Genomic DNA, 62,307 nt, shown 5'->3' on the forward strand with positions numbered 1-62,307 from the left:
ACATTACGTTTTTTATGAATTGAACAACAGAAAAATAATCGTTAGATTAGTCGACTAATCGATCAAATAATCGCCCGATTAATCGTTTTCGAAATAATCGTTTCCCCCCAGCACTAGAATATACAATGACAAGCAAGTCCTAATGTCAAACTGGCTGCTTAGGTACTAGTACAGTACAGTTCAAATACAGATTATTTCAGTTCATCGAAATGCTGCACCTTAATGTTTATTTTATTATACTTTGTATTTATTTGAGTGAATATTCATGCAGAAACCACCCGCTCACCTTCTCTGCGTCTCACAAAGTCACAGAGGTTGGAACCAGAAATCTCTCATTTGGACCCATCAGACCAAAGTCCAGATTCAGGGGTGCACATAACTTTTTGAGTGAGTTACTCAGATGAGTACCAGGAGACAGCGTTTGGTACTCACCCCACACGAAGTGCGGTCCTCCTCAGTGTCTCCTTCACTGTCCTCTATTCACACTGCTTGCATGCTAGATGATGAAGATGATGAAGGTGCACCTCCCTGTCTCTTTTTAAGCCTCCGATTTGCTTTCTTCAAAACCTGTTGCCAAAACTGTGAAGTCCTTGCATTTCCTGAGGCCAAGTTGAAGGATCAAATACTAAGGAATGATCACATGACTTGAAGTCATATCTGATTTCAGATGTGGGAAGTTACGAAGTACACTTCTTCAAGTACTCTACTTATATGATATTTGTACTTTACTTGACTTTGATCTAATTTGTAAAATTAGCTGCACCTTTACCAGCTTTGAGAACACTTTCATGATCAATCATTACAAAACATATCCTATATATTATTCTGAAATGGACCAATCTGCACAACGACTACTTTTACTGTCGCTACTTTGACTATATTTAGATGATAATACTTTTCTACTTTCACTTGAGGAACATTTTGAATGAGGACTTTTACTGTAACAGAGTATTCCTACACTCTGGCACTCCTACTTTTACTCAAGTACAATATCTGAGTACTTCTTCCACCTCTGTCTGATTTCAAACTCTTCCACCCTGAGGAAGTTTGCAGCTGTGTGTTTCACTGCACTTTGTTGTAAATCAAACTGCAGCAGCTTGACCACAGAGCGTGAACGTTGTGATCAGCTGATTTTGCGCAGTGCTCCAGTGTGTGTGCACGGGGCACAGAGGGTGCTCAGGGGAGTCTCCCTCTGCAGCCAGTTGGTGGAGTTTTGGCACAATGCTGTTGTTCATACCGACGTTAACCCTGTCTGTGCACACGGCACCAACTCTGTCGTCCGGTGATCTAAGCCTCTGCCTCCTGTAAGCTTCACAGGTCCGTCGGTTATGTCCTGCGCGGCTCGGCCGGCTCCAGTTCAGTCAGTCACAGAAAGTCCCAAGAGTTTTTGCAGGGAGCGAAACGGCAACGTAGCTGCTTAATGTCTCTGGGTTTTTTGACATGTCTCGTAGTTTACTCCATTGAGTGTTGACAAGAAACACGTGTAGACGAAATATGTGTTTTGTTTAGATGTTTTGAGGTACGCAAAGGCGCGTAGTGACACAAGTGTCGTTATACTATTCAGATTTTTGCCGCGCATGCGTACCAGTTACGTGCACCCCTTTACATATTTGCACTGGTCTAATATCCAGTCCTTGTGTTTCTGGGCCCAAACTATTCTCTTCTCCTTGTTGTCCATCCTCAGTAGTGGATCTTTGCAGCGATTGGACCATGAAGGCCTGATTCACGCGGTCTCCTCTGAACAGTGCATGTTGAGATTGTCTGCTCCTTGACCTCTGTGATCATTTATCTGAGGTGCAATTCCTTGTTTACATTGCAGCTACGCCAGAAGAAAAAAACCTTTTTCATTTTTACCTGGAAGTGGAAAGGGGCTGGGCTACATGAGGTGACTTGAGCCAACAGAAATACACAATAGGTGGGACTAAGAAAGATAATGTGAACTTATAAAAACAAAGGCATTAATTAGGGCTGCAAAATGTCTCCCATTGTAATGGTGATGAGATTTTTAAATGCTAGCAGTTTATTCTGACTGTGTGTTTCCTGTTTCCTGCAGACGTCCAGCAGCTGGTGGTGGTGGTTAAAGAAGAGCTTCTCCCTGACCAGCAGGTGTGGAGCTCCAGTCTGGACCAGGAGGACCCAGAGCCCCCCCCACACATTAAGCAGGAACAGGAGGAGGGAGAGCAGCTTCAAGGGCTGGAGGAGGCTGATATCATTGAGTTCATCTTCACTCCTGTCCCTGTAAAGAGTGAAGATGATGAAGAGAAACCTCAGTCCTCTCAGCCTCATCAAAGACAAACTGAACACCTGGAAACAGAAGCTGATGGAGATGACTGTGGAGGACCAGAACCAGCCAGGAACTCAGATCCAGAGAGCAGTTTACAACCTGAGACTGATGACCACACTGGAGACTCTTCTGAAACTGTCACTGGAGACTCTTCTGAAACTGACACTGAAGACAGTGCCGATTGGAAGGAGACCAGAGAACCTGCATCAGGCTCAAACTCATTGAAAAATAGACAAGAATCTGTCAGTGATCCACGACGTAGTGCTGACAATAAACCATTCAGCTGCTCAGTTTGTGAGAAAGCTTTTTCACAGAGTGGAAATTTAAAGGAACACATGAGAGTCCACACAGGAGAGAAACCATTCAGCTGCTCAGTCTGTAAGAAAGCTTTTGCACATAATGGACATGTAAAGGAACACATGAGAGTCCACACAGGAGAGAAACCACACAGCTGCTCAGTCTGTAAGAAAGCTTTTTCACAGAGTGGAAGTTTAAAGTCACACATGAGAGTCCACACAGGAGAGAAACCATTCAGCTGCTCACTCTGTAAGAAAGCTTTTACATTGAGTGGAGGTTTAAAGTCACACATGAGAGTCCACACAGGAGAGAAACCATTCAGCTGCTCAGTCTGTAAGAAAGCTTTTTCACAGAGTAGAAGTTTAAAGTCACACATGAGAGTCCACACAGGAGAGGAAAAATAGAGCTGCAATGTTTGTGACAAAAGATTAAAATGGCATAATCGTTTCAAAAGACACAAGTGTGTTGGTCGTCAGCTGCTTCTGTAACTGAAGGGAATACATTTGTCTATTTTGTGTCCTGATAACCTAATGCCGTTACATGTAATAATTTACTCCCTAAGCCTGATTTCACCCACCTGCAATCGATTCACTAATAATCACAAATGTTCATTTCTTTGACCCCTTGATTAGGCTATTTCTCGTTTAATAATCGTTGCATCTCCTCAGGACCAAGTTCCCGTGTCCTGCCTTTCACCTGCTGATCACCCACTGCTCATTTAAGGTGGACTCACCTTTGCAAGGGACCAGCTATTCTTAGTGTCTTAATGCAAACGTTTTGTAAAGTCATGCTGGACCAACAACGTGCTGTTGGGTTGTGTGCTCTCTGCAGGACGGTGTCTGTACTCAAAGATTGTTTATGAAATGAGGGCTTCACTCTGTCTTTGTTGTCTAAACAACGCCAACAGAGCGATAGCTCTTCTTTCCATCAGATGGCATACATTTTACATCATCCAGTTCAACTGTCATCCACATATTAATGATTCAAAACAGCAATGTGTGAGATATGGCTAGTAATTTAACAATAACACCCCTTATTGTTAAATACCAACTATGTGCAATATATATACAGTGGGGCAAAAAAGTATTAAGTCAGCCACCAATTGTGCATGTTCTCCCACTTAAAAAGATTAGAGAGGCCTGTAATTTTCATCCTAGGTACACTTCAACTATGAGAGACAGAATGGGGGGAAATAATCCAGAAAATCACATTTTGATTTTTAAAGAATTTATTTGCAATTTATGGTGGAAAATAAGTATTTGGTCAATAACAAAAGTTCATATCAATACTTTGTTACATACCGTTTGTTGGCAATGAGAGAGGTCAAACCTTTTCTGTAAGTCTTCACAAGGTTTTCACTGTTGCTGGTATTTTTGGCCCATTCCTCCATGCAGATCTCCTCTAGAGCAGTGATGTTTTGGGGCTGTCGCTGGGCAACGCAGACTTTCAACTCCCTCCAAAGATTTTCTATGGGGTTGAGATCTGGAGACTGGCTAGGCCACTCCAGGACCTTGAAATGCTTCTTACGAAGCCACTCCTTCGTTGCCCGGGCGGTGTTTTTGGGATCATTGTCATGCTGAAAGACCCAGCCACGTTTCATCTTCAATGCCCTTGCTGATAGAAAGAGGTTGTCACTCAAAATCTCACGATACATGGCCCCATTCATTCTTTCCTTTACACGGATCAGTCGTCCTGGTCCCTTTGCTGAAAAACAGCCCCAAAGCATGATGTTTCCACCCCCATGTTTCACAGTAGGTGTTCTTTGGATGCAACTCGGCATTCTTTCTCCTCCAAACACGTCTAGTTGAGTTTTTACCAAACAGTTCTATTTTGGTTTCATCTGACCATATGAAATTCTCCCAATTCTCTTCTGGATCATCTAAATGCTCTCTAGAAAACTTCAGACGGGCCTGGACATGTACTGGCTTAAGCAGGGGGACACGTCTGGCACTGCAGGATTTGAGTCCCTGGTGGCGTAGTGTGTTACTGATGGTAGCCTTAGTTACTTTGGTCCCAGCTGTCTGCAGGTCATGGACTCGGTCCCCCCGTGTGGTTCTGGGATCTTTGCTCAACGTTCTTGTGATCATTTTGACCCCATAGGGTGAGATCTTGCGTGGAGCCCCAGATCGAGGGAGATTATCAGTGGTCTTGCATGTCTTCCATTTTCTAATAATTGCTCCCACAGTTGATTTCTTCACACCAAATCAAATCAAGTTTATTTATAAAGCACATTTTAAAACAACTTTCGGTCGCGCCAAAGTGCTGTACATGAACAAAAAATATACGGAACATATTGCAATTTGTAGCATTTAAGTTAAAAACAACAAATATAAAGGCAGACACAGTTAAAATACAAAATGAAAAATGTCATGCTCTGCTCACTTTTAAAAGGCCAGAGAGAAAAAGCTGCTACCCTATTGCAGATGCAGTCTTCCCAGCCTGGTGCAGGTCTACCATTGTGTTTCTGGTGTCCTTTGACAGCTCTTTGGTCTTGGCCATAGTGGAGTTTGGAGTGTGACTGTTTGAGGTTGTGGACAGGTGTCTTTTATACTGATAACGAGTGGAGGACAGAGGAGGCCCTTAAAGAAGAAGTTACAGGTCTGTGAGAGCCAGAAATCTTGTTTGTTTGTAGGAGACCAAATACTTATTTTACAGAGGAATTTACCAATTAATTTATTAAAAATCCTACCATGTGATTTCCTGGATTATTTCCCCCCATTCTGTCTCTCATAGTTGAAGTGTATTTAGGATGAAGATTACAGGCCTATCTCATCTTTTTCTAATCACACATCTTTTTCTAATCGCACAGCAATGGTCATGAGTCATTATGGGGAAAAGAACACCCAGTCAGAGAGCATCAGGTAGGAAACAAAGATTTGTTTGACTAACCATAAGGGGTTAAATAATAATTAATATTTACATTACAAGAGCCACCTATTTAGCTTAAGTTAGTTTGATAACTAACATTTTCTAGCTAGCTTGTTAAATGGGTAGCTAAGATAAGCAAGCTAACTAGGTAGATAGCTAACGTTCACTAGATAACTTGTTAAATGGGTAGCTATGATAAGCTAGCTAACTAGGTAGATCGATAGCTAAGGTTCACTGGATAACTTGTTAAATGGGTAGCTATGATAAGCTAGCTAACTAGGTAGATCGATAGCTAAGGTTCACTGGATAACTTGTTAAATGGGTAGCTATGATAAGCTAGCTAACTAGGTAGATAGATAGCTAACGTTCACTGGATAACTTGTTAAATTGGTAGCTCAGATAAGCTAGCTAACTGGGTAGACAGATAGCTAACGTTCACTAGCTTATTGGCACACTGACAGGCTAATTTCTGTTCGGTTTATTATATTTATTCAATTATATTACTGATAGTGCTATAGTCTTATTTCTGCTGTCCTGTTTAGGCCAGAAATGTCACTTTTTACAAAAAATGGTCCATGAGGTTTAAGCCGTGAAACCAAAACAATGAATGAAGTGTCTTTTAGACACTGTAGTGGAATTTTTTTATTATATCATTCTTATTATATCTTTCATATGCTTAAACCAAATGCTTCTTATTTCTTGATGTGCTTTCTACTATTATTATTATTATTATATTCTCTTATGGATTATTCCCAGGCTCTGCAAGGCCACAGCTGTTTTAGCCGACTGGGAGTCACACAATAACCGTTATGCTATCTGCTCAAGGCCAGAAGGTGTCTCATAAACAATCTGACCGTGTGAACACAAGAGTTATAACATTCCCACTCTTTTCTTATATAATCTCTGCTTTTTCTTCGTTCTGCGCACTGTCGAGCAGACTTTCTTACACTCTGTTCGACTTGTGACATTATATTATTGTATCGTGTATTTGAAGCTTCAAATAAATAACCAAAAGACAGCTTTTCTCGATTCACCATTTATTTGTTTTGATCACTTTGACTTGTACTCTCCAGCCGTGTTTGGGTCCTAGATTTCCATAACAAGTGGCGTTGTCGGCAGGATCTCTGTATGTTCGATTGGGAACACCTCTGGACGCTGGTGGCTGCTAGCTCCGGGATCTTTGGATCCTCCTCTACCCCGACAAAAACCGTACGGGACGAGGGGACCAGCGCGAGGGGTGGAACCGATTGACTTCACGAGATCCAACAAACTAAAAGGGGCTTTCAATACTGGGTGAGATGTACAAAGTCTAAATTGTTTAAAGTTAAACGTAATTAAACTCGACATGACATTTATGAGAGGGATTGCTCGAAAGTAGGATATTTGTAATATCTGGCATCGACGGATGAAAAATAGTGTTTTGGTAACACGGAGTGTTTTGGTAACACTTTAAAAGACTTTGTTATGGGAGCAAAGCAGGGGAGGGGGTTTGTACAGCCTCCTGAGGGTCCGATTGTGGATGTCATGCGAGCAAAATATGGTGAAGAAAGTCTGTCTAAATTAAATATATGGACGGAAATGTTCGGATTTCCTAAGGGAGGTTCTTTTAGTAAATTAAAAATCAAAAACCTGGGAGATAAATTACAAGAGTATGGAGATGGGATGAAAAAGAAGAGTACAATTAAAGTAAAAGACTTGGAAAAACTGGACACTCATAGAAAGTGTTTAAAATACTGGGAGGATGAAGCAGAGTGCCCTGAAAGAAGGCAATTGGCTGCGGCAATAAAAAAGATACAGGCTGAGGATAAAGGTGAAAAGGAAGAGAAAAAGTGTTTTGTGTTTCCTCCACAATATAAACCACATGCTTCCCTTTATCCTCTGTTTTCAGGCGTGCGGGACCCTCTCCCTCACCTAAGTTCCCCATTCCCCCCTTCCTCCCCCCGTCTGCTACCTGCTGAAGAGGCTGCTGGAGGGGCTGCTGCTGCTGGACCAGAGGTCAACATACCAGCCGCCGCTGGAGCAGCTGCACAGCAGAACATACAGAGAGGGAGCAGAGACGAAGAGAGACAGAGAAAAGAAAATGAAGAAGAAGAAGCAGGACTGAAAAAGATCCATGACAAGAGAGAGAAAAAGAAAAGAGACGCGAAGAAAGCTGAACTCTACAGAAAAGAACACCTCCAAAAAGGAATAACTACATGCTCCCCTTTCCCCGGCCAGCTGACCATGGTCCAGGCTATTACAACTACCTGGACCCAAAGTGATGGCCAGGGCAGAGGAGGGGGTTTCCGAGGCCGGGGAGGAAAAGGCAGAGGACGGGGAAAAGACCGCAATAACTACAATCGCTGTTTTAACTGCGGACAGACGGGTCATCGGATCGCTGAATGCCCACAACCTAGAAGCAGAAAAATAACTTTTGATCGGATAAATCGGACCACAACAAAGACAATTCTTCAAACTGACAGTCGAGGGAGGGAGTGGAGGAGGAGGGAATTCGGTCCGAGGAGACGGACCCCATGCCAGCAGCATCTAACCAGGGAAGTGACACACACACACACGCATCATACATGCTATTGAGAAATTAGAAGAATTAGAGGACATGTCTGTGGTTAAAAAGGGTACATATTTGAAATATGACAGTGAATGTTTGCATTAAGAAATGTCCCACACTGACTTTGGTAAAAAAGGGTAGATTTGCCTGAATGCAAATTTAGTGATAGATTTATTCATGTGCTGGGTAACTGTAAAGGAGAAGTTTCTGTACCACTTCAGAGTAAAGATAATGGTGATGAGCTCATCCATTTCCCACATCAGTAAAAAAACAGTTATTTTATCATCTGTCTGCCCAATACATTTACTGGGCAGAGATCTGATTCTCCGGTTCGGCTTGGACCTCATTTTTCCACAAATGAGGGTCTTAAAGTCCGACAGCCATCTCCTACGATGGTTCAAAAAAGTGTCATTTGATGATAAAGAACTGGTGAATGTGTATCAATGGGCTGCTGACATATCCTGATTCTCAGGAGTTGTTGCGTGTGACTGATCAATGTGTTTATCCACCTGCTGTGTTCATGGAAACTTCTCATTTGCATTGTACTGCTAACGTTGTTGATAATGATGCATGTAGATGCTATGATGAGAGTTTTTCTGTTAGAATGTGTGAATGATGAGCTCATGTTTAAAAATGTATTGGAATTCGCTGGGTAGCGCTATCTCTGTTAGACTCACACACACACACAAGACACAACCAGCTGTATCAAATCCCAGGGGCAGTCCACACATTTCACTAGCCAGGGGGCCCCACTGATAGATGGAGGGATTTGGGTCCAATCGTTAAAGATTGGGAGTCAGTCACTGATTGGGCACCTACACACACAGAATATGTCATGTACTCTATGTCACGTGACGTGTATCAAATGAAAATGTGCACGAACGTAGCCGTTCTGCGCACATTGCTGTTGGTTGAGGATAAGGTAATTCTCATATCTCTGAGCTTCCTGCCGCGCTTTCAGATGTGCCATACTCACTCTGGGCAGCTCACAGATATGACGTAGGGTTAATGTCCACATTCCGTACCGTACTCATTGAAACGTGAAGCTGTTGATGGCATTTGGCCAGTGTTTACCTCTCTGCTTAAACAAGGGGTCATTATTCCGTGTAACGATTCCAGTGTTTCCTGTCAAAAAGATCAGAGACAAACCTCCTGACGAGTGGAGATTTGTCCAGGATTTACGATGTAAATGCAGCTGTGCATGCACGCTCGTCCGGAATTCTTATCTGATTATTTCCCAAGTTCCAGCCTCTGCAACATATTTACTGCCATAGATGTCTCAAATGCATGTTTTTTCAGTATTCCGGTACACAAAGACAGTCAATTTTTGTTCACATTTGAATATAATGGTAAACCTTACACATTCACACGTTTGTGTTAAGGCTAAATGGTAAAAAGTCCAATATGTACAAAGAACAGTTACATTTTTGGGTCATGTCATTTCAGGAGAGGGGAAAGCGCTTTCAGATCAGCGTATTGCATCATTGGCTGCTCTGCCAAAACCTGTCACTAAGCGACAGATGATGTCATTCTTGCGTATGTGTTCATAACACACGGCTGTTGTTATGCTTGCTGTGATGTTACATTAGTCCGTTCTCTGCTTGTAATTATGCCGTTACAAGCTTCAAAGTTGTATTTTATCATCTGAATTTGCCGAAACAAGTTTAATATTCTGAAAGCCAATACTTTGAAGATGTATAAGTGAGGTGTCTTGAGTAGTCAAAATTACCTACAAATCATTGTACACACGTGTACATATTATTCTATTTTTACTCAGAAGTACTCAGATATTGTACTTGAGTAAAGGAATAAGTACTCAGATCTTGTAGTGAAATTATAAGTACTCAGATCTTGTACTTGAGTAAAAGTAGAAGTACCAGAGTGTTACAGTAACAGTCCTGCATTCAAAATGTTCCTCAAGTAAAAGTAGAAAAGTATTATCAGAATATAGTGAAAGTAAAGACAGTAAAAGTAGTCGTTGTGCAGATTGGTCCATTTCAGAATAATATATATATATGTTTTATAATGATTGATCATGAAAGTGTTCTCAGAGCTGGTGAAGGTGCAGCTAGTCTGAAGTACTTTGTAGACTGCAGGGTAGCTTGTGGATCTACTCCAGAACTAAAGTCTGATTTAGACTTGATTATATTTCACATCATTCATCCACATCTGTGAAGTAACTAAAGGTATTACATACATGTAGTGAAGGAAAAGTACACCATGTACCTATGACTTATGTTCACTTCCAACCTAAAAGTACCTCAAAAATAGTAATCAATAATGTATTGAAAAGTTATTTGCTGATTGGTTTTTATATCGGCTCAGCCAGGTTATATGGGAGGCCCAGTCTACGTACACTCTAAAAACAAATGCCTTGGCTTAACAAAGAAAATCAAGGCAATAGGTTGCATCGATGGTTATTGAGTTAAGACAACTTCTATTGAAATGTTGTTAAAGCAACAAAGTTATTTGGGTTAGGGGAGAAGGCTTTTCCTCTACAATCAGAGGTGTTTTCAATTACCACTTACTTAATAATTGGTAGCATAAACACAAGTTTTTAAGTTGATTACTCCAAAGTTCCAACTTGTTTTACCGTATGATTTAAATATAATCTTAAATTGTATGTACTTAATAACCACATGTTGAACATGAACACATGTTTTTAAGTTGACAACCATTTATAAATTAAGTTGCTCCAAATAATATTGTATTCAATAGGGTTTATCTCTTAGCTTTTTCATGTTTTTGCTTTTAAAGAAAGAAATGAATTGATTCCACAACAAAAAATATTAGGCAATTCATTTTTTATTTTTGAACTGCAGGTGTTTATTTCAACACATGATGTTTCAAAAGGAGAGACTTCATTTAGTTTGAACATTGCCTGAAGATGGTTGACGTACTTTCCATGGTGTGCACACCTAGACCGGACTTAAAAGACAGACAGGTTTTTATTGTTTGGACTTAAAAGACGTTTCTCTGACCAACGCTGACCTCATTTTGTATGTTGATGGGTCTGCCTCTCGCGACCAAGGGGGCACTAATCGGGTGGGTTTTTCTGTTGTTTCAGATTCTGCTGTACTCCGTTCTGGACCGCTTCCATGTCACCTCTCAGCACAGGCAGCAGAGCTCATCGCACTAACTGAAGCCTGCACGTTTGCAGAAGGCAAAACCGTGACTATTTACACTGACTCACGATATGCTTTCGGGGTAGTACACGATTTTGGGGCTATTTGGAAGTGTAGACAATTTCTGAAATCTGATGGCAAACCAGTACTTAACCATGTACTGGTTGCAGGCTTACTAGACGCCATTCTGCTCCCATCTGAGGTTGCAGTCTGTAAATGTGCCGCACACGCAAGCAGTACAGACCCAGTTTCCCTAGGAAATGCGTCTGCTGACTCAGCCGCAAAGGCAGCTGCCCTGATTCCTCTCGCACCTCACGCACACTCATTTATTAAAATCCCTGTCTCCTCCTTCACTGACAAAATGTCATCACTGACTTCCATGCAGCAGCTAGCTACGCCAGTTGAGAAGGCTCAATGGAAGGCTGCTGGGGCTGTTTTTGACCCAAAATCCAGCACCTGGGTTGGTCCAAATTCCAATCCATGTCTTCCCAGACATTTTTTCCCTCATTTCGCTAAGTTCACACATGGGTGGGATCATGTGTCAAAAGGGGGGATGTTAGAGTCTATAAATCAGGAGTGGTTCACAAGGGGATTCACAGTAACAGCTCAAAAGCACTGTGAAGCATGCCTAATCTGCATTATGCAAAATTCTGGTAGACCAGTTCTACAAACTAGCAAAATGCTGTGCAGACACAGGTCTGTAATGGACACAAGCTCTGCCCATTGTGCTGATGTACATGAGGATGCGGAAAAGAACACGGAGTCAACTCAGCCCATTTGAAATCCTTTTTGGGGCTCCTCCACAGATTGGACTCAAGGCTCCAGGATGTCCTCTTCCCTCCACAACTTTGTGTGAGGATGCTATGTTGTCATATTGTGTTAACCTATCATCCACTTTAGCGACTGCCACTGGTCCACTTCACCATCTCCAACCCGGCGACTTCGTGCTGGTCAAGGATTTCCGGAGAAAGAGCTGGAAATCCAATCGTTGGCAAGGTCCCTACCAGGTACTTCTCGTCACCCAGACAGCGGTCAAGGTCGCCGAGAGAGCTACATGGGTCCACGCCAGCCACTGCAAGGTCGTAGTCACAGGAAAGGAGAAACGGTAGAAGGAGACGACAACAAGTGACGTGTCCGAGTCACCAACAGAAACAGATGACAACAAGTGACGTGTCCGAGTCACCAACAGATGACAACAAGTGACATGTCCAAGTCACCAATAGAAAGAGATGACAACAAGTGACGTGTCCGAGTCACCAACAGATGACAACAAGTGACATGTCCAAGTCACCAACAGAAACAGATGACAACAAGTGACGTGTCCGAGTCACAAACAGATGACAACAAGTGACGTGTCCGAGTCACCAACAGATGACAACAAGTGACGTGTCCTAGTCACCACCAGCACCACACTTGCACTACATACACCAAAACACACTACACACAAGGTGTCACGAGCGAGTGCCAGCTGAGCGGTTCCATATGCTCTCTGGTTCCTCGTTTGTGTTATCAGTGTGCGAAGTCTGACTGTCCGTGTCACGAAATCGACCGAGAGAATACACTCACACACACCATGGAACATTTCCCCCTCGTGATGAGGGCTCGCCTGGAGAGACGACAACGCAACCGTGAGCAATGTGAATACTACTGGAGAGCCTGGACAATCATAGAATGGTTCCTCTGCATACTTGCCATGATAGTTGTGTTAGGACTAGTCCTATATTTTATGTATCCATTTCAGCATACAGCATGTCAGCCAAAATCGAGGTATCTAAGAGGTACATGGGGAAAGCAGGGCGAACCACATTTATTTTATTTTGTTGTCTGTATGTATGTATCCGGCGCCGACCCGTGTGGCACATTTTACATAGACATCGCGCCCAAAACTCAGACCCCGGAAAAGCGTAAGCAACCTTTGACGCCACTATTGACATCCATAGGTACATCTACATTTAATCTATACATAGGCGATAACGACCATAGCAACATTGATGTGGGTCAGACCAGTAATGGGATCACCGGTAACGTCTGGTGGCACTCTGAGATCATTCTTGCAGGCCGCAGGACAAAATGGGTCATGTTATGCATGCACCCTCTTCCCCCAGGACTCATCAATGTCCGTGCCAGTTCGTCCACGCTCTCTGACCCAGGTTTAACACCTCTGCGCGTTTATGGCTCTGACAAGGCCCATCAAGGGTGAAGACAGCGTAACCGAGTGGCGTTATGCTAGGCAGCTTCCCCCACCATGCAGTAATCGGTCTAACTCCTCTTTGCGTGCATCCACGCTTGACACCACATACGCAAAGTACCAACCCGTCAGCCATGTGCACCCCAGTCATTTGAGAGGGATGAAACACAGCCTCTGCATCCAGAGAGTTTACCACAAAACGTCTCTTACACCACCTTATTTTTTCCTAGGCACTACTACTGGTTGTACTCGTATCCTACGGAACACATGCAGTTACGGTGCTTACAAAATCTCGTATTGTCACATATCGGGTGCCCCTGAGAGAATCCTTTCTAACGTAGCATTCCCTGATGTTAAACATATTTCCCTCCAACTGGCGTGGCCCAGTGAGGCTGGGTTTAGCGCGCCAGAAGATTACGTTTGGTTGTGCGGCGACAAGCTCTATCAAGTTCTGGCTCCCCTCTGGATAGGTACATGCACTCTAGTGGATTTGAATCCAGCAGTCACTGTACTCACGTCCTTAATGCACACGACACATCATTACCCAGAGTTCCAACACCCCGACCACCACAAGGTAAAAAGAGATCTGACGTCCGCTGGAGCTAAATTCATGGGTGGCCTGTTCCCATGGTGGGGTACAGTAAACAATGCCCATAAAATAGATACCTTACACGTCCGGCTAGAACCTCACTTACGAGACGACGCAAGGCTTCCAGGCATTGCCCCCATTCATAATAGCCTCTAGGAACATGCTCATGCAGCACCAATTTGCTCTTGACCTTTTGTTCGCCTCAAAAGGTGGCCTGTGTCATGTGATCGGTGACTCCTGTTGCACTTACATTCCCGACGCCACCAAGAACATCACTGACACTGTGCTGCATCTTAACAACCTGTTAGCCGACATGAAAGCGATCATTTTTGGCCTATTAATCAGTTGTACCTGTTTGATTATCCCAATACTGAAGAAGTGCGTTTCCAGCATGGTATCCTCAGCTTTCGTTCAGTATACTGCTATTCCATTACACGACAATCCTTTGCGCCACAGTGAGATAGATCAGCTAGAATCAGAAGAGTCTGATTCCGATTTATCAATATAATCATGTGTGTATCTCCTCTCTTATGCTTACATTATATTGGAGTCTGTCCTCCACAAAAACAGCCAGTTTTCTATGATATATTTGTGATGTGTTTACTTAAACCAGCGATGGAGTGTATTCATTGATGTGTTATATCAGTCTATCCTGTCATTTGTTTTGTTTTTGTTTTTTATTGATCAAGTATGATCAAAAGGGGAGAATGTAGTGGACATTTTTTATTATATCATTCTTATTATATCTTTCATATGCTTAAACCAAATGCTTCTTATTTCTTGATGTGCTTTCTACTATTATTATTATTATTATTATTATTATTATTATATTCTCTTATGGATTATTCCCAGGCTCTGCAAGGCCACAGCTGTTTTAGCCGACTGGGAGTCACACAAGAACCGTTATGCTATCTGCTCCAGGCCAGAAGGTGTCTCATAAACAATCTGACCGTGTGAACACAAGAGTTATAACATTCCCACTCTTTTCTTATATAATCTCTGCTTTTTCTTCGTTCTGCGCACTCTCGAGCAGACTTTCTTACACTCTGTTCGACTTGTGACATTATATTATTGTATCGTGTATTTGAAGCTTCAAATAAATAACCAAAAGACAGCTTTTCTCGATTCACCATTTATTTGTTTTGATCACTTTGACTTGTACTCTCCAGCCGTGTTTGGGTCCTAGATTTCCATAACAACACTTAAAGGGGGATTGCTTTTTTATTGAAAGTTTAGATGTTTCATGTATGCTACATGTATGTCGTACGACCCAGTGAATCAAAACCAATGCAGCATTGTATTTCCACATTGTTCGAGTACTAGATCAATTTATATGAACTTTTTAAACCAAGAGCACTTCACCTTTAGCCTGTTTCTGTGCAGATATAACAGAACACTCAACTCTTCCCCACTTGGGATCTTTTACTTTACTAACTTGAAAAAAGGTATGCAGAGAACCTCGGGACATCACCTGTGTTCTCACTTCTAAATCCTAAAATCCTTCACTGACATATGTTTTCCTCCCCGATGAATTTCACCGGTGACATTTTGACAGGCGAGCTCCAACACTTTGTGGCAGAGTGGGATCCAGGGTTTTATTCCCTGGCGCTCCCTGTGGAATACTAAACCAACGCCCCCATGGTAGCTTGACAAATCACCTATCAATACCCTCCCTTGTAAATTGCAGGATGAGTTTAAACATGGCAGCGAGAGGGAGGTTACCGCCCTGGAGCTCAGACGCCCCCCCGCTGTGAGCGGCGTGATGCATCCTGGAGAGAAACTGATTCACGGGACGCTTGTATCGATCCGTGACCTGCAGGCGTGTGCACAGGAATATCAAAATAACAAACATCAGGGACACCAGAAGAGCCACTCTGATTTCTAAAATACTGTATACGCTGATAGAGAGCGGCAGGAATGTTCCAAGACACTGTGTAAAGTCAAGCGCACAAAGAAATACAATGATATGAATAACATGTCCCAGTGACTCGTAACCAATGCAGCATTTCCACATTATTCGAGTAGGACTAGCTCTTATTTATTGGATCTTTGTCCACCTTATTCTATTTTATATGAATGGCAGAGGAACACAGGGGGGTCCAAACTCATTGTTTTAGGGGTCCGTGTTAGCCCCCCACAGAACCGCCATGATTTCAATCAACTATGCAAAATCTATTATTCATGTCTCTCCTACATCATGTGTCCCCTCTTCTTCATGTCTCTTCTACATCAACATGTGTCGCCTCTTCTTCATGTCTCTTCTACATCAACATGTGTCCCCTCTTCTTCTTGTCTCTTCTACATCAACATGTGTCCCCTGTTCTTCATGTCTCTTCTACATAAACAAGTGTCCCCTCTCCTTCATGTCTCTCCTACATCATGTGTCCCCTCTTCTTCATGTCTCTTCTACATCAACATGTGTCGCCTCTTCTTCATGTCTCTTCTACATCAACATGTGTCCCCTCTTCTTCTTGTCTCTTCTACATCAACATGTGTCCCCTGTTCTTCATGTCTCTTCTACATAAACAAGTGTCCCCTCTCCTTCATGTCTCTACTACATCAACATGTGTCCCCTCTTCCTCATGTCTCTTCTACATCAACATGTGTCCCCTCTTCTTCTTGTCTCTTCTACATCAACATGTGTCCCCTCTTCTTCACGTCTCTTCTACAACAACATGTGTCCCCTCTTCTTCATGTCTCTTCTACATCAACATGTGTCCCCTCTTCTTCATGTCTCTTCTACATCAACATGTGTCCCCTCTTCTTCATGTCTCTTCTACATCACCATGTGTCCCCTCTTCTTCATGTCTCTTCTACATCACCATGTGTCCCCTCTTCTTCATGTCTCTTCTACATCAACATGTGTCCCCTCTCCTTCATGTCTCTTCTACATCAACATGTGTCCCCTCTCCTTCATGTCTCTTCTACATCAACATGTGTCCCCTCTTCTCCATGTTTCTTCTACATCAACATGAGTAGTTATAACCATACTGTTTCAATCACATTAGTATGCATAGAAAGTGACCGGTGGACACGCCCCCAATTATGCAAATGAGCTAAGTGCCGCCTCCCGTTGTCCCACCTCCCATTCTTTGATGTGTGTGTTATCAGATTGGAGTGAAAGGCCCCCTGGCGTAGTTCTTTGATGTACTGTATAAGTGCTCTCTTTAAAGTTAAGGTATTTGACCCTTGCCCCTGAGAGTTGAGTAATTAGCCTTGTAATCAGATAGGATTGAAATGCCCCAGGCAGTCCCTTTGTTGTATAGTTCTTTGATGTATTGATTAAGACAGTCTCTATGAAGTTAAGGTATTTGACCCCTGCCCCTGAGAGTTGAATAATTAGCCTTGCAATCAGATATGAGTGAAAAGCCCCAGGCAGTCCCTTTTGTTGTGTCGTTCTTTGATGTATTGATTAAGCCAGTCTCTTTAAAGTTATTTGACCCCTGCCCCTCAGAGTTGTGTAATTAGCCTTCTGATGTATGCCCTTTGATGTTAATCTCTGTATAAGTGCCTACCCTCCCAGCCTCCCTCCTTTGCCCCACCCCTCCTGAGGCTATGAGCCAGCAGAGGAGTGTATAGAGATATGCTCAAAAAAAAAGAAAAAAAAAAAGACAAACAATTCAGCTTACCAAGTCACCTTTTTCAAAAAAGAAAAATGGCCGAGAGACCTCTCGATGAGGTTTAATCATCGAGAGGCCTGTGTAACAACTTACCACCATCCGTCTGAAGCGCCAGTCAAGAATTGAATGCAGTATCTAGGCCGGGTTCAGAGTACAGCCAAAAGATCTGTGCACAAACTTATCTCGCGCCCTCTTTTTGGTCATGGACGCGTTCGTGGGGGTTGGAGGAGGGGCTCTGTGAGGAAGTGGCAGATTTCCCCCCCCCCATTCAAATTCTAGCTCACTCGAGATGGTTTCTCCAAAATGACAGGTTTGCATCCATTAAAGTGTAACTAAAAGTATCTTAGTAACACAAGAAAAGAGAATAAAGCATTGATGTCAACAAAACTGGATTGCTCCAATGAAATAATAAATAAATAATTTCAAAAAAGTGCTTTTAAAGAAAATGTATTAAGATAAAGTATTTTATTTTCAGAAATGTTTTAAGGTTTTGCATACATAAAAAGTGTATCTTACAGTTCCTTTGTGAGAGAATTACACACAAATCTGCAGAGTGTCACTAAAAAGTTTTACACAGTGACTGACATTCTGTATGGGGGTTCACACCTGAGCTGCTGCAGGGGGAGGGCGTTGAAAAGGGGGTGAGTATGTTTGGCTCTCGGGGGATGGTGTGTTAAGAGTCAGATTCTTAACGAAATCTTTACACATAAATCTGTTGAGTGTCTGTAAAAAGTCTTAAAATTAAAAAACTTGCCTTTTTAGAGTCAGAATCCTAAGCATAAGAAGACAAGGCAATTGTACATTGCCTTGTCTTCTTATGCTGCTGTACAATACAAATTCAAACACTAGAAATAATCAAGAAAGTACAAAATATACATGTTGAAAAAAGTACAACTAACGCTGTAGGTAAGCCGTGTTTTCAAGTCTTAAAATCAAAAAACTTGCCTTTTTAGAAGGCAAGGCAAGTTTATTTATATAGCACTTTTCAACGCAAGGCAATTGAAAGTGCTTTACAAAAAAAATGAAAGACATTAAGCATTAAAAAAGAAAAGCTAATAAAAATACATGGATAAAAGTTACAGTGCAGTCTAAAATATGAATAGTTCAATTACACATAACAAGAAAAAGTACATGGATAAAAGTTACAGTGCAGTTTAAGATATGAATAGTTCAATTAAAAGCAGCGACAAAAAGAAAAGTCTTCAGCCTGGATTTAAAAGTAGTAAGAGTTGCAGCGGACCTGCAGGTTTCTGGGAGTTTGTTCCAGATATTTGGAGCATAATAACTGAACGCTGCTTTACCATGTTTAGTTCGACTCTGGGGACAGAAAGCTGACCAGTCCCTGAAGAGTCAGAATCCTAAGCATAAGAAGACAAGGCAATTGTACATTGCCTTGTCTTCTTATGCTGCTGTACATTACAAATTCAAAGACTAGAAATAATCAAGAAAGTACAAAATATACATGTTGAAAAAAGTACAACTAACGCTGTAGGTAAGCCGTGTTTGTGAGAGCAGTGCATTCATCGGTGTTTGTTTTAATGCTGCCAGTTTGTTGCCTGTGTGTTGATGGGAATTCTCATGCTCCCTAAATGTTTCCCTGCCTTCGGCCAGTTGTTAAACCGTGCTTTCACAAAACTCCCATCCCTGTTCTGCACTGATGAGCTTCTTTTCTATAGCAGAGCAACAGAAGAAGCACACCGCATTATAACTTTCTCTTATAGTGAAGCTTTTTAGAGACTGCTTACACTAAAATGCTAACTCAAACATAGTAACTCAAAATAAAATGTTTGTATTGATTTGTTTAGTGAACTTTTTGGTGTTGCAGTTACAACTCTCCGCCAACAGATGGGGGTGCTGCAGCCCCCTCAGTACCCCCCCTTCCCGCGTCCCTGACACACACACTCACACAATCTTAACACTCACTTTTTGCTTTGTGTACACATCCACATAAAGTTACATGCACAGGTGGGAAAAAGTGGAGTACAAATACTTTGTTACTGTACTTAAGTACATTTTTCTGGTATCAGTACTTTACTCCACTACTTATTTTTCTGACAAATGTTTACTTTGACTTCTTACATGTTGAACCCAAATACCTGTACTTTCTACTTCTTACATTTTGAACACAAATACCTGTACTTTCTACTTCTCACATTTTGAACCCAAATACCTGTACTTTCTACTTCTTACATGTTGAACCCAAATACCTGTACTTTCTACTTCTTACATGTTGAACCAAAATACCTGTACTTTCTACTTCTTACATGTTGAACACAAATACCTGTACTTTCTACTTCTTACATGTTGAACACAAATACCTGTACTTTCTACTTCTTACATGTTGAAAACAAATACCTGTACTTTCTACTTCTTACATGTTGAACACAAATACCTGTACTTTCTACTTCTTACATGTTGAACACTAATACTTGTACTTTCTACTTCTTACATGTTGAACCCAAATACCTGTACTTTCTACTTCTTACATGTTGAACCCAAATACCTGTACTTTCTACTTCTTACATGTTGAACACAAATACCTGTACTTTCTACTTCTTACATGTTGAACTCAAATACCTGTACTTTCTACTTCTTACATGTTGAACACAAATACCTGTACTTTCTACTTCTTACATGTTGAACACAAATACCTGTACTTTCTACTTCTTACATGTTGAACTCAAATATAGTATATCAGTTGTATTCTTTGCCTCCTCACTTTGAGAATCATTCATCCATCAAAAAGTAAAATAAATGTCACAATTATTAAATAACTTTAAATAATTATTTCCCCCAATACACGTTACTATGTTTGGATCAGATGTGTGGGCAGGCAGTCAAGCAACGTGTAAAAAAGCCTAAACCCCAAGTGAGCTTGTCGTCTTAATGTTAGCGCGTGTGCTTAGCTGTAAACACAGTGGGATGGGTGACCAAAACGTCCCCGTTTTCGGTGGCCGGTACCCGGTTGAAACTCCCGAAAACGTTCCTGTTTTTGAACGTGCGTTAAAAAAAATAGAGCAAGGTGAAATCAAATGTTATATGTCAGTAAAAACAGAGTAACAGTGTTGTACCTGTTTGTAGCATTAGCGTATTTCTTCTTCTACTACTTCTTCTTCTTTTTTCTTTAATGGCGAATCGCTTCCACTTGGAGCATATATCGCCACCTACTGTTGATTTATTAAATGTTCCTATTAAATCCTTGTCCTCAGACCAGTGTTTTTGAGGAACTTGAAGATCAGCTTGTTGACTTCATTTCTTGATTTACTTTCGTATATTGACTTGAAATCCATGTCCTTGATGTTATGTTGTTCCAGGGCAGTTTTCAGAATGAGTCTTTGTCTGTTATAATCCGGGCAGCTAAAAAATACATGATGTATTGCAGTGGCGAGCCGTGACTTTTATACCTAGGCCCTCTGACCCCCACTTCCCTCTAAAAAAAAGGAGATATTACGTCTCAACTATACTTCAGCGGAATATCAAAACAGCGGTCTGGGGTGAAACGCATCAATGACAGCGACCCTCTACCACACAAAATAACATCATTTATACCTACACCTATCATGACAGGGCACACACAGCCAAGTAGCAATTACAAATGAATTAAGTCGGCACGGCGGCCCGCACTGAAAATGACTTAGGCCTACCTTTGATGATCAAATCACTGAAACACAAAGTCCATCCTCCTGTTCTTTTGGATGAAGCACTTCATGGCGGGGTCATTCAGCTGATCCTTTGCCACTCCAATTTATCATAGTAACTCAATCTTTAAAATGACTCGGTTAATAATTTCGCAAAGATGTCCTCACTATCACTGAAGTGAGCCATCAAGAACGAACTTATGCTAATTAGAAATCTATCGATCATAAATCTATCGATTAGATTTATGATTCGAAAATAATAAAAGTAGGGTAGACATGTGGATATTATCCGGCTGAACAAAACGTGCATTTATCTAACAAGTTCGTTTTCCACAGACCTTATTTCGAGCTATTTTCCAAAACCTTATGGAGAAATCCCACTGCTTTCTGTCGAGGGAATCCGAGCGAAGCTTACTTGCGGGTTTTAGGACGCGTCACTGGACCACTTGCATAGACCTCACAGCGGGCGGAACCTGTCATAAAGTCCGCGAAAATAAAGCCCGCCCATTTAGAGGGAAGATATGATTGGTCAATTGTACTGTCATTTGACATTACTCTCTCATTGAGTTACTATGGCGGGCCCTCTGTGAATCTACAGAGGGACCAACAAGCCCTCCGGTCTTCACATAACTCGCAGAGACGGCATTTAACCCTTCACATTCCAACAGAAACTGAACAGGCAGTTTCGAAGGATTTATTTCTTTGGAAATATTATTTTAAATACAATTAAATCAAGTTATTTTGGTAAAACTAATGAAAAATGTAACAACAAAAAAATATAAAAACTAATATTTAAAAAAAAAACGTTTTTTTTAATGTTTTCAAATATTATTTTTTAGAATATCTTAGGCCCTCACAGAGGGCCTAGAGGGCCCTGACGGTTCGCCACTGATGTATTGTCTCTGGTTGTTGGCAACCATCACAATTGCCATTTGGATGTTTTCAGAGTGTTATCCTGCTGTTAATGCTCTGTTCTCTTCTACTACTCCCCCAAGTGCTTCCCGTTCCTACTTCCCTTTGTATCTGGTATAAATGTCTTCCTTTGGTGTTACTGTCCCATAGTTTTTGCCATTGTTGCTTGATAACAACTTTTGTAACAGATTTGACTTTCAAACCACATTTTGCCAGTTGATCCACTAACTCATTCCCTCTAATACCCACATGCGCTGGAACCCACACAAATTGAACAACAATTCCCAAATGAACTAACCTAAACATGATGTGTAAAATGTCAGGTAAAATATCCTGACGGCATTCTGAAGAGAAGTTGTTTATACTCTCCAGAGCTGGAGTCAGAGCAAATGACCACTCGCATTGGCTGTGTTTCCTCTACCCACTGAAGTGCTAGAGAGATAGCCATCATCTCTACTGTATATACTGCGATGTGATCACTCGTTCGCTTTCCCACTTTGACCTTTAACTTAGGAACATAAAATGCACAACTAGTTTGACCATTTTCTGGATTTTTGGATCCATCAGTAAATATTTGTATAAAGTGCCCATATTGTTCACGTAGAACAGTGTTCACGTAAGCCTGCACATTTATTTTACTTTTCATTGAATGTAACCGTTTCAATAAGGATACATCTACTACAGGTTGAGGCAGCAACCATGGTGGAACAGCTGATAACAACACCTTCGGACTAATATTCCATTCTTTAACTTTGAATTCCTTACATAATTCCGAAACACAAACACTTTTTTTTTATTTTATTACTTTCCCAACTTGTTTTTCCAGTTTGTTTAGTAGGGTGAGTATCTTTATGGCCCTGTAGATTTGCCCAGTAATTAACGGTATTTCTCCAACCTCTACCCGAAGTGCCGACACTGGTGTAGATCTGACTGCCCCACAGCATATCCTTAGTGCTTGTGCCTGGACTCTAATTTGTGAAGAGAAGAGTATGCAGCTGAACCATTAGTCTGTATTCTATGACTGATCTAATTAAGGCTGTGTATATGTTCCTCAAAGCAGCTTTATCAGCCCCCCACTTAGTGCCTGCCAAGCACCTCATAACATTTAAAACCTTTTTACATGTATCTACTACTTTATCAATGAGAGTACTCCATGAGACTCTCTCGTCCAGCCATATTCCCAGAAATGTAAATGTCTTCACTTTCTTTAGTTCTTGTAACTTCTTCTTCTACCTCTACTTCTTCTACTTCTAATTCAATTGACCTGCCCGCGAAATATTGGACTAAAGAAACTCGGCTAGTAGTGTCAACTAAATCCATAGTATTACAACAAAAGTGCTTTAAACGAGGTAAATTACGAATTTATTTTCTCAATCGCTAAGTGTGGGATTGAATATAAAATTAGTTTAGATTAGATTTATTGTCCCCAGGGGGAAATTCATTTTACAGCACTGTGAAAACAATATGACATCAACAAAAAATAAGACAGACAACTACAGATAGCACCACACATGATGGTTACTTGTTATTATTTAGGGCTGCCTGTATGGATCAGGTTTTTGCCAAAGCGAGCCCTTATACTAGAATAATAATATGTTATGTATTATATCAACCGTATTGGTACAATGAGCGACATCTAGTGACGGATTGTGGAACATTAAATTCGTTTTTCTCATGGCAGTTAGACTCTAGAGACAAACTAGGGGACTTTATTTTAATTTTTGATCTGTGTCTGTCCATTTGGTGTAGTGTTTGATCCAATATTACATTTGGTTTATATATTAGTCACTTTCTTATGAAATGCCAGGTTGTAGGCCTTGATTTGAACATTCAATCCTGAAAATAAAAAATCAACCAGATTAATGTTTCTTTAATCCTGACTAGATGTAAGTAAATCTGTATAGGAAGATGAGTTAAGGGATAGAGGAGAACAGGTTATGCTATAATTACAGAGCCTGTCCATTTATAAATTGTGGAAATCAATGTTAGTCTGTTAACCAAAGTGCAGCCATCTAATAATGTACTATCTATTATTAAAGATCAGAGGAAAAGAACAGAATGAGAGGGGTCAATCCGGAATAAAAATAAAGAAGCAAAGAGACTGTAGAGCAGTGAGAAGGAAAAAAGCTTGGTGTGTCAATTCATTACATTGCCAGTATTTTTCGTTGTTGTGAAAAAGAAATCGCCCCCTCGGATTTTTGAACAGCCCCCTCAGTCATTTCATCCTGGAGCCGGGCCTGCATCACATGTACCTTAGCTTGATTTAAATGTATTAAACGTATAGTTAAGTGATATCAAAATATAAATAACTAATGTCATGCAAACATATTAATATTTGCTTGATTCCAGTGTTGAATTTAGCACAATTTGGGCCGAGGGCGACACCGTAGACCATGTGTCAGGATACACCACAGAGGTGTTGGCATTGAAATGGATAGAGGAGAAAGAAATACATAACAGTGTAATTGCATCTGACAGCTTTTCAGCATTATCGAGTATACGATCAGGCAGATCTTCATCTAGAATGGACATAATAAATGAAATATTTCTAATTTTATATAAAATGCAAAACAAAGGCATAGCAACTCGTTTCCTCTGGGTTCCTGCTCATGTTGGTGTGGAGGGTAATGAACAGGTGGAGATTCTGGCCAAACACACACTCAGAAGTATGAACATAGACATAGAAGTTCCACTCAGCAAAGCGGAGGTTCAAATATTCATTCAGAAATATGCACAAACAACATGGCAAGATCATTGGGACCTTAGTGATACAGGAAAACATCTTTATAAAATGCAAAGGTATGTGGGGGATGGAAGGAAGGTGGGGTTTGAAAGAAGGGAGGAAAATGTAATTTCTCGGATGAGAATAGGTCATACAGGTCTCAATCATACTTTAAGTATAATAGGAAAGCATCCAACCGGAAAGTGTATACACTGCAGCCAGCCAGAAACTGTTGAGCATGTTTTACTGCTCTGCAGGAAATATAGTACTCAGAGAAATGTGCTTTTCCAGACACTCAAGAAAGCAACATTCCATGACTTGTCGCTATCAGGGCTGTTAGGGAAAAAAATCAGGCAATATATATTGAGAGATTATTACGTTTCTAAGAGAAATTTATAAATTTAAAAATAATCTAGAGTTTTGGTTCTTTGTTTTGTTTGTTTTGGTTATTGTTTTCTGCATAGTCTCTTGTTCACACTCCAGTCCAGTTGGTGGCGGTAATGCACCTACAAGTTGGTTTGCCAACCGCCAATAAACACTAAAGAAGAAGAAGAAGGCCACACCGTACATCCGGTATCCGCCATTTTACGGGAGGTCTAAGCAGGCAGAGGGTTTAGCCGTGTTACTTACTTGTTAGATACAATAATTTGAAGATGGTGAAGTGGTGTAGTGCTGGGACTTGTAGAAATCATCATTCGATGATAGATAGTGATGGAAAATCCAAGTTTTCTTTCTTCAAGTTCCCCAGTCACGAAAAACAGCCAGGACGGAGGGCCCAGTGGGCGAGAGCTTGCGCTCGCGTCGATGCCATCACTCACAAGCCGTGGAAACCCAAGGACACCGTGCAATATGTGTACATCTGCTCGGCACACTTCATTTCTGGTAAGTTGAAGTTGTATTTCAGAACAACTACTATGTTTATGATTAATCTGATGTCCGCCCCTAGCCCGGACTGGACCAAACTACTGTTTACCTTCCTCTACAGCAGAATCATAGCATGGTAGCATAGCATCATGGTTGGTCTAGTCAGCCCCAACATTGTAGTTCCTATCTACCAATGACAATGTATATACTCTCTGCTGCTTGTCCATCTTTCACAGAGTAAACTGAGCCACACACCAGCTATGACAAGTCATTAATGTGTGAATGTGGAGCTAAAGCGATGTCCGGACATTAACCAGTTCAAGAGGAAATACAGAGAAATTATTTTCTCGAGGTACAGGGATAGGGAAGGTGTTTGACTATGTGTTTATTTGTGAGTATGTAGGTGTGCATATGTATGTGTACATATGTATGTGTATGTTAGTATATGTATATATCAATCAACAGGTAAAGCAGATCAATATGTCAGTGTATGTGTGTATATGTCAGGGTTGCCAACTCTCACGCATCTGGCGTGTGACACACGCTTTCACGCTCTCACGCTGCCCAAACTATTCTCACGCCAAAAAACAAGAATACCGAAGACTAGAAACGGTTTTGAAAACTTTTGTCAGGTAGGCTAGTGATCTTCTTCTCAATAGAACATCTTTGATAATGTCTTCTGGCCAATCAGAATCAAGATAACTGCGTGGTGTTGTTGCAGGAAGTCCCCACGGAGAATACTTTTGCTGTAGTACATCCAGGCCCGCCTTAACCTGCCATCAGGCCCTGGGGCTGATAGGTTTTGTAGTCCCCCTATTTAAACAACAAATGAAAGTCATTTATAGCCTCGGCAGGCTCTGTGATCGCACTTCTCCACTCTGCTCCACGCGCGCCTGGTCCTCTCCTCCAGATGCGTGATGTATCGGGCCTCCCTCATGTATTTGTCCGGTTGCTGTTGGCTCCCCTCCATGTAGCAAGTCCTCGTCGTCCTCTCCATCTCCTCCAACAGATAATGTCCCTCCTGTCTGTTTTTCCTCTCCCGCTACTCCATCGCTATCAGAACCAGACGGCCTACTTGGCTCCGAGGCCCCGCGGCCGGCACCGCTACTGCTCGGTACAGAACTCATCTGTCCTTCCTCCTCATCCCGGCCTACAGGTTTAAAATAACCTGGAAGCTTCAGCATTTTTTGTAATAGCTGCTTGTCTCGAAACTCCTTTTCCCTCAAGAATTTCCTTTCCCGAGCGCCACTCTCAAACTTTCTCTTCTCAAACTTTTTCTCCTAAACAACCTTCATCTGTCACTCAATCACTCGCAATTTGAATAAGTCACATGTGAAACATATTCTCATTCTGATGGCTGTTAAGTGGTGCCCACTGACTGTTTCGGAGTCATCTTGTTTGAGAAAAATATCTGGAATCCATCGATTTGATTGATTAGCGGAGCAAATGATGAAAATACTACGGAGGGAAGATATTTTCGTTTGGATTACTGATCTGGGGGAAGCTCGCGAGTGTGTGTGTTTGTGTATTTTTGCGTTTGTGTGTATTGTGTTGGAAAACACTCGAAACGAGAAACACAGGCTGTTGTTCTGCCTGCTGTGACGTCAAGTTACTCCGTTCTCCGCTTGTAATTATGCCGAAGCTTCAAAGTTGTATTTATCATCTGAATTTGCCGAAACAATTTTAATATTCTGAAAGCCAAGACTTTGTTTATTTGAAATCAGATGAAAACAAACTGTAACGGACCCTGCCGTGTTATCTATGATTACTAAACGCCTTACATTCTTAATGTCAGCCGGAGGGAGGGGGAGTGAGTGGCGAGTGAGAGCTGTCATCTTCCCTTTACAAGCTTCAAAAATGTATTTATCGTGTGATTTTGGAAATAAAAGTTTCATATTCTGAAAGCCAAGACTTTGTTTATTTAAATGTTTTTTAAAAACATCCGAAATATAAAAAAAAAAAAATTCAATAATTTTTTTTTTTTAAACTTTTGTATTGGCAAATGATAGGCCCCTGATCTCCGTAGGCCCCTGGGCTTCAGCCCAGGTCAGCCCGTGCATTAAGGCGGCCCTGAGTACATCTCTATACGTTGATACAACATTACGTGTTGATAGAAAGCAACACGTAATGAAATAAGACCCCACGGTTTGATGATTGATAGGTGTGTGCCGGGCTGTCTTTCATTTTGACACACAGAACAATGAGGGCTATCCACCCTTATCCACAATGTAAAGTAATGCACAGCCTCTTCCCTCTTCTCTCTGTGAGGAGCAGCAGGTTCAGCTTTCAGAACAAAGTAACAAAAAACTAAAATGGCATTCATTTTTTTTTAAATATGTCGTGTAGTAATAGATGTATTTATTTTTCTTCTCAAGAGAGAACCAGAATGTGTATTTTATGTTAGTATTTCAAAAAATCACCTGGGGGAGAATCCCCCCAGACCCCCTGCAGGGGTTGGGCTTTCAGCATGTCAACTCTTTCACCTGTGGGGACATTTCAGGATTGGCTCCAGGTCGCCCTTTTTATTTACTACAAGACAAATGTGCCTTTTTATTTCATACAGTTCAATTTGGATTGAGACGGGAAATAATCTAAACTTCACGCGTGGCGTTTCACTGTCAAGGGTTAGCCCTACCATAGATTACCCAACAAAAATACTCTCTCGCAACTACGCTTATTGCGCAAGCGTAGATCTAAGATCCAGTAGAAATGATAAAAAAGTAAAAGTCTGCTGCTTATTGTTCTACTAGGCCAAAATATCAATCAATCAATCAATGTTTATTTATATAGCCCAATATCACAAATGTTACATTTGTCTCAGTGGTCTTCACAGTGTAGAGTGTGTTAATTAATATGTTTGGCAGTTTGGAGTAAGTCTGTAGATTTGTTTGTGTGTGTGTTTCATGTATAGGCCTCTCATGATAATTAATTTGGTTGGATACATTTTCCCGGAAATTATTGCGATAAACAATAATATTGTCGGCACTGTTGTATGACCATTATAGACCCCTGACATAATGATAATATATAATAATAATTCAAGTACATCATTTCAAACGGCTAGTCACATCCTCATGGAAATGGCAATTTATCGAGTACATTTTTATTTATCGTACGATAAGTCAATTAATTGCTTATCAGGCACACAATAAAATAGTGGAAACAAACATGTGTTTGACTTTCATTAGTGAATGAAACTTTGTGCCCTTTATAGTCTGTGTCCAATTTTGTGTATTTGTATATATTGTATATGCTAAGGTCCCGCTGCTGGCACGATAGCAGTCATTGCGTGCGCATATGTGTAATTAAACCCATGATATCAAAATCTCACTCCAGTCAGGTACCCAAAGTTGGCAACCCTGGTATATGTGTGTGTATATGTATATATATATATATCAATCAACAGGTAAAGCAGATCAATAATGATAATGACAAGAATAATAATGATAATTATTGCAGATCATAGATTATAAATAAATCATTTAGGGACAAGGGGGTGAGATTAAATAAGTTATACTTCTTCTCACTCCTTTTCGAACACGAGACATGGCACTGTTGATGTTGCAAATGCATTGTTGTAAATGAAATTTTTTGTATTGTTTTAATTTCTCTTGCATGACTATGCACTACAACATTTGTTCTGATTTGTAAATTATTTATTCAACTTGTTCGAAATAAATGTATCAATCAATAAATTATAATACTTGAGTTAGCTGTCGGGGATACTAGGATCAGGGAATGTGTAGCACCTCATTGATGACATCAGGGAGGTGATATATCTGTATATAGCACCTCCCTGATGACACTGATCTTACTTTAGACTGGAGGAGGCACGCTGACATGCATGACTCCAAGTTCTCTGATCTGTTTTTCAGGGCAGCCTTCCAAGGAGCCCGGCCATCCAGATTACATCCCGACCAAATTTGGTACGCCTGGGAAACTACCAACAGCTGACGAGTGCCAGAAACTGAGAAGGTTTGCGAAAATTCATGTATATACTGATGATATGCCTGGCCTAAATCGAACACTGTAATACTGTTGTGATAGATGTGAAGTACAATTTTACAATAACATACCAGCTGTGGGTAGGTGTTAGTTATCACCCCTGGTAGGGCTGTGCAATTAATCGTATTTTAATATAAATGATATATATAAATCAGGGCTGTCAATTTAACGCGTTAACGCAATTTCTTTTTATCGCCACTAATTATTTTAACGCGATTAACGCATGTGTATTTTTTTTCCTCGGCCGCCCCGTAGTTTCAGAGCGCATCGACTTTAAAATACCATCTTCAAACTGATGCTGCTGACAGCCCTGCTCCTGCTGCCCGCTTGTGGCAGACCACACTTCCACGCTCACCGGCAGGCACCGACTGGCCATCAGGAGGACCGGGAGGGTGTGTGTATGTGTGGCCCGAGCGAGAGAGAGAGAGAGAGAGACCTTACATGCATTGTTGTTGTTAGCATCTGGTGCTAGCTAGCTGCGCTAACGGATATAAGGAGCTGTTTCAATGAAAACAGAGGAGCGCTCTATCCACACAACTGCGCCGAGCACTTGACTTTATGCAGGAAGCCAGACAGTGGGACATTGTACGAGAACTCAGCACGGATATATAGTGCGCAACATGATTGCAGCTCCCGTTCGAGCATATGCCTTGAGTTGCACTTAGCTCCAACGAACACACACACACACACACACACACACACACACACACACACACACCCCCCACACATCCTACACACACACACACACACCAGGGTTTCCATTAGCCGGTAATTACCGGTTTTTAGCTGGTAACATTTATTAAAAACCGGTAAATTGAAAACCTGCCGGTCACAATGTCTGGTAATAATTAGGGAGGCTCCGATCGATCGGCCGCCGGTCATTATCGGCCGATATTCACTCTTAATAGTTTGCTCGGTGCTCTCTATAAAGGCCGATCAGGAGAGCTGGATCTGATCGATATGGACATAAACGCGAGAGAAGTTTAACCGAACGCTAGAGAGAGATCAGATCAGCTGCTGAGTCTGACCGAGACACGCAGATCTGCATAATCACCCGAAGCCCCGCCCTCTGTTTAGCGAGCTGCAGGAGCTGCATTAGAAACTGACGGGCTGTCAGGAGAGAGAGAGAGGGGAAAAGAGAGGATCCGAGTCCCGTGTTATTATTCAAATGTAATGTTAACTTTTAAATAATGTACGTTATCTACTACAAGTAGTTTGTTTGAATGTAATAATTTTGTTGTTTGTGGAATAATTTATTGAAAAATGAATCTGAATTTTTCGATCTATTACGATTATAAACTGAAGCAATATAAAAATGAGCCCCGTGAACTGAGTTTTAAACTGAAGCATATCTGCTCATAGTCCGGTAATTACCTGCTAACGGAAACTCTGCTACACAACTCTTATTATTATTATTGAAATATGACCGGTAAGTTTCAAATTTGTCCGGTAAAATAAATTCTGACCGGACATTTGACCGGCGAGAAAAAATCCTAGCGGAAACCCTGACACACACAAACAATTTGTATTGTATTATTGTATGAGAGAGGTTCCAGGTTGAATTGAGGCGAATATTTGTAATGTTCAGAGGTTGTTGTTTAATATTCATGAGGATATTTGTCATTGTTCAAATGATAATAAACATTAGCATAAAGCATATTTATCCGCTCATATGTTGATAAGAGTATTAAAAACTTAAAAATATTCCTCTAAGGTACATTTAGAACAGATACAAAATGTGCGATTAACTATTTTAATCGACTGACAGCCCTAATATAAATGTATCATTTAATTTATGTTTGTATTGGTTTTATAAGTTCAGGGTAAACAACAGTTACAAAGATACTGTTCAAATTATTATTTGTATTTGTTTTAAAGTTCAATAAATGGATTTTTTCAAGTCAATGTATAATCGTATTTAATAATCGTGATATCAGTTATTGACCCAAATAATCGTGATTATGATTTTTGCCATAATCGCACAGCCCTAACTAGGGATGTAACGATAAAAAAAACTCACTGTATGATAATATCGCGATAACAAACACGGTACGGTATTTAACGCGATATAGAATATACATTTTTTCTTTTTAATAAACATTTTTTTTACTTGGAAAATGTGTCTTTATTACATAATAAATCTGATTTGTACAGCATGTTAGTAGGATAGCAGTATTTTAAAGTGTCAAAAACAAAGTGACAGTAACAGACTGGAACAAGAAAACCAGTGTTTTTGTACCTATAGTACTACCAAACAAAGTAGGCATTTTCTTTGTGCCACTGCATCTCACAAATAAACAAGGACATTTAATAATCAGACCCTGCAATAAAAAAAATCAAATTTCACTTTAGTTTTTCAAGTAACTCAACTCAAACTCACTAAGTCACTCACTCAGCATCATCAGACAGGTTTTTAGGAATATCAGAATGTCCACATTTCCAGGTATTTATAAGCTGGGGTGGGTATTTACAATATCCCCTGCTCTGGAAAAAACTCTCGCTTGGTACTGATGTTGCTGGGACAGCAGTGGTCGCGTTAACCGAATATTTTATTGAACAATGACGGAAAAATCTGAAAGCAGTCTGTCATTTTGTCAGATTAGAACAAACTCGGAACAGCGCCAACGTTTCCCCGCAGCGAGGCTCTGGTGTTATGCCGTGGTATGCATGCCCTCCAAAAGGAAATGATATAGTTTCCAAACCGTACTTTGTGTACAGATAAATACATGTCTGGGAGGTTTTGCTTTACGCTGTGCGCGCTCCCGCGAGGTGCATGCACACACGGCATAACACCGCCCCCCCCATTGACAGTTCACGAGCGTGCTCTCTCTCTCTGTTCAGACCCGACGGGTAATAAGGGATTATGACAGATATTTTACGATCCTGTCTGTCAAAATGACGGACAGCGAAAAAGTCTAACGCCACCTCAGTAGGACGGAGAGATATGCTTTGGCCATGGGTTACAGCAGTGGGTCAAACTGTGCATTGTCTCTCCACCACTTCAAGAACAATACAGTTGTTGCCAAGAAGGTGAGGCTTATTGACAGAGACATAAATATACTGTTGGTACTTGTCAGTGTCTCTAGGTGTGTACATGTAGCCCTGTAAATACCATGTCCTTTTGTGTTCTGTTGTTTTATGTTCATGTTGTAACCTACTTGCTGCCATGTTGGACAGGTCTCTCTTGAAAAAGAGATCGATGATCTCAATGGGACCGTCTGATTCAATAAAGGATTAAATAAAAGAAAAGTGTTTTTAAAAAATAATATTGAAATTTTTTTTTTTTAAATCGCGGTAGATTTTGTCAGTCTCATGACGGTATTGGGACATTTATTTACCGCGATATTTGGTATATCGTTACATCCCTAGCCCTAACCCCTGGTATATGTAATGTTTGTGTGTATTAGGTTCTGGAATGCTATGTCTCGTCATGGCAAGAAGATGCTTGGCAAAGAAAATGGGCCCTCAACAAAGAAGTGCAGAGTGGCCTCCGAACCTCCACAGCATCAACCTACTCCTGATTCGCCTCAACCGTCGACCAGTTCAGTGTCTCCACCTTCCGTGTCTCAACAGATGCTCTTTGATGAGATCTCTGCACTCAGGGCGGAAAGAGATGCTGCTCTTGCTGAGAGGGACCATGCTAGGGCCACCCTCAACTCTCTCCGGCTGTCTTCGAACACTGTTGCTGACAACAATGAGAAGTGTCAGTATTACCGGACTAACTTGGCCCATTTTTCTATCCACTTTTCAACTCTTGCTAGTTTCGATGACATGCAAAGGTACCCCATCCATCCCCTACATTGATCAGTTTTTTTATATGATAGTTAAGTTGAACCATGGCATGAAGTTTGATTATTTGGCAGACCAGGTAGGCATCCCTCAGAGCACGCTCATAGATCATTTTTGGAAGTGGATGGATGTAGCCTTTGTGAAACTGAAGCGTGTTGTTAGTTGGCCAGAGAGGGAGCGCATCTTTTCTAATATGCCACCTGCATTCAAGGCTCTGTACCTAGACTGACTCGTATCATAGATTGTTTTGAAGTGTTCATTGAATCTCCAGAGAACCTTAAAGCTCGTGCCCAAGTCTGGTCAAATTATAAGCGTCACACCACTATGACGTTTCTTATTGGATGTAACCCACTTGGTGCCATTTGTTTTCTGTCTGATGCCTGGGGTGGGAGGGTGAGCGATGTGGAAATAGTACATCAAAGCGGATTCTTGACTAAATGTGACCATCACCCGGGTGACCAAGTTCTAGCGGATAGGGGGTTTATGATGAAGGAAGAGTTTGCGGGTATTGCTGGTGTAGAGCTGCTCACACCAGTATTCACTAAAGGGCAGAGTCAATTACCAGCCAAAGACCTTGAATCCTCTAGGAAATTGTCATCGGTTAGAATTAATATTGAGCGTGTGATTGGCCTAATGAAAAACCGTTTTGTTATTTTGCAAGGCACTTTGCCGATTCAAAATATTAAATCTCTGAAGGACGAGGCAGATCAGGTAGACAAATCAAGTGCAGATAAGATAGTTGGGGTATGTGCAATTTTGACTAACCTTGGGGGTGGGATTGTATACAAGGAATGCATTTGTCGGTGTGGTTGCTAGTTCACATGCTTACATTTAGAGTTGACCATGTTATATTTTGTATTAGGGCTGTGCGACTATGGCGAAAATCATAATCACGATTATTTGGGTCAATAATTGATATCACGATTATTAAATACGATTATTCATTGACTTTGAAAAGATCCTTTAAAACAAATAATAATTTGAACAGTATATTTTTAACTGTTGATTACCCTGAACGTATAATTTTCTGATTCTGACTAGACAGACAGCTTAATGTTACCTATGTTAAGAAAAAAGTACTAAGTTATGATATAATAAAATATAATAAAAAAGGTGAGAAGTAAGAAAAAATACTTTCCAAAATAAAAATCCTGTAACAGTCTTGGTGTTGCTAAGCTTCCCGTACTGAATATCATAGTCTATTGCAGGGGTGGCCAACCAGTCAGAGGTTAAGAGCCACATTTGTTCTCTGTTACTGCAAAGAGCCACATCAAACACAGTCACTGATACCGCTTATTTCAGTTTTTTGTTTTCTGGAGACAAGATTTCAACCACGTCACTGATGCATTTTTGTGGCATTGGGATATATATTTTTTAAATCCTCTGGAGCAGAGAGAGGAGCTGTGGATTATTGTTGTTGATTAATGCATCAGTGTTTCTTCGGGTCAAAAACACTAAACTCACAACTTAAAATGAAAGCGTTTAGTTTATTTAATAAAAGAGCACATGTTCAATGTGAAAAGTGACAGTAGTCATAATTTATTTGCAATTTAGTGCTACATATATATTTTAAAAAATAAAATAATATATATATATTTGAACACCTTGAATTTCAGGGGGGGCGCGGGGCTCCGTTGGCGGGGCGCAGCGCCCCTCCAAGACAATGGTAGGGAAAACACTGGATAGTGTTTAATCAACGATAGGTCCCCCCCCCTCAAAGGTGATTGGTGCACTGCATCGCAGGTATTATTGTGATTGGCTCTTGGGCCACATCAAAATTAGACGCGCTGTCATCCTCTCATACTGACACCTGACACCACACATACACACGTAGGGAGAGCCGGGACGAAAGTAACACGGGACGAAAGTAACGGAGCGATTTTATCCGAGCCCAAACAACTTTGACCGGCCAAATTACGTCAGAATTATCAGCATTCAATACTTAACAGACCTACTAAATATCAGGTTTAACTGTCAGGAGTAGTGTTGTCACGAACGATACCAACATTTTGGTTTCGATACCAAGTCAAGAATTGCGATTCCGATTATTTTTCGATACTTTTCTTAAAAAGAGGGAAACAGTCTTAAATGTAATTATTGTGCTTTATTTCACACCATAACCATAACCATAACACAAACTTTTAAACAATGAGAACAATAAATAAAATAAATGACAAGAATTCGTATTAAATCAAATTAATACATTTCTTACAGACAGGCCTCGTGGTGTCCGTAGGCTTGCCCTCACTGTCAGAGATATAGCTAAAATACTTCCAAATTTCGCTTCTGGCGTCTTTTTTGTCAACAAGCCGAGGCGCAGCGGCAGTTGCACTCCCACTTGCAGCCATGCTTCTCGTTTTCTCACATGCTCTGGCAGCTAGCGCGTGTACGAGAGAGGGGAGGCACATAGAGCGTGCTTGAGAGGGGCGGGACTGCAGGCACGGTTGCAGTGCAGGGAGTGGAAGCAGAGCGCTGAACACACACGGCTCTTATTAAAACGGCGCTTTCTCACCGGAGTACTTTCCCCCGTCATTCTTAAAGTACCGATACGAATGAAACAGAGGAATCGTAACGTTTTTAACGGCAGAGTATCGCGGTATACCTTTCAAGTATCGGTACACCGTGCAACACTAGTCAGGAGTCAGTGTCTCTCCCCCAAACTCACACATATAAAATTCGATATGAACTGAAGAGCCGCATGAAACTAGGCAAAGAGCCGCATGCGGCTCGAGAGCCGCGGGTTGGCCACCCCTGGTCTATTGCCTTAATCAATATCTAGTCAACTCTAAAATACCACATATATGCAATGGCATGATAATATTATTGTGACAAGTGGGGTATTCACCTGGTGTTTCCAGAAGATAGACGTAGATGCTGCCAAAATCGACCAAAGGCCACTTTCGAGGGTCGTTTTTCCATACATCTGCAGGCAGTCTGTAAGGGCAATCCGACAACCCACACAGCTCTAGTTTACGATGGTAACGACCTAGAGCACACCCCTCAAGTCCAGAGATGTAATCCGAAGACATGCAGCGATTTCTTCAGTCGTTAATCCCAAATACAATTCCTTGTTTACATTGCAGCTACGCCAGAAGAAAAAACAACCCTTTTTCATTTTTAACTGGAAGTGGAAAGGGGCTGGGCTCAGGCTTGGAATTTCGTCATTTTAGGGGCAAGGCCATTTGGCCTTCCCGTTCACATTTTTTTTCAAGGGCACAATGGCCACATGACAGGGCACAAAGGCCGTTTGGTTAAATTACGCTGGTTTTACTGGTTGTACTTTTAAAATGTATTCAGTTGCAGAATACAGAATACATGCTCTAAAATGTCATTTGTGACATATTCCGTTACATTACTCCATCTAATTACCGTATTCTAAATACTTGGATTACATCAGTGCTGTTTTACATTTGATCAAGTGTGAATCAAGCTGCTATTTCAGAGTTTGAATCACCCACATGATGCCAGCAAAAACCCACAACTTAACTATGGGATAAACTGAAACATTATGCATCATCTCACAGAAATGTCAGAATTTTAGTTCAAAAAGCCCAGAAAATCATATGAGAAGGATTCCAAAAGTAACCCCTACAATTCCTTCAAAGAGAGACGTATCCTCCTAACTAGTGATGATAGCTCACCAGCTATCGCTAGTCAATCAACATGACGGAAAAGTGTAGCACTAACGTCAACGCCAGTCGTTTTACAAATGGCTGAATGAATAGCAATAGTGTTTCTTAAACGTATACGTTAAGTTCAGCCATAAACCACATAAGTCAGTCATGTATTATATCAAAACCGCTTGGCAAGAAAAATACTAGATTCAAAGGTGACAGCTATCTGCTAGCTTGTAGAAGCAACACTAGATGTAGACCCCTTGAAGGGAAGACGTTAGGGCTATCCAAACTAGCTAGCTAGCTATCGCTAGTTTTCATGACAAAATGAACTAACGAGTCGACTTTAAATAGGCTAATACAATGGTAATTACCTATCAATAGTACTTTCTATAAACACGTAAATGTTCATTCCTTTAAAATACTACCACATCATATCAAAACAGCTTGGTCCGATTGCTTACCTGTGCTTCTCTTGCTCCCGCGGCTGAGGAGGAGGCTGTCGGGCACCTACAGGCATGTCTGACTGCGCGCACTAATATGACTTCACTCGCGTTGTTTACACGGCATGTCTGACGGAACAATCACAGCAGAGCAATCGCTCTGATCCACAGGCACGGGACTACTACTGTGCGCACTAGTCTTAACTTCACTGGCGTTATTTACACTGGAATTTTTGACAGGGGCACAAAGGCCACTTTGGCCGTGAATTGCATTTTTTTTCACAGGGCACAGGAAATTCCCACCCTGGCTGGGCTACATGAGGTGACTTGAGCCAACAGAAATACACAATAGGTGTGACTAAGAAAGATAATGTGAACATATAAAAACAAAGGCATTAATTAGGGCTGCAAAATGTCTCCCATTGTAATGGTGATGATATTTTTAAATGCTAGCAGTTTGTTCTGACTCTGTTTCCTGTTTCCTGCAGATGTCCAGCAGCTGGTGGTGGTTAAAGAAGAGCTTCTCCCTGACCAGCAGGAGTGGAGCTCCAGTCTGGACCAGGAGGACCCAGAGCCCCCCCCACACATTAAGCAGGAACAGGAGGAACTCAGGATCAGTACGGAGGGAGAGCAGCTTCAAGGGCTGGAGGAGGCTGATATCATTGAGTTCATCTTCACTCCTGTCCCTGTGAAGAGTGAAGATGATGAAGAGAAACCTCAGTCCTCTCTGCCTCATCAAAGACAAACTGAACACCTGGAAACAGAAGCTGATGGAGATGACTGTGGAGGACCAGAACCAGCCAGGAACTCAGATCCAGAGAGCAGTTTACAACCTGAGACGGAGGACCACACTGGAGACTCTTCTGAAACTGACACTGGAGACTCTTCTGAACCTGACACTAAAGACAGTGCCGATTGGAAGGAGACCAGAGAACCTGCCTCAGGCTCAAACTCATTAGAAATTAGACATGAATCTGTCAGTGATCCACGACGTAGTGCTGAAAATAAACCATTCAGCTGCTCAGTTTGTGAGAAAGCTTTTTCACAGAGAGGACATTTAAAGACACACGAGAGAATCCACACAGGAGAGAAACCATTCAGCTGTACAGTCTGTAAGAAAGCTTTTGCACGGAGTGGAAGTTTAAAGAAACACATGAGAGTCCACACAAGAGAGAAACCATTCAGCTGCTCAGTTTGTGAGAAAGCTTTTTCACAGAGAGGACATTTAAAGGAACACATGAGAATTCATACAGGAGAGAAACCATTCAGCTGTACAGTCTGTAAGAAAGCTTTTTTACATAGTGGAAGTTTAAAGAAACACATGAGAGTCCACACAAGAGAGAAACCATTCATCTGCTCAGTCTGTAAGAAAGCTTTTGCACGGAGTGAAAGTTTAAAGACACACATGAGAGTCCACACAGGAGAGAAACCATTCAGCTGTACAGTCTGTAAGAAAGCTTTTTCACATAGTGAAAGTTTAAAGAAACACATGAGAGTCCACACAGGAGAGAAATCATTCAGCTGCTCAGTCTGTAAGAAAGCTTTTTCACAGAGTGGAAGTTTAAAGTCACACATGAGAGTTCACACAGGAGAGAAACCATTCAGCTGTACAGTCTGTAAGAAAGCTTTTTCACATAGTGAAAGTTTAAAGAAACACATGAGAGTCCACACAGGAGAGAAACCATTCAGCTGCTCAGTCTGTAAGAAAGCTTTTTCACATAGTGAAAGTTTAAAGAAACACATGAGAGTCCACACAGGAGAGGAAAAATAGAGCTGCAATGTTTGTGACAAAAGATTAAAATGGTATAATCGTTTCAAAAGACACAAGTGCGTTGGTCTTCAGCTGCTTCTGTAACTGTAAGGGAATACTTTTGTCTATTTTGTGTCCTGATGACCTAATGCCACTACATGTAATACGTTACTCCTTAAGCCTGATTTCACCCACCTGCAAGCGATTCACTAATAATCACAAATGTTCATTTTTTTGACCCCTTGATTAGGCTATTTCTCGTTTAATAATTGTTACATCTCCTCAGGACCAAGTTCCCGTGTCCTGCCTTTCACCTGCTGATCACCCACTGCTCATTTAAGGTGGACTCACCTTTGCAAGGGACCAGCTAGTCTTAGTGTCTTAATGCAAACGTTTTGTAAAGTGATGCTGGACCAACAACGTGCTGTTGGGTTGTGTGCTCTCTGCAGGACGGTGTCTGTACTCAAAGATTGTTTATGAAATGAGGGCTTCACTCTGTCTTTGTTGTCTAACCAACGCCAACAGAGCGATACCTCTTCTTTTCAGCAGATGGCATTAAACTGGGTTTTCTTCGGAAGTTTTTCCTTGTACGATGTGAGGGTCTAAGGACAGAGGGTGTCGTATTGTCATACTGATATTCTGTACACACTGTGAAGACCACTGAGACAAATGTAACATTTGTGATATTGGGCTATATAAATAAACATTGATTGAGTGGGGCAAAAAAGTATTTAGTCAGCCACCAAGTGTTTCTGGTGTCCTTTGACAGCTCTTTGGTCTTGGCCATAGTGGAGTTTGGAGTGTGACTGTTTGAGGTTGTGGACAGGTGTCTTTTATACTGATAACGAGTTCAAACAGGTGCCATTAATACAGTTAACAAGTGGAGGACAGAGGAGGCTCTTAAAGAAGAAGTTACAGGTCTGTGAGAGCCAGACATCTTGTTTGTTTGTAGGTGACCAAATACTTATTTTACCGAGGAATTTACCAATTAATTCATTAAAAATCCTACAATGTGATTTCCTGGATTCTTTCCCCCCATTCTGTCTCTCATAGTTGAAGTGTACTTAGGATGAAGATTACAGGCCTCTCATCTTTTTCTAATCGCACATCTTTTTCTAATCGCACGGTCATGAGTCATTATGGGGAAAAGAACACCCAGTCAGAGAGCATCAGGTAGGAAACAAAGATTTGTTTGACTAACCATAAGGGGTTAAATAATAATTAATATTCACATTACAAGAGCCACCTATTTAGCATAAGTTAGTTTGATAACTAACATTTTCTAGCTAGCTTGTTAAATGGGTAGCTAAGATAAGCAAGCTAACTAGGTAGATAGACAGCTAACGTTCACTGGATAACTTGTTAAATGGGTAGCTATGATAAGTGAGCTATCTAGGTAGATAGCTAAAGTTCACTAGATAACTTGTTAAATGGGTAGCTATGATAAGCTAGCTAACTAGGTAGATAGATAGCTAAAATTCACTGGATAACTTGTTTAATGGGTAGCTATGATAAGCTAGCTAACTAGGTAGATAGCTAACGTTCACTGGATAACTTGTTAAATGGGTAGCTATGATAAGCTAGCTAACTAGGTAGATAGCTAACGTGCACTGGATAACTTGTTAAATGGGTAGATATGATAAGCTAGCTAACTAGGTAGATAGATAACTAACGTTCACTGGATAACTTGTTAAATGAGTAGCCAAGATAAGCTAGCTAACTAGGTAGATAGATAGCTAACGTTCACTGGATAACTTGTTAAATTGGTAGCTCAGATAAGCTAGCTAACGTTCACTAGCTTATTGGCACACTGACAGGCTAATTTCTGTTTGGTTTATTATATTTATTCAATTATATTACTGATAGTGCTATAGTCTTATTTCTGCTGTCCTGTTTAGGCCAGAAATGTCACTTTTTACAAAAAATGGTCCATGAGGTTTAAGCCGTGAAACCAAAACAATGAATGAAGTGTCTTTTAGACACTTAAAGGGGGATTGCTTTTTTTATTGAAAGTTTAGATGTTTCATGTATGTCGTACGACCCAGTGAATCAAAACCAATGCAGCATTGTATTTCCACATTGTTCGAGTACTAGATCAATTTATATGAACTTTTTAAACCAAGAGCACTTCACCTTTAGCCTGTTTCTGTGCAGATATAACAGAACACTCAACTCTTCCCCACTTGGGATCTTTTACTTTACTAACTTGAAAAAAGGTATGCAGAGAACCTCGGGACATCACCTGTGTTCTCACTTCTAAATCCTAAAATCCTTCACTGACATATGTTTTCCTCCCCGATGAATTTCACCGGTGACATTTTGACAGGCGAGCTCCAACACTTTGTGGCAGAGTGGGATCCAGGGTGTTATTCCCTGGCGCTCCCTGTGGAATACTAAACCAACGCCCCCATGGCAGCTTGACAAATCACCTATCAATACCCTCCCTTGTAAATTGCAGGATGAGTTTAAACATGGCGGCGAGAGGGAGGTTACCGCCCTGGAGCTCAGACGCCCCCCCGCTGTGAGCGGCGTGATGCATCCTGGAGAGAAACTGATTCACGGGACGCTTGTATCGATCCGTGACCTGCAGGCGTGTGCACAGGAATATCAAAATAACAAACAGGGACACCAGAAGAGCCACTCTGATTTCTAAAATACTGTATACGCTGATAGAGAGCGGCAGGAATGTTCCAAGACACTGTGTAAAGTCAAGCGCACAAAGAAATACAATGATATGAATAACATGACCCAGTGACTCGTAACCAATGCAGCATTTCCACATTATTCGAGTAGGACTAGCTCTTATTTATTGGATCTTTGTCCACCTTATTCTATTTTATATAAATAGCAGAGGAACACAGGGGGGTCCAAACTCATTGTTTTAGGGGTCCTTGTTAGCCCCCTACAGAACCGCCATGATTTCAATCAACTATGCAAAATCTATTGTTCATGTCTCTCCTACATCAACATGTGTCCCCTCTTCTTCATGTCTCTCCTACATCAACATGTGTCCCCTCTTCTTCATGTCTCTTCTACATAAACAAGTGTCCCCTCTCCTTCATGTCTCTACTACATCAACATGTGTCTCCTCTTCCTCATGTCTCTTCTACATCAACATGTGTCCCCTCTTCTTCTTGTCTCTTCTACATCAACATGTGTCCCCTCTTCTTCACGTCTCTTCTCCAACAACATGTGTCCCCTCTTCTTCATGTCTCTTCTACATCAACATGTGTCCCCTCTTCTTCATGTCTCTTCTGCATCAACATGTGTCCCCTCTTCTTCATGTCTCTTCTACATCACCATGTGTCCCCTCTTCTTCATGTCTCTTCTACATAAACAAGTGTCCCCTCTCCTTCATGTCTCTACTACATCAACATGTGTCTCCTCTTCCTCATGTCTCTTCTACATCAACATGTGTTCCCTCTTCTTCTTGTCTCTTCTACATCAACATGTGTCCCCTCTTCTTCACGTCTCTTCTCCAACAACATGTGTCCCCTCTTCTTCATGTCTCTTCTACATCAACATGTGTCCCCTCTTCTTCATGTCTCTTCTGCATCAACATGTGTCCCCTCTTCTTCATGTCTCTTCTACATCACCATGTGTCCCCTCTTCTTCATGTCTCTTCTACATCACCATGTGTCCCCTCTTCTTCATGTCTCTTCTACATCAACATGTGTCCCCTCTTCTACATCAACATGTGTCCCCTCTCCTTCATGTCTCTTCTACATCAACATGTGTCCCCTCTTCTTCATGTCTCTTCTACATCAACATGTGTCCCCTCTTCTTTATGTCTCTTCTACATCAACATGTGTCCCCTCTCCTTCATGTCTCTTCTACATCAACATGTGTCCCCTCTTCTCCATGTCTCTTCTACATCAATATGAGTAGTTATAACCATACTGTTTCAATGACATTAGTATGCATAGAAAGTGACAGGTGGACACGCCCCCAATTATGCAAATTAGCTAAGTATGTCTCCCATTGGCCAATGAGCTAAGTCCCGCCTCCCATTGTCCCGCCTCCCATTCTTTGATGTGTGTGTTATCAGATTGGAGTGAAAGCCCCCCCGGCGTAGTTCTTTGATGTACTGTATAAGTGCTCTCTTTAAAGTTAAGGTATTTGACCCTTGCCCCTGAGAGTTGAGTAATTAGCCTTGTAATCAGATAGGATTGAAATGCCCCAGGCAGTCCCTTTGTTGTATAGTTATTTGATGTATTGATTAAGACAGTCTCTATGAAGTTAAGGTATTTGACCCTTGCCCCTGAGAGTTGAATAATTAGCCTTGCAATCAGATATGAGTGAAAAGCCCCAGGCAGTCCCTTTTGTTGTCTCGTTCTTTGATGTATTGATTAAGCCAGTCTCTTTAAAGTTATTTGACCCCTGCCCCTCAGAGTTGTATAATTAGCCTTCTGATGTATGCCCTTTGATGTTAATCTCTGTATAAGTGCCTACCCTCCCAGCCTCCCTCCTTTGCCCCACCCCTCCTGAGGCTATGAGCCAGCAGAGGAGTGTATAGAGATATGCTCCTAAAAAAAGAAGAAAAAAAAGACAAACAATTCAGCTTACCAAGTCACCTTTTTCAAAAAAGAAAAATGGCCGAGAGACGTCTCGATGAGGTTTAATCATCGAGAGGCCTGTGTAACAACTTACCACCATCCGTCTGAAGCGCCAGTCAAGAATTGAATGCAGTATCTGGGCCGGGTTCAGAGTACAGCCAAAAGATCTGTGCACAAACTTATCTCGCGCCCTCTTTTTGGTCATGGACGGGTTCGTGGGGGTTGGAGGAGGGGCTCTGTGAGGAAGTGGCAGATTTCCCCCCCCCCCCGTTGTGTACTTTCAAATTCTAGCTCACTCGAGATGGTTTCTCCAAAATGACAGGTTTGCATCCATTAAAGTGTAACTAAAAGTATCTTAGTAACACAAGAAAAGAGAATAAAGCATTGATGTCAACAAAACTGGATTGCGCCAATGAAGTAATAAATAAATAATTTCAAAAAAGTGCTTTTAAAGAAAATGTATTAAGATAAACTATTCTATTTTCAGAAATGTTTTAAGGTTTTGCATACATAAAAAGTGTATCTTACAGTTCCTTTGTGAGAGAATTACACACAAATCTGCAGAGTGTCACTAAAAAGTTTTACACAGTGACTGACATTCTGTATGGGGGTTCACACCTGAGCTGCTGCAGGGGGAGGGCGTTGAAAAGGGGGTGAGTATGTTTGGCTCTCGGGGGATGGTGTGTTAAGAGTCAGATTCTTAACAAAATCTTTACACATAAATCTGTTGAGTGTCTGTAAAAAGTCTTAAAATCAAAAAACTTGCCTTTTTAGAGTCAGAATCCTAAGCATAAGAAGACAAGGCAATTGTACATTGCCTTGTCTTCTTATGCTGCTGTACAATACAAATTCAAACACTAGAAATAATCAAGAAAGTACAAAATATACATGTTGAAAACTAACGCTGTAGGTAAGCCGTGTTTGTGAGAGCAGTGCATTCATCGGTGTTCGTTTTAATGCTGCCAGTTTGTTGCCTGTGTGTTGATGGGACTTCTCATGCTCCCTAAATGTTTCCCTGCCTTCTGCCAGTTGTTAAACCGTGCTTTCACAAAATCCCATCCCTGTTCTGCACTGATGAGCTTCTTTTCTATAGCAGAGCAACAGAAGAAGCACACCGCATTATAACTTTCTCTTATAGTGAAGCTTTTTAGAGACTGTTTACACTAAAATGCTGACTCAAACATAGTAACTCAAAATAAAATGTTTGTATTGATTTGTTTAGTGAACTTTTTGGTGTTGCAGTTACAACTCTCCGCCAACAGATGGGGGTGCTGCAGCCCCCTCAGCACCCCCCCTTCCCGCGTCCGTGACATACACACACTCTTAACACTCACTTTTTGCTTTGTGTACACATCCACATAAAGTTACATGCACAGGTGGGAAGAAGTGGAGTACAAATACTTTGTTACTGTACTTAAGTACATTTTTCTGGTATCAGTACTTTACTCCACTACTTATTTTTCTGACGAATTTTTACTTTGACTTCTTACATCCATCCATCCATCTTCTCCCGCTTATCCGTGGTTGGGTCGCGGGGGTAGCAGTTCCAGCAGAGAGCCCCAAACTTTCTTTTCCCTGGCGACATCAACCAGCTCTGACTGGGGGGTCCCAAGGCGCTCCCAGGCCAGCGAAGAGATATAATCCCTCCACCTGGTCCTAGGTCTACCCCTTGGTCTCTTCCCAGCTGGACGTGCCTGGAACACCTCCCTAGGGAGGCGCCCAGGTGGCATCCTAACTAGGTGCCCGAACCACCTCAACTGGCTTCTTTCGACGCGAAGGAGGAGCGGCTCAACTCCGAGTCCCTCCCTGATGACCGAACTTCTCACCTTATCCCTAAGGGAGACGCCAGCCACCCGGCGGAGGAAACCCATCTCGGCCGCTTGTATCCGCGATCTCGTTCTTTCGGTCATGACCCATCCTTCATGACCATAGGTGAGGGTAGGAACAAAAATGGCCCAGTAGACAGAGAGCTTTGCCTTCTGGCTCAGCTCCCTTTTCGTCACAACGGTGCGGTAAAGCAACTGCAGTACCGCTCCCGCTGCTCCGATTCTCCGGCCCATCTCACGCTCCATTATTCCCTCACTCGAGAACAAGACCCCGAGAAACTTGAACTCCTTCACTTGGGGTAAGGACTCATTCCCTACTTGGAGTGGACAGTCCATCGGTTTCCTGCTGAGAACCATGGCCTCAGATTTGGAGGTGCTGATCCTCATCCCAGCCACTTCACACTCGGTTGCGAACCGATCCAGTGAGTGCTGAAGGTCGCAGACCGATGAAGCCATTAGAACCACATCATCTGCAAAAAGCAGTGGTGCAATCCTTAGTCCACCGAACGGCAGACCCCCCCCCTGTTTAGAGTTCTAGGTGCGGCCCCGATTAATTTATTCCGGTAAATTACTCTGACCTCACTAATTGACCCGACCGAAGTTACTGAGTCTATGTAAGTTTACTGCTTGGCTCAGATCCACCAAACGTCAGCAAGATCTCACCTCTATTAACTCCCCGAAGAACCAGGTTCAATTAACTGCTGTTTCAATTCAGACAACTCTTTTTAATCTGTTCAAGCGATCCCGAAGGATTTTGGCATCAGTAAATGGGGTGTGTTCCTACCTAAACATGTGTGTGTGGCAGGGTGCAATCTTACCTTTGAAGCAGGAGAGGAGAGCACAGATGTCCTTTAAGTTGTCCCAGTCCAAAAGGTGGGATCAGTTTTTTCTAGAAAAATAGGTCCAAACTAATACAGGGTTTTTACCTTCTCTCTTTACAACATTATAATCATACTAAACAACACAAAAAAATGATGCTGTGATCATGTTCAAATATGAAACTTTAATTCACAGTCTTACATTTATTACCAATATGTTTACCTTCAACTGCCCAATTTAGTTGTGACATTTAAAATCTCCCGATAGAATTTAGAGGCATTTCCTCATAAAAAGACCGGTGATAATAAAAAGCCCATTCAAAATCCCACAGTGATTCGGAGGGAGTTCCTCACGTAGGTGGGTATCACTAAAACCTCAAAATCCCACAGTGATTCGGAGGGAGTTCCTCACGTAGGTGGGTATCACTAAACCATTCAAAATCCCACAGTGATTCGGAGGGAGTTCCTCACGTAGGTGGGTATCACTAAACCATTCAAAATCCCACAGTGATTCGGAGGGAGTTCCTCACGTAGGTGGGTATCACTAAACCATTCAAAATCATCTTCCATAAAATCATTCCATTCGGCATTCAAAGCAATTTCCTCATTCAAAGCAATTCACTCAGCATTCAAAGCAATTTCCTCATTCAAAGCAATTCACTCAGCATTCCAACCAAGTTTGAGAGAACCTTACCGAGAGCTATTAACCCAGCTCTGAAAAACAGAGCCTACCGGGAGAGAGTATACCAGGGGTTTCCCCCCCTCTCCCCGACGAAATCCAAAAAAGCCAGTCTTTTTATGCTCAAAAAACCAGATAGAAAACCCACAAACACCTCCTCTATACCCAACCAACATATTCTATTGGCTCTGGCATAAGACACACCTTCCCAAGTTTGTGTAAAACAAAACATGACTGGACATATTCTATGACTATGACATAACCACCTTTTTGAGGCCTCCATGTGTTTCTGCTTAAGTCTGGAGCCCCCCTCCCTGCAGTGAGAGGAGAGGAAAGAACCTGCCTACTCTCTTATCAGAGAGCAGGGCATAAATCATAGGCCTTACACTCAACTTAACAAACCACTTTGTTTTGTTTATGCTGTAAATATAGAAAAACCTAAAATATGAAGCATTTTCATTGTGGGTTATACAAGAATATAATTGATCATATATGATTTATAATTAACTGTCATTTTAAGTATTTACTTCATACTATGAAGTTCTCAACACCCTCTTTTTAAAACGCAAAGTTATCAAACAGCAACAACTAAAATTGTAAGCATACCTACATATTCAACCATCAAGAAGCATTCTCACTATGGGTTCATACAAGAATATGATTGATGGTTGATTTATAATTAACTGTCGTTTTAAGTATTTACTTCATACTATGAAGATCTCAACACCCTCTTTTTTAAAACGCAAAGTTATCAAACAGCAACAGATAAAATCGTAAAAATACATACATATTACATCTGTAAAACTTCATGCATCAATATCATGAAAAGTTCTTCAGTATGTGTAATCAGGACGACCTTTTGATGAACCTGGTGTGGAGAACGCCGAAAACATAGTACCTCACTGGAATGTTCTCGTCATCACAGGTCAGGCACCCGAGTAAAAAGAGTCATGATGATCATAGATTTGTACGCACCCCCACTCGGCCTGACACTTGCAGGAGCGGGGGGCCTACAGTATCTGTTGTTCCAGTGTAGACTCCTAAATCCATGTTGCTATCTGATGTAAATCCTTGACCCTGACCATGGAGGGGTTGAGGTTCCTCCCTGGATGACACCTCCAAACGAAAGCCAGATAACTCGGCCGACAGTTGTTATGGATTTTTTAGACCTCGTCAATAATCGCTCATGACTTTGTGACAAGGTCAATGAGGCCCCACACAATGATAGCACAAACGAGGAACCAGAGGCATATGAAACAGCTTAGCTGGCACTCGCTCATGGCATCCTGTGTGTGCAGTGTGAGTGTGGTGGTGACTTGGCACGTCACTTGTTGTCGTCTGTTTCTACCGTCTCTCCTGGCCTGTGACTACGACCTTGCAGTGGCTGACGTGGACCCACGTAGTGAAGTGGACCAGTGGCAGGGGTAGGTAGGGCTGCTGCTACCTGGCGTCTGATATCTGACCATGCAGTTATCAGGTAGTCGTCGTCCCTTTTTGGAAAATCCACTGCGATCGGAGTGGCTCAGCGGGTAGAGATGCAACCTGTCCCTCAGAGCTGGAAGAAACATCATCCTCCACTGGCAGGGTACAGGTGACTCAGCCGCTGACCCATACTGCACAGGTTTCCTGAGTCCAGGACTTGGCTTCACTTGAGGCACTGTGACTGAAGTTGTCCCGCTAGGGAGGTTCAAATCCTCTTGGTAGATTGCTGAGGTATTAATCTCAACAATATAGCTAAGATCAAGTATAAATCATTTCTCTGATTCATAAAAAGTTGTTTTCAGTTTAAAAACGTCCCCAAGGGTTTTCTCAAGCACTGGGCCATAACTTACTCTTATCAGTTTAACGACCTGACAGCCCTGCACCTCCATGCTGTGTGAAAACCAGCAAAAGAGAAGGAGGAAGATGTGCTCAAAAAAAATCTCATTTAAATGAATACTGTTGTACTTGTAGGGTGTAGGCATATAACAATTAAAATAACTGAAAAGAAAACTAATAGTGTAAAATTAAAAAACAATGAGAAAAATAATACAAAGGTTATTTCCCATTTCCTCTTTGATACTGAGGTATTCTCCATTCAAGTTCCAATGATCCATATGCTAATAGACAGAGTTTCCTCTTGCCATCTTTCTTTGCATAATTCACTAAAGATTCTAACAGTTCTACTGTTAAATCCTTTACATTTGAGCTATTACTTGTTACTCAGACTTAAATTCCCTCTTTTGCTCTATAAAATATCCCTTGGCACCGAATTTACCAAGACAAATTCTAAATTCTTGCGGGAAGATCCCACAAAAAGCCATCCTCTCCTGTGGAAGAAAACACATTAACTGCCACGGGTGTGTGCAAAACATGTTATGTGATGTGAGACTGATAGCATCAACAGTGGATTTGGTTAGGCCGCAGTCATATTCCTATCTGGATTCTAAACTCAGTTGGCTCGGGTGAGTCCTCTCTTCTGGAGTGAAACTACGTTCCCAGAGACTGACTTCACTGTATCCAAACCTTCTGATTTAGTTTTAAGCTAACCCTTCTCTGGACTTCGCCCCTTTCTGGTCACCCATACACGATTTCTGAACTTAAACAGAAAAGGTGTGATAGTTAGATATGACCTGACCTTTGCCCTAGGTAGCTTTTCCATACATATAGGAATATATTCAGCCTTGTCAAATTGATTGGAATGTCCCAATTTGTTTTACAGTTTTTATACTCCACTCTTTGGCTGCTCTAACGCCTGATACTTCTATGGTAACGACCAGATAGGTGTGAATCCCTTTATCCTGCAAGGGTGACAAAACTTTCTTATTTTTAAAGTGAGTTACATTATCCATTCTTATTCTCTCAGTTTTTAGGAAAAACATACTTATATGTTCCGCCATTTTAGCAGACACTGTGTTCCAGTTGCTCTGGTCAGAGGATACACATGTTTATGACTCCCTCCATTATCAAAGGTCACAAGGAAATACTTGTTCCCACTGGGAGTGCGGGTTGGAAAAGGACCTGCTATGTCAGCACTAAAACTGATTAGTGGTTCTTCCTTTATAATTTTAAGGTGTTCCGGATGAATTTTCTTGAACCCATCCACCTCTGCACATTGAAGACATGTTGATCGTGTGTGTTGTAAGTGCATTCGCAGTTTTGGTATGAGTATTTTATTGTTGAGGCAATATTTTCTCATTCGAACTAAGCCCACATGGCCTAAACTGCTGTGTAATTCAAGTACAAACTGAGGAGCTTCTTCAGGTGGTACATGAATACTTCCATCCCTTTTCCATATACTAGGGAATATTGTAGTTAGATGGTTAACTCTTCCCGGCTTTAAGCAAGGTAAAACTTCTCTATTACCCTGATAGTCTAATTTGATCTTATCTGTATGGCTACGGACATGATTCCACTCCAGGTACATGCCTGCCTTTAACTCTGTAATAAGACCCTCACTTGAAGGGCATGTGTAAGTGCTTCACCTTTCACATTGGTAAACTGCCTTTGTTCCCAGTTATTAAGCTCTTCTTTTCCCGCTTTGTAACAATAATCAGTAACAATACGGATGTGTGTTATTTTACGTTGTTTAGCAAAAAGAAGTCCCTCAACAAATGGCCTTTGCCTCAGCAGTTTGTGCTGTACCTAGTATTGCACCCTTTTGCTTGCAAAGTACTTCACCTGAATTAGTTTTCATTATAAAGGCCCAAGTGGCTGCTTGGTCACCTTTTCGCAAACTCCCCTCTGTAAACAGTGTTACCTTTGGAGCAGCGGTTTTCTTTAAGGGTTTCAATGTTTCCCTGTGTTGCTTACTTCCTGTGGTCCTAAACTCCACATCTGGATCAGACATCATCCTCTGCCATTTTCCATTCTTATTCTCTCAGTTTTTTTATATTGATATTTTTGTTCTGGTGTTAAGATAATTTTTTGAATCTCCCTCTTTTCTTAACAACTGGAGCTATGTCTATTTTAGATCTGACTTGGTTAAGAGGTGATTTGTTCTTTGGTGAGAGGAACACTATTCCCCTTGTGCTGAGTGGGGGTGGGTAGCCTGCTTTTGGGAGAGTTTCTTATCTCCATCTTCCTCTCTGTGCTGAGGCCATAACACTTTTAATGGGTCGCTCCGTGGTCTGTTCAGATTTTCTTCTCCTCTAGAGGTCACGCCTGTATCTGACCCCGTGTGCTGGGTTTTTTCTGCAGCACCTTGGGAGCAGAGAAAAGGGGAGATTTTTTTTCTCCAAAAGAGCAAGCTCCTTCATGAGCAAAATAGTTTAGTTGATTTTGGTAAAGTATTTGAGCTTTAGCTTCGCAAAAAAACTTCCTCATATTAGTTTTGAAGATATTTTTGGGGTTTGATATCTGCTGATAGTTCCCACTTAGGTTTTCTCTTCAAAGTACATTGCAAAACAACCAGTATTTGTGGGTCATCTGATCACCACCTTGCCTTCTGACAGTTTAATAGTACTTATCATATTATCATTGTGCTTTCATGCTAGGACCTATTCTCTTTGCCAGAGCTGCTGCTATTCCTCCTGCATGTTTTAGCTTCCTATTAGCAGGGTTCACTAACATGGTTTGTTGATCTAGTTTAAGATTTTCAATAATTCACATTTATTATTTCCAACATTCCTTTCCCCTGAATATCATGTCTAACAATGTGTTTTATTCTAGGATTAGTAGATACTCATAAATGGCATTTTATAGCTTTTATCCCTGTAGGGTGGAGATAGGGTCTCAGACATTATACCACCTGCTTGTGGCTCTCTGTCCAAACGGTAGTCTGACAGGAAAGTATTTAGGTCGCGGTACGCCCGTGGGTCTGGGCTAAGCTGACCAGGGCGAGCAGAAGCTCCGGATGTTGCTTCTGTGTATCCCTCCCTGTGTGGTTGGCTCTGAGTCATTAAATTGCGTTTTAACCTCATCAGCCATTCTTTTTATTTTATTTTTTATTTTATTCAAGGGTTTTCGTTCACTCTTTTATACACATGCAAGTTTCTAGGCTTTTACTCACACCGGATGTACAGTCCGACTATACCGTCTCTTGATTCTAGGTTCTCTTCTGGATTCAGCTAGTGCATGCGGACACCTCATTTAAGAGTGTTATGTATCGAGCTTCGAGCTGTTTCAACAGCATAGGTACCTTTAAACCTATGTTATCTTTATTAAATCTCCTATTAACTCTTCCCCATGTTATGTTTTAACGCAAAAATTCAAACCGCAGCTCTTTGACAAGTCCTACCTATAAGTTTCAAAGTAATTGGACAGATACTGAGCAGTGCTCCTACGGCAGACTTCACTAGCCAACAAACCTGTGATTAAAGGGACCACAGGGACTTCTCAATTTGGCTAGGGGAAAAAGAACCTACTTTAGCTTCTTTAACAGACAGCAATATCCGATATAATATAACCCTCAGTCCGGTGCAATAGTATCACTTAAATTACTACACTTTAAGTTAAAATATATATTCTAGGATTCGGGTAGGTATTTTAACAAGACTTTCAGCCTGTATTTCGCTGATTTGTACTCATTGACTTTTTTCACTAGGTCGTTTTGGTTCTTGTATTTTGACTCTGTAAAAATATTACTTTTCACAGAGCCCCACGTTGGGCGCCATGTTTAGAGTTCTAGGTGCGGCCCCGATTAATTTATTCCGGTAAATTACTCTGACCTCACTAATTGACCCGACCGAAGTTACTGAGTCTATGTAAGTTTACTGCTTGGCTCAGATCCACCAAACGTCAGCAAGATCTCACCTCTATTAACTCCCCGAAGAACCAGGTTCAATTAACTGCTGTTTCAATTCAGACAACTCTTTTTAATCTGTTTAAGCGATCCCGAAGGATTTTGGCATCAGTAAATGGGGTGTGTTCCTACCTAAACATGTGTGTTTGGCAGGGTGCAATCTTACCTTTGAAGCAGGAGAGGAGAGCACAGATGTCCTTTAAGTTGTCCCAGTCCAAAAGGTGGGATCAGTTTATTTGAAGAAAAATAGGTCCAAACTAATACAGGGTTTTTACCTTCTCTCTTTACAACATTATAATCATACTAAACAACACAAAAAAATGATGCTGTGATCATGTTCAAATATGAAACTTTAATTCACAGTCTTACATTTATTACCAATATGTTTACATTCAACTGCCCAATTTAGTTGTGACATTTAAAATCTCCCGATAGAATTTAGAGGCATTTCCTCATAAAAAGACCGGTGATAATAAAAAGCCCATTCAAAATCCCACAGTGATTCGGAGGGAGTTCCTCATGTAGGTGGGTATCACTAAAACCTCAAAATCCCACAGTGATTCGGAGGGAGTTCCTCACGTAGGTGGGTATCACTAAACCATTCAAAATCCCACAGTGATTCGGAGGGAGTTCCTCACGTAGGTGGGTATCACTAAACCATTCAAAATCCCACAGTGATTCGGAGGGAGTTCCTCACGTAGGTGGGTATCACTAAACCATTCAAAATCATCTTCCATAAAATCATTCCATTCGGCATTCAAAGCAATTTCCTCATTCAAAGCAATTCACTCAGCATTCAAAGCAATTTCCTCATTCAAAGCAATTCACTCAGCATTCCAACCAAGTTTGAGAGAACCTTACCGAGAGCTATTAACCCAGCTCTGAAAAACAGAGCCTACCGGGAGAGAGTATACCAGGGGTTTCCCCCCCTCTCCCCGACGAAATCCAAAAAAGCCAGTCTTTTTATGCTCAAAAAACCAGATAGAAAACCCACAAACACCTCCTCTATACCCAACCAACATATTCTATTGGCTCTGGCATAAGACACACCTTCCCAAGTTTGTGTAAAACAAAACATGACTGGACATATTCTATGACTATGACATAACCACCTTTTTGAGGCCTCCATGTGTTTCTGCTTAAGTCTGGAGCCCCCCTCCCTGCAGTGAGAGGAGAGGAAAGAACCTGCCTACTCTCTTATCAGAGAGCAGGGCATAAATCATAGGCCTTACACTCAACTTAACAAACCACTTTGTTTTGTTTATGCTGTAAATATAGAAAAACCTAAAATATGAAGCATTTTCATTGTGGGTTATACAAGAATATAATTGATCATATATGATTTATAATTAACTGTCATTTTAAGTATTTACTTCATACTATGAAGTTCTCAACACCCTCTTTTTAAAACGCAAAGTTATCAAACAGCAACAACTAAAATTGTAAGCATACCTACATATTCAACCATCAAGAAGCATTCTCACTATGGGTTCATACAAGAATATGATTGATGGTTGATTTATAATTAACTGTCGTTTTAAGTATTTACTTCATACTATGAAGATCTCAACACCCTCTTTTTTAAAACGCAAAGTTATCAAACAGCAACAGATAAAATCGTAAAAATACATACATATTACATCTGTAAAACTTCATGCATCAATATCATGAAAAGTTCTTCAGTATGTGTAATCAGGACGACCTTTTGATGAACCTGGTGTGGAGAACGCCGAAAACATAGTACCTCACTGGAATGTTCTCGTCATCACAGGTCAGGCACCCGAGTAAAAAGAGTCATGATGATCATAGATTTGTACGCACCCCCACTCGGCCTGACACTTGCAGGAGCGGGGGGCCTACAGTATCTGTTGTTCCAGTGTAGACTCCTAAATCCATGTTGCTATCTGATGTAAATCCTTGACCCTGACCATGGAGGGGTTGAGGTTCCTCCCTGGATGACACCTCCAAACGAAAGCCAGATAACTCGGCCGACAGTTGTTATGGATTTTTTAGACCTCGTCAATAATCGCTCATGACTTTGTGACAAGGTCAATGAGGCCCCACACAATGATAGCACAAACGAGGAACCAGAGGCATATGAAACAGCTTAGCTGGCACTCGCTCATGGCATCCTGTGTGTGCAGTGTGAGTGTGGTGGTGACTTGGCACGTCACTTGTTGTCGTCTGTTTCTACCGTCTCTCCTGGCCTGTGACTACGACCTTGCAGTGGCTGACGTGGACCCACGTAGTGAAGTGGACCAGTGGCAGGGGTAGGTAGGGCTGCTGCTACCTGGCGTCTGATATCTGACCATGCAGTTATCAGGTAGTCGTCGTCCCTTTTTGGAAAATCCACTGCGATCGGAGTGGCTCAGCGGGTAGAGATGCAACCTGTCCCTCAGAGCTGGAAGAAACATCATCCTCCACTGGCAGGGTACAGGTGACTCAGCCGCTGACCCATACTGCACAGGTTTCCTGAGTCCAGGACTTGGCTTCACTTGAGGCACTGTGACTGAAGTTGTCCCGCTAGGGAGGTTCAAATCCTCTTGGTAGATTGCTGAGGTATTAATCTCAACAATATAGCTAAGATCAAGTATAAATCATTTCTCTGATTCATAAAAAGTTGTTTTCAGTTTAAAAACGTCCCCAAGGGTTTTCTCAAGCACTGGGCCATAACTTACTCTTATCAGTTTAACGACCTGACAGCCCTGCACCTCCATGCTGTGTGAAAACCAGCAAAAGAGAAGGAGGAAGATGTGCTCAAAAAAAATCTCATTTAAATGAATACTGTTGTACTTGTAGGGTGTAGGCATATAACAATTAAAATAACTGAAAAGAAAACTAATAGTGTAAAATTAAAAAACAATGAGAAAAATAATACAAAGGTTATTTCCCATTTCCTCTTTGATACTGAGGTATTCTCCATTCAAGTTCCAATGATCCATATGCTAATAGACAGAGTTTCCTCTTGCCATCTTTCTTTGCATAATTCACTAAAGATTCTAACAGTTCTACTGTTAAATCCTTTACATTTGAGCTATTACTTGTTACTCAGACTTAAATTCCCTCTTTTGCTCTATAAAATATCCCTTGGCACCGAATTTACCAAGACAAATTCTAAATTCTTGCGGGAAGATCCCACAAAAAGCCATCCTCTCCTGTGGAAGAAAACACATTAACTGCCACGGGTGTGTGCAAAACATGTTATGTGATGTGAGACTGATAGCATCAACAGTGGATTTGGTTAGGCCGCAGTCATATTCCTATCTGGATTCTAAACTCAGTTGGCTCGGGTGAGTCCTCTCTTCTGGAGTGAAACTACGTTCCCAGAGACTGACTTCACTGTATCCAAACCTTCTGATTTAGTTTTAAGCTAACCCTTCTCTGGACTTCGCCCCTTTCTGGTCACCCATACACGATTTCTGAACTTAAACAGAAAAGGTGTGATAGTTAGATATGACCTGACCTTTGCCCTAGGTAGCTTTTCCATACATATAGGAATATATTCAGCCTTGTCAAATTGATTGGAATGTCCCAATTTGTTTTACAGTTTTTATACTCCACTCTTTGGCTGCTCTAACGCCTGATACTTCTATGGTAACGACCAGATAGGTGTGAATCCCTTTATCCTGCAAGGGTGACAAAACTTTCTTATTTTTAAAGTGAGTTACATTATCCATTCTTATTCTCTCAGTTTTTAGGAAAAACATACTTATATGTTCCGCCATTTTAGCAGACACTGTGTTCCAGTTGCTCTGGTCAGAGGATACACATGTTTATGACTCCCTCCATTATCAAAGGTCACAAGGAAATACTTGTTCCCACTGGGAGTGCGGGTTGGAAAAGGACCTGCTATGTCAGCACTAAAACTGATTAGTGGTTCTTCCTTTATAATTTTAAGGTGTTCCGGATGAATTTTCTTGAACCCATCCACCTCTGCACATTGAAGACATGTTGATCGTGTGTGTTGTAAGTGCATTCGCAGTTTTGGTATGAGTATTTTATTGTTGAGGCAATATTTTCTCATTCGAACTAAGCCCACATGGCCTAAACTGCTGTGTAATTCAAGTACAAACTGAGGAGCTTCTTCAGGTGGTACATGAATACTTCCATCCCTTTTCCATATACTAGGGAATATTGTAGTTAGATGGTTAACTCTTCCCGGCTTTAAGCAAGGTAAAACTTCTCTATTACCCTGATAGTCTAATTTGATCTTATCTGTATGGCTACGGACATGATTCCACTCCAGGTACATGCCTGCCTTTAACTCTGTAATAAGACCCTCACTTGAAGGGCATGTGTAAGTGCTTCACCTTTCACATTGGTAAACTGCCTTTGTTCCCAGTTATTAAGCTCTTCTTTTCCCGCTTTGTAACAATAATCAGTAACAATACGGATGTGTGTTATTTTACGTTGTTTAGCAAAAAGAAGTCCCTCAACAAATGGCCTTTGCCTCAGCAGTTTGTGCTGTACCTAGTATTGCACCCTTTTGCTTGCAAAGTACTTCACCTGAATTAGTTTTCATTATAAAGGCCCAAGTGGCTGCTTGGTCACCTTTTCGCAAACTCCCCTCTGTAAACAGTGTTACCTTTGGAGCAGCGGTTTTCTTTAAGGGTTTCAATGTTTCCCTGTGTTGCTTACTTCCTGTGGTCCTAAACTCCACATCTGGATCAGACATCATCCTCTGCCATTTTCCATTCTTATTCTCTCAGTTTTTTGATATTGATATTTTTGTTCTGGTGTTAAGATAATTTTTTGAATCTCCCTCTTTTCTTAACAACTGGAGCTATGTCTATTTTAGATCTGACTTGGTTAAGAGGTGATTTGTTCTTTGGTGAGAGGAACACTATTCCCCTTGTGCTGAGTGGGGGTGGGTAGCCTGCTTTTGGGAGAGTTTCTTATCTCCATCTTCCTCTCTGTGCTGAGGCCATAACACTTTTAATGGGTCGCTCCGTGGTCTGTTCAGATTTTCTTCTCCTCTAGAGGTCACGCCTGTATCTGACCCCGTGTGCTGGGTTTTTTCTGCAGCACCTTGGGAGCAGAGAAAAGGGGAGATTTTTTTTCTCCAAAAGTGCAAGCTCCTTCATGAGCAAAATAGTTTAGTTGATTTTGGTAAAGTATTTGAGCTTTAGCTTCGCAAAAAAACTTCCTCATATTAGTTTTGAAGATATTTTTGGGGTTTGATATCTGCTGATAGTTCCCACTTAGGTTTTCTCTTCAAAGTACATTGCAAAACAACCAGTATTTGTGGGTCATCTGATCACCACCTTGCCTTCTGACAGTTTAATAGTACTTATCATATTATCATTGTGCTTTCATGCTAGGACCTATTCTCTTTGCCAGAGCTGCTGCTATTCCTCCTGCATGTTTTAGCTTCCTATTAGCAGGGTTCACTAACATGGTTTGTTGATCTAGTTTAAGATTTTCAATAATTCACATTTATTATTTCCAACATTCCTTTCCCCTGAATATCATGTCTAACAATGTGTTTTATTCTAGGATTAGTAGATACTCATAAATGGCATTTTATAGCTTTTATCCCTGTAGGGTGGAGATAGGGTCTCAGACATTATACCACCTGCTTGTGGCTCTCTGTCCAAACGGTAGTCTGACAGGAAAGTATTTAGGTCGCGGTACGCCCGTGGGTCTGGGCTAAGCTGACCAGGGCGAGCAGAAGCTCCGGATGTTGCTTCTGTGTATCCCTCCCTGTGTGGTTGGCTCTGAGTCATTAAATTGCGTTTTAACCTCATCAGCCATTCTTTTTATTTTATTTTTTATTTTATTCAAGGGTTTTCGTTCACTCTTTTATACACATGCAAGTTTCTAGGCTTTTACTCACACCGGATGTACAGTCCGACTATACCGTCTCTTGATTCTAGGTTCTCTTCTGGATTCAGCTAGTGCATGCGGACACCTCATTTAAGAGTGTTATGTATCGAGCTTCGAGCTGTTTCAACAGCATAGGTACCTTTAAACCTATGTTATCTTTATTAAATCTCCTATTAACTCTTCCCCATGTTATGTTTTAACGCAAAAATTCAAACCGCAGCTCTTTGACAAGTCCTACCTATAAGTTTCAAAGTAATTGGACAGATACTGAGCAGTGCTCCTACGGCAGACTTCACTAGCCAACAAACCTGTGATTAAAGGGACCACAGGGACTTCTCAATTTGGCTAGGGGAAAAAGAACCTACTTTAGCTTCTTTAACAGACAGCAATATCCGATATAATATAACCCTCAGTCCGGTGCAATAGTATCACTTAAATTACTACACTTTAAGTTAAAATATATATTCTAGGATTCGGGTAGGTATTTTAACAAGACTTTCAGCCTGTATTTCGCTGATTTGTACTCATCGACTTTTTTCACTAGGTCGTTTTGGTTCTTGTATTTTGACTCTGTAAAAATATTACTTTTCACAGAGCCCCACGTTGGGCGCCATGTTTAGAGTTCTAGGTGCGGCCCCGATTAATTTATTCCGGTAAATTACTCTGACCTCACTAATTGACCCGACCGAAGTTACTGAGTCTATGTAAGTTTACTGCTTGGCTCAGATCCACCAAACGTCAGCAAGATCTCACCTCTATTAACTCCCCGAAGAACCAGGTTCAATTAACTGCTGTTTCAATTCAGACAACTCTTTTTAATCTGTTTAAGCGATCCCGAAGGATTTTGGCATCAGTAAATGGGGTGTGTTCCTACCTAAACATGTGTGTTTGGCAGGGTGCAATCTTACCTTTGAAGCAGGAGAGGAGAGCACAGATGTCCTTTAAGTTGTCCCAGTCCAAAAGGTGGGATCAGTTTATTTGAAGAAAAATAGGTCCAAACTAATACAGGGTTTTTACCTTCTCTCTTTACAACATTATAATCATACTAAACAACACAAAAAAATGATGCTGTGATCATGTTCAAATATGAAACTTTAATTCACAGTCTTACATTTATTACCAATATGTTTACATTCAACTGCCCAATTTAGTTGTGACATTTAAAATCTCCCGATAGAATTTAGAGGCATTTCCTCATAAAAAGACCGGTGATAATAAAAAGCCCATTCAAAATCCCACAGTGATTCGGAGGGAGTTCCTCATGTAGGTGGGTATCACTAAAACCTCAAAATCCCACAGTGATTCGGAGGGAGTTCCTCACGTAGGTGGGTATCACTAAACCATTCAAAATCCCACAGTGATTCGGAGGGAGTTCCTCACGTAGGTGGGTATCACTAAACCATTCAAAATCCCACAGTGATTCGGAGGGAGTTCCTCACGTAGGTGGGTATCACTAAACCATTCAAAATCATCTTCCATAAAATCATTCCATTCAGCATTCAAAGCAATTTCCTCATTCAAAGCAATTCACTCAGCATTCAAAGCAATTTCCTCATTCAAAGCAATTCACTCAGCATTCCAACCAAGTTTGAGAGAACCTTACCGAGAGCTATTAACCCAGCTCTGAAAAACAGAGCCTACCGGGAGAGAGTATACCAGGGGTTTCCCCCCCTCTCCCCGACGAAATCCAAAAAAGCCAGTCTTTTTATGCTCAAAAAACCGGATAGAAAACCCACAAACACCTCCTCTATACCCAACCAACATATTCTATTGGCTCTGGCATAAGACACACCTTCCCAAGTTTGTGTAAAACAAAACATGACTGGACATATTCTATGACTATGACATAACCACCTTTTTGAGGCCTCCATGTGTTTCTGCTTAAGTCTGGAGCCCCCCTCCCTGCAGTGAGAGGAGAGGAAAGAACCTGCCTACTCTCTTATCAGAGAGCAGGGCATAAATCATAGGCCTTACACTCAACTTAACAAACCACTTTGTTTTGTTTATGCTGTAAATATAGAAAAACCTAAAATATGAAGCATTTTCATTGTGGCTTATACAAGAATATAATTGATCATATATGATTTATAATTAACTGTCGTTTTAAGTATTTACTTCATACTATGAAGTTCTCAACACCCCCCACGACTACGCCTCGAAATCCGATCCATGTATATTACAAACAGGATTGGTGACAAAGCGCAGCCCTGGCGGAGGCCAACCCTCACCGGAAATGGGTCCGACTTACTGCCGAGGACCCGGACACAGCTCTCGCTTTGGGAGTACAGAGATTGGATGGCCCTGAGTAGAGACCCCCTCACCCCATACTCCCGCAGCACCTCCCACAGTAACACTCTGGGAACTCGGTCATACGCCTTCTCCAAGTCTACAAAACACATGTAGACCGGATAAGCGTACTCCCAGGCCCCCTCCAGGATCCTTGCGAGAGTAAAAAGCTGATCCGTCGTTCCACGACCAGGACGGAATCCGCATTGTTCCTCCTCAATCTGAGGTTCGACAATCGGCCTGACCCTCCTTTCGAGTACCTTGGAGTAAACTTTCCCGGGGAGGCTGAGTAGTGTGATGCCTCTGTAATTGGCACACACCCTCTGATCCCCCTTTTTAAAAAGGGGAACCACCACCCCGGTCTGCCACTCCTTCGGTACCGTTTCCGACTTCCACGCAACGTTGATGAGACGTGTCAACCATGACAGTCCCTCAACACCCAGAGCCTTCAGCATTTCCGGGCGGATCTCATCCACCCCCGGGGCTTTGCCACTGTGGAGTTGTTTGACGACCTCAGTGACCTCCCCCCGGGAGATTGGTGTTGATCCCCCGTCATACTCCAGCTCTGCCTCTAACATAGAGGGCGGAGTTGTCGGGTTCAGGAGTTCCTCAAAGTGTTCCTTCCAACGCCCCAACACTCCATCAGTTGAGGTCAACAACGTCCCATCCTTACTGTACACAGCTTGGATGGTCCCCTGCTTCCCCCTCCTGAGGTGTCGGACAGTTTTCCAGAACAACTTTGGTGCCGCCCGAAAGTCCTTCTCCATGTCTTCTCCGAACTTCTCCCACACCCGCTGCTTTGCCTCGGCCACGGATGAGGCTGCTGCCCTTCGGGCCTGTCGGTACCTTGCAACTGCCTCGGGAGTCCCCTGGGATAACAAATCCCTTCTTACATGTTGAACCCAAATACCTGTACATTCTACTTCTTACATTTTGAACACAAATACCTGTACTTTCTACTTCTCACATTTTGAACGCAAATACCTGTACTTTCTACTTCTTACATGTTGAACCAAAATACCTGTACTTTCTACTTCTTACATGTTGAACACAAATACCTGTACTTTCTACTTCTTACATGTTGAACACAAATACCTGTACTTTCTACTTCTTACATGTTGAACCCAAATACCTGTACTTTCTACTTCTTACATGTTGAACACAAATACCTGTACTTTCTACTTCTTACATGTTGAACACTAATACCTGTACTTTCTACTTCTTACATGTTGAACTCAAATACCTGTACTTTCTACTTCTTACATGTTGAACCCAAATACCTGTACTTTCTACTTCTTACATGTTGAACTCAAATATAGTATATCAGTTGTATTCTTT

At 41.5% G+C, this 62,307-nt stretch overlaps 2 protein-coding genes across 3 annotated transcripts in view; both read left to right on the top strand.

The window, feature by feature from the left end:
* The window catches only part of LOC117452249 (uncharacterized), a 10,731-nt gene extending 7,717 nt beyond the window's left edge, over positions 1 to 3,014 (top strand). Inside the window, exon 4 of the mRNA XM_071204454.1 lies at positions 2,054 to 3,014. Coding sequence (XP_071060555.1) covers positions 2,054 to 2,985 — 932 coding nt within the window. The 3' untranslated portion in view covers positions 2,986 to 3,014. The remainder of the gene's footprint in view (positions 1 to 2,053) is intronic.
* Positions 3,015 to 25,374: 22,360 nt separating this feature from the next.
* LOC117452246 (zinc finger protein 70-like) lies at positions 25,375 to 39,986 on the top strand. 2 transcript variants are annotated; one of them, XM_071204452.1, is made up of 4 exons: positions 25,375 to 25,673; positions 29,531 to 29,630; positions 33,068 to 33,363; positions 37,995 to 39,986. In XM_071204452.1, the coding sequence occupies exons 1-4, from the start codon at positions 25,445 to 25,447 to the stop codon at positions 39,275 to 39,277; spliced, it is 1,908 nt and encodes a 635-aa protein (XP_071060553.1). In that variant the 5' UTR covers positions 25,375 to 25,444; the 3' UTR covers positions 39,278 to 39,986. The 2 variants fall into 2 exon arrangements, with proteins under 2 accessions (XP_071060553.1, XP_033946644.2); XM_034090753.2 differs by having other exon boundaries at positions 25,597 to 25,673; positions 29,536 to 29,630.
* Positions 39,987 to 62,307: the final 22,321 nt, after the last annotated feature.

This window comes from Pseudochaenichthys georgianus, chromosome 9 (assembly GCF_902827115.2).
Source record: "Pseudochaenichthys georgianus chromosome 9, fPseGeo1.2, whole genome shotgun sequence".
Taxonomy (NCBI): domain Eukaryota; kingdom Metazoa; phylum Chordata; class Actinopteri; order Perciformes; family Channichthyidae; genus Pseudochaenichthys; species Pseudochaenichthys georgianus.

Coding starts and splice junctions, on each gene's coding strand:
- LOC117452246 (XM_071204452.1), top strand. CDS start 25,445: ATGGTGAAGTGGTGTAGTGCTGGGACTTGTAGAAATCATCATTCGATG. Junction 25,674..29,530: donor CTCGGCACACTTCATTTCTG/GTAAGTTGAAGT, acceptor TCTGTTTTTCAG/GGCAGCCTTCCAAGGAGCCC. Junction 29,631..33,067: donor GAGTGCCAGAAACTGAGAAG/GTTTGCGAAAAT, acceptor TGTGTGTATTAG/GTTCTGGAATGCTATGTCTC.